Here is a 70,176-nt window from a genome sequence, read left to right as displayed (position 1 = left end):
GATATTCAGCAGTATACAATATATACAGCAGTGTGTACAGTATATATTGCAGTTTGAAACGAGGGCTTCTCAATGCGACTCACTCCCCCATCTAAAACAGGAAAAGTCCTGTGTGATCACTGAAATATTAATTCACCCATCTGACACCAACTATTGTGCAAAAGGTAAAATACGGAGGAAGAAGCACAGACCAAAAATGCAGAATTAGCACAGAGCACAGCTGTATACAATGCACAGACTGCACAACTAGCACATAACACATCAACAGTCTTATTTGTGTCTATAATAATAAAGCAGTGTGCACATTATATGCAGCAGTTTACAGTGTGTACAGAATAGGCAGCAGTATTTCCAGTATATACAGCAGTACATACAGAATATACAGCAGTGTATACAGTACAATTTCCTCTTATGCTTACTTTCTGCAGACTTGCAGAGAAGAGAACACGGAACATCTTCCTGATGCATCTGTGAACTTTAACAATTCTCCAAAAAGTGCTCCGAACGGTGGAAGACTGTCTGCTAAAGAGCCGGGAAGGTTTGAAGACATGGAGAAATCTGACAAGGTTCATTATCAACGAGAAATCTAAGCTTACATTACATCAAAAAAAAGAAAAAAAGATGTTTAAGGACCCAAATGCACTAAAGAGACAACCCTCTGCTTTCTTTTTGTTTTGCTCCAACTTCCGTCCTGAAGTGAAAGGAGAGCGGCCAGGTCTGACCATTGGGGACATTGCAAAGAAAGTGGGAGGGATGTGGGATAACATTTCATCAGATGACAAGGTGCCTTAGAAGAAAGCATCCAAAGTGAAGAAGTTCAAGAAGAAAAGCAAGGAAAGAATGCCACAAAACAAGCATTACCATGTATAACTGTAATATAACAATCTGTATTAGAACACATGACACAAGTTAAAAACAATTACAAAAAACATCCAAACGGTGCCTAGGTATCCGTTAGCAATAGATAAATAGATTGAAAGATATATATATATATATAGATCATACTTCAGCAGACCTTGCAATAATGCCTGCTAACAGGAAATATGTGTTTGGTTTGATCCAAGCCAACAAAAGATCTAGATAAGAAGTGCGGGGAAATGTCTATTGTAAATGGGAGTGAACAAAACACCCCATGAATAAATCACGGATAACGGACAAAGACGCTAATTAGCAAAAAAAATTCACTGCACAGTATACACACACCGGCTGCTGTGATTGGTTGCAGTGAGACAGCTGTCACTCAGTGTGGGAGCGTGTCTCACTGCAACCAATCATAGGCGCCGAAAAGCAGGACAGCAGGGAATAGGAGATTGATTAATGAGCGGCCGGCTTTTTCAAAAGAGGAAAAGCCACCGGAGTTTGAACAGCTGTGCAGCGCCGCGGCAGTGATCGGGGAACGGTAAGTAAGAGAGAGGGGGGGGGAACTGACCGACAGACTGTGAGAGGGGGACAGACAAGACAGAGAGAGACAGACCGACGGACTGAGGGAGATAGAATAAAAAAAAAAAATGACCGACATCGCTAGTAAAAAGCACAAAACGTGCGTTTTGGACATCGGAGTGCCACACAAGGTTTTCATGTAAAATCTTTCATGTATTAATCTCAAAAAGTAACATACACCAGCTCTATCTCACTATTGGGTATGTGCCCTTAACATTTCCGCCATGAAAATTCATTTTGGTGTCATTTTGGAAGGTTTTCTGGTGAGTCCGTAAAAATGGCGTAAAACTCGGACAAAATTGTTCACATCTGTGACTTTTGAGTGATAAATGCTTCAAGGGGTCTTCCCCATGCTGATGCCATGTCATTTGAGCACTCTTCTGAGACTTTTGTGACATTTTTAGGGTTTCTCCATGCTGCCGGGGGTCATTTCACAAAAATACTCGGGTCTCCCATAGGATAACATTGGGCTCGGTGCTCGGGCCGAGTACACGAGTATCTTGGGAGGCTCGGCCCGAGCTTCGAGCACCCGAGCTTTTTAGTACTCGCTCATCACTACTGCTGATCCGTAAGCTTCCCTTCCAGCGCCTGGTAAGAGAAATCGCCCAGGACTTCAAGACCGATCTCCGCTTCCAGAGCTCGGCCGTCATGGCCCTGCAGGAGGCCAGCGAGGCTTATCTGGTGGGGCTGTTTGAGGACACAAATCTGTGCGCCATCCACGCTAAGAGGGTCACCATCATGCCCAAAGACATCCAGCTGGCCCGCCGCATCCGTGGGGAGAGGGCCTAGATCTGTCCTGCACCCCGAGTACAACACAAAGGCTCTTCTCAGAGCCACCACATCCTCCGAGACGAGCTAATATCTTCCATTCTGTCTTATGCCCCCTGGTTATCGCTGCTCGGTCTGCAGTTAGTGGGGGCTTCTTCCCTCAGAGCCGTTAAAAGTGTAGGCGGCAGAAGTGATGATTGTGGTGAGTTTTCATTCCCCACTGAATGTTACCTGCGCTCCCTGTATTGTTGCTCCGTTCCTCACACCCACTAAGACCTTTCTTCATTTTTTCCAGGAGTCTGATAGTAGCTGTGGGACTGGGGTGGGCGCAGTTCTTGTCTCCAGGTTGTACATTCGGGGCAGATCCCTGTCTGTGGATAACGCGGCTTCACGATTCCCATCCATTCAGGGTCCGCGGGTTCTGTATTATAGAGCGGATACTGCTCTCCTGAGCCGGGAAATCTAGGATACTCCTGTATGGAAAGCGAGCGACCACTGACCGCTCCCTAGGAGCAGGTTTCCTAATAGCCGCGCGTCCTGCGACCTCATGGGACATAAAGAAAAAGCCGTCACCACTGAGCGGGAATTTTCAAATTCCTTAACCAAGCTTTAGTAAGTTACAGGCCTGCAGCTCCGCCCACATGTTAACCCTTCATAGTAATTTATGCCGCCGTTGTCAACAACGATTAGCATTTTCTACCGTAATTCAACGTCATGGCCCCTCCTCTTTCCTTTGCTGATTGGCTCAAACAGAACTGTGAGGAAGTTTGAATTTCCCGCTCTTTGCCGAGATTCTGCAGCTTTCTGTGCAGCTTCCTTTACATGTGACGTCTTCCCCATGAATTTTCCCTAAATAATGTGACCTCTTTTCCAGATCCTTTGTGTATTAATGTGATCAGGGAAATTCATGGTTGGAGACATAATGTGAGAATAAATGAAAATGACTATATTTTTATCACATGAATATGAGATCACAAAAGATCAGGTGACATCACGGATCTGAAGGGCAAAAGATTCAAGTAAAAAAAAAGTGTGCAGCCCACTTCCATCAGAATTGGAGCTCTATGAAGAAATATTAATAATCATTAACCAGATCTCAGTGGAATTCTCCTTACTGCACTGGAAAAAACCCATCTCTACCCATTATGAGCATGATGCCCCACACCGGTTATTATGGTGAAGATGGTTTGATCAACACTTATTGCATTTTTTTTCCAGTTGTGCAGCAGATAAAAAATGTACTCTATAAAACCCAGTACTTCCTTCCAAATCAGATTTTTTTTTTTTTATCGCTATAGCTGCTGGTGTGTCCTTATTAACTCAATCGACAGCAATCCTTTGTGACACAAGTCAGATCCCAGAACCTCTCAATTGTTGCGATTACATATTTTTGCTGGAGAATGCACCAGATTATAAGACGCACCCCAAATTTAGAGGAAAAAAACGGTGAAAAAATGGGTTCCGTTTTTATAATCCGGTAGTGTTTTACCAGAGGCAGGTGGCAACGGTGTTTGAGCAGGGTCACAGGACGCAGGGCGATGCTGCGGGCAGTGGGTGTCCCAGATGCTCTCCCAGAAAGTGTCTCGGTTGTTCTGGTGTTTTGCAGGGGTTGCGGAGGCGGGCTGTGAGGGCTTCAAAGAAATGGCACCCAGACTGGGTGCCTGCACAGATTGACCTCTCAACTCAATGATAAGTTGAGATATCATCTGCGCACGTGCCACCTCTAGAAGCCATTTTCCTCAAATCTATTGCTTGGATTTCAATGAGCCAGAAATAGTGCGTGCGTAGATGATATTTTGAACTGAGAGCTCCATCGTTGCACGTGCCAGCTCGGGGTGCCATTATTTCATGCCATCTCCGCCCGCAGTCCCAGTCCCAGCCACCACTGCAGCAACAGCTCAGCCGCCCCAGGCCCCTTCCACTGCAGACAACACAACTTGGAGACCCAACTTGGCATCTCCACATTTCCAAAAAAAGGGGGCAGACACCAGGAAAAGTGGCATTAAATGCCACAGCATAAAAATAGTATAATGGTGAAGCATGGGGGACAGGGTTTGAAACAAGGCCTTGCCCTGTATTTCAAGCTTAAAGGGGTTATCTGGCTTATTTTGTTTATTGCACTATTGAGCTACATTGGGGCAGGTAAGTAGATAGTGTGAGGGGCGCATAGCGACATGGGGGACTGCAGAGTGACATGTGGAGTGGCGTGCAGAGCCCTATGTGGTGGGTGTGCAGAGTCCTATGTGGTGGGTGTGCAGAGTCCTATGTGGAGGGGCATGCAGAGCCCTATGTGGTGGGTGTGCAGAGTCCTATGTGGAGGGGCATGCAGAGCCCTATGTGGCGCTGTTATTTCCAATGTTGGAGTGATGAGGGGTCAGTGCTGGGACAGAATACTGACAGCCAATGAATGTGCAGAGGGCGGCTCTGGACAGTGAGGCTGGGCAGTGACAGCTCTGACTGTGACTTTGGCACAGGAAAATGTCATGTTTGGTTGAGCTGCAGGTAAACAAAGTGTGTGCGGAGAATAAAGGGATAATTCAAGAGGAACAAAAGTTAGAAACAAAAAAAAAATTTAGGGGTGTTTTATATGACAATACAGCACAGATTAGCTTAAACATTTTTTTTTACTTTGTCGGACAACTCATTTAATCATTGATCAGTAACAGGTGGATGAGTTACAGGTGTAGCCTGGCTTCTCTGAGACCCCTATAACTACAGAGAACACACAACTACAGAGTCTTGTACTCTGTTCTACTGGTGCACGGGATGTTTTAAAAACGTGTCACAACTCAAAGAGAAGTCTTTTGTCACTTAAGCTGCTGTTGCCTCTGCAATGACAACTCCATGTTCCCCGGGAGTTTAAAGTCTAGAAGAGCGATGCACACTGTGTGTCTCATTACTGTCTTGGAGAAAACCACTCTTAAGATTGTGTACAAGTTGGTTTCAATACTCCAGCATGCGTGCACCCTTTTCCAGGGGGTGGAGCATCTGGCAACCCCAAAAGACATTAACCCATTTATCACACTACCAGGGCAATCATGAAGAGCTGGGGGCGAAGTGGCAGAATTGGTGCATCAAATGTGATACACCAATTCTGGGGCAGGTGCTGATTGATATTTTTAGGCTGGAAAGTGCCAAATAACCATGAACCTTCCCACCCTGATAATACCAGTCCCCAGCTGTCTGCTTCACCTGGCTTGATAATCAAAAATAGAGGATACTCCACACCATTTTTTTCAGTAATATTTTTTGGGGCTGATGTCAGCTGTGTAATTTCAGCTGGCTTCACGCCAGGGGTTTTTGATAACCAGTGCAGGTAAAGCAGGCAACTCCGGGATTCAACACTCATCTGTCTGCTTTACCTTGGCTGTTTATCAAAAATAGTGAGGATCACACACCTTTTTTTTTTTACATAACATAAAAAAACAGCATGGGTTCCACCCTAATTTTGATAACCAGCCAAGGTAAAGCAGACAGCTGGGGGCTGGTATTATCAGGCTGGGAAATCCCATGTTTATTTGACCCTTCCCAATTTAAAAATTGCAGCCATCCGAGAAATGGTGCATCCATGAGATGCGCAAGTTTTTGTGCTTTACCCGGCTCTTCCCAATTGTGGTGGTAATCAGGGTAATACTTTTGGGGTTAATATCACCTGTGAATTGACAACTGACATCATGCCCATGGGTTAGTAATGGATAGGCATCCATCAGACACCTCCATTACTAGCTCGGCAAGCAGAGTTAAAAAAAAAAGGCACAGACACAGAAAAAAAACAAAAATTGAAAAAGACTCCCCCATTCACCAATTTATTAATTAAAATGAAATCCTGGAATTCCAGCATGATTCAATGGCGTAATGTCTTACCACACCTATGGATTCCTATGGATCATCGCTCTGAGAGCGGAGCCCAGAATTTCTCATGAGCGTAAATATGGCTGCCAGCCTGAGCACTGTGGTCCCCAGGAATCTACATGAGGGAATGGGAAAAGATCATAATGCTGAGCCACAGCGTTTTGGTGCAACAACACGCGCTTGTCCACAGAAAAAGGGCTCTAAGTGTCCGCTTTGGAACGTACACTGTAGATTCACCACCACTGCCCTAATTGGTCTTAAAGTAACATAATGCATCACCATTTTTATATGTTGTTTTTTCTAATTTGTGACCAGCAGCATCTAGATCACAAAAGAATGGCGTTAACTATCAGGGCCAGGACATGGTGGGAGGAGATCTGTGGACAAAAGGAAATCAGTTCTTCGTTAGACAGTTAGTAGAAAGTTAATCAACAACCACCTGATCATTCATTCATGCCACTCCAACGTAAACTAAATCAACTCACAAACTTGTCCCCCATTAAGGAAACACATCAGTGGTTCATGTTAAAAAATTCAATTTTATTACATTCAATTAAAATACATATTAAAAAACAGAGATATCCTGTAAGGGACCAATTGAAGTACCCAGATGCTGGTTTACATATAAAAAGGGAAGTACAAAAATACCAAATACATGGCTATAAAGATATAGGGGCAAAAACACATAGAACAGCGCTGCTGGTAAATTACCTATACATGCACTGTAATATTAATCAATTGAACTGCCTCCAAAAAAAAGGAATATCCAATAACAGATTATATATCTCTGTTACGAGGGGGACACGGGGAAGCGTGCCAAGATGGGAAATGGACAGCTTCCGCCGGTCAAGGTCCACTGTGCGGTGTAAGGGACCGCTGCTATGGTCAGGAAAGAGTGAGCGGGTTGCTACTAGTGATCGTCTGGAATGTCACAGACGATCTATGTACACCGGTCCGCCCTAACCCGTGAGGGTTGTATGGCACAGATCTCACGGCTCGGTGTACCTGTTGCACGGGGACGCACAGAGGTGCCTACGCACGTGTGCCAGCAGGAGTCACAGGATATGGCACGAGGGTAGCACAGAGGTGCCCACGCACGTGTACTTTCAATAACCAGGTGAGTCCGGTGGAGACTCGAGGAGCTCACCTGGGACAGGAACACGGCCTGTTAAAGGAGATACTACCGGAGCAGCAAGGCAGGAACACGGCCTGCAAACCAGGTGCTGCCTGAGCAGCAAGGGCAAAGCCCACGAAAGACAATAATGCCTGAGCAGTGGCGTGGCAGCACGCTGCTAGACATCCAAACATAGAAGGATGGTCGCGCGCCGCCATGATGGCAGGGGGAGCTTTTAAGGAGGTGTAGGTCCACCCAAGGGCGGGCGCGAGATGGACGTGACCCAATCAGGATTCGTGACGTCTTGGCCCGGCCAGTCAAGATTCAGCACACCACCAGCCTTGTTATCGGGCCGTGTGATATCAGTGAGCGAATCAGAAGACGTCACGTGGGGCACATACTCATCTTCCTGCCTCTGGGTCATAAAGGCGGGATCCTCGGTTTCACAATGTGCAGAGATAAGGGAAGTCTTGCTGCTTCCCTGAGTATCCATCCTTTGCACACTGCGCAACCTCCCCGACCCTCTGTGATGGTGAGCAGGAGGGCTCGTGGCAGACAAGGGATGGGAGACCACTCCATTCCTTGCAAGGGGAGAACCACTAGGTGTCACCCTTCTGCTGCGTCTCCAAGGAGGCAACTCCTGCAGTCTCCCAGACCTTTGGTGCTGCTGAGCAGGAGGGCTCGCGGCAGACAAGGAATGGGGGACCACCTCATTCCTTGCAACAGGAGAGCCACGAGGTGTAACATATCTCCCTATAATGCAAAGCACAGCAACCCAAGGTATGATATAGTAACTACCTGATAGTACTGTAGATGAGACCTGGGTCTGGGTGAACGGTCCCTCCACCCCAACGCCGTTTCGCCCTAGCTTCTTCCGGGGGCGTCAAGAAGCTAGGTTAGATGTTAGATCCGACAGTCCTGGGACTCTACCCGGCTCATCCCGAATTGCCCTGGTGCGATGGCAATTGGGGTAATAAGGTTAGGTTAATCATGATAGGCGTCTCCCCGAGATACCTTCCATGATTAACCTGTAATGAAAGTAAATAAACACATACACCCGAAAAATCCTTTATTTGGAATAAAAGACAAACCCCCCCCTCTTTTACCTCTTTATCAATCCCCCAAACACCCATACAGGCCCGCAGTAATCCACACGACGCTTTACGTTCTGCTACATGAAGTTGACAGGGAGCGCCGTAGAACATGAGCGCTCTGTTTCAGCTCCATGCAGCAACTGAAGTGAGCCGTGCTGTCACCGGAGACTTCACTAAGGTAGTGCCTGAGTGTGTGCGAGGATGAAGATGGGGACGGCAGTGCCTGTGTGTGCGGTGATGATGATGACTGCGGTAGTGCTGGGGTGTATGCGGGGATGATGATGAGTGCGGTAGTGCCAGGGTGTGTGCGGGGATGATGATGAGTGCGGTAGTGCCAGGGTGTGTGCAGGGATGATGATGAGTGCGGTAGTGCCGGGGTGTGTGCGGGGATGATGATGAGTGCGGTAGTGCCGGGGTGTGTGCGGGGATGATGATGCGTGCGGTAGTGTCGGGGTGTGTTCAGGGATGATGATGAGAGCGGTAGTGCCGGGGTGTATGCGGGGATGATGATGAGTGCGGTAGTGCTGGGGTGTGTGCGGGGATGATGATGACTGCGGTAGTGCCGGGGTGTATGCGGGGATGATGATGAGTGCGGTAGTGCCGGGGTGTGTGCGGCGATGATGATGAGTGCGGTAGTGTCGGGGTGTGTGCGGAGATGATAATGACTGCGGTAGTGCCGGGGTGTATGCGGGGATGATGATGAGTGCGGTAGTGCCGGGGTGTGTGCGGGGATGATGATGGGTGCGGTAGTGCCGGGATTTGTGCGGGGATGATGATGACTGCGGTAGTGCCGGGGTGTGTGCGGGGATGATGATGGGGGCAGTAGTGCCGGAGTGTGTGCGGGGATGATGATGACTGCGGTAGTGCCGGGGTGTATGCGGGGATGATGATGGGGGCAGTAGTGCCAGGGTGTGTGCGGGGATGATGGGTGCAGTAGTGCCGGGATGTGTGCGGGGATGATGATGGGGGCAGTAGTGCCAGGGTGTGTGCGGGGATGATGGGTGCAGTAGTGCCGGGATGTGTGCGGGGATGATGATGGGTGCGGTAGTGCCGGGGTGTGTGCGGGGATGATGATGAGTGCGGTAGTGCCGGGATGTGTGCGGGGATGATGGGTGCAGTAGTGCTGGGATGTGTGCGGGGATGATGATGGGGGCGATAGTGCCGGGGTGTGTGCGGGGATGATGAGTGCGGTAGTGTCAGGGTGTGTGCGGGGATGATGATGGGGGCAGTAGTGCCAGGGTGTGTGCGGGGATGATGGGGGCAGTAGTGCCAGGGTGTGTGCGGGGATGATGATGACTGCGGTAGTGCCGGGGTGTATGCGGGGATGATGATGAGTGCGGTAGTGCCGGGATGTGTGCGGGGATGATGGGTGCAGTAGTGCCGGGATGTGTGCGGGGATGATGAGTGCGGTAGTGTCGGGGTGTGTGCGGGGATGATGATGGGGGCGGTAGTGCCTGCGTGTTTCTCTCTGTCTTCTCTCTCTCTTTCAAATTTAAATATGCTTTATTGGCAGGACCATAATACAATTAGTGTTGCAAAAGTAAGAGAAATACAGTACGTGTGGTGGGAGGGGATCAAGGTTATGGGGAGTTGGGGGCAAAATTTGGGCTCTGAAAGTCCTTTTAGGTGCCTTATGTTCCCCTCAGCTTATGGCATGTGGTGACATATTGGGCGGCGATCTCCACCATTGATTCCTCTTCCCCCAGTAGGATGCAGAGTTTCCTCTCCTCGTCCATGGATGGAAAGTCCGGGTTATGAGTGGTACGTTTCTGGAAGTAGGAGGCCCTCACTGCTGAGTATTTGTTACAGTGCAGCAGGAAATGTGCCTCGTCCTCCAGAGCCCTCTGCTGGCAGTGCTGGCACAGTCTGTTCTCCCGTGGCTTGTATGTCTGTCGGTGCCGCCCTGTTTCCACCTCTAGGCTGTGGGCACTCAGTCTGTACAGGCTCAGTGTCTACCTGTCTTTGGGGTGGCGTAACCTTTCCAGATATGGGGCCAGAGTGTAGTCCCTCCGCAGTGACCGGTAGATGGGGAGTTTCTGGGAGTTCTCTAATTCACTCTTCCAGTCCTCTATGTATTGCATCTTGCAACTCTCAGAGATCTCTTTGATTTGGGCTTTTGTCAGCGTGTGTTGCTGACTTTGGCTGGACTGGCTGCCGGGGTTCCTGGCTTGCTCTGGCTCAGCAGATCTTTATGATGGTAGGAGCTGGGGTTGCTATTTTGTATGTGCGCCTGGTGTGATAGCACCCTCTTGTGTATACTCAGCCATAAGGGGAATCTCTCTCCCTCTCTCCAGCAGGATTACTGCGGAGGGGGGTTCTTTATTTCAATAAAGATTGAGTCACTAATTAGGTTGTGTTTTATTTCTAATAAAAATATTTTTCTGTATGTTGTGTTTTATTTTTATCTGTACTAGAAATTCATGGTGGCCTTGTCTAATATTGGCGTGACACCATGAATTTCGGGCTTAGTGCCAGTTGATCATATACAGCTAGCCCTAACCCTATTATTACCCAGCGAGTCACCCATCACCAGGGCAGCTGGAAGAGTTGGATACAGTGCTAGAAGATGGCGCTTCTATGAAAGCGCCATTTTCTGGGGCGGCTGCCGACTGCAATTCACAGCAGGGTTGCCCAGAAAGCTTGGGCACCCTGCACTATGGATTGCAATCCCCAGCTGCCTTGTTGTACCTGGCTGGACACAAAAATTGTGCGAAGCCCACTTCATTTTTTTTTCATTAATTATTTCATGAAATTCGTGAAATAATTAAAAAAAAGAGCTTCCCTATATTTTTGGCTCCCAGTCGGGTACAAATAGGCAGCTGGGGGTTGGGGGCAACCCGTAGCTGCCTGCTGTACCTGGCTAGCATACAAAAATAATTTTTCTGGAGGGCAAAAAACTCCTGCATACAGTCCTGGATGGAGTATACTGAGCCTTGATGTTCTGCAGCTGTGGTCTGCTGTCTGTCAGTATGGAGGAGAGCAGACAGCAGCTGCAGAACTACTAGGCTCAGCATCCTCCATCAAGGACTGTATGCTGGAGGGAGAGGAAGGGGGAGCAGAACTGCAACGCTCAACATACTCTTACGAATTGGCACCGCCATAGCCGCAAGCAGCCTGCTGCGGTTCCTGTTGCGCCCAGGCGTCGGCTACCGTTTTTGGCCATGCCTCGGGTCGTCCAGCTGGCTGCTTCTTCCTCCACGTCTAAGTGTGGAGAGGTGGCCAGTGCGCATGCGCGCCCCAATTTACCCCAGCCAGAGTCTAGGTCCATTGTTTTGCCTAGTGAGCATGCTCAGCCTGATAGTGCCATTCTGAGGCTAAGTCCTTGGTTCAGGCTACTGAGCATGCTCCTACACTTAGTGCGAAAAGCCTCTTTGCACAGGTACTTGGACATCGTGCCGTGTCCAAGTCCTGTGTTGTGCCTACTAAGCATGCTCAGGCAGATAGTCTGATTTTCGAGACTGTTGTTCAGGCTACTGAGCATGCTCAGGCGCTTAGTGCATCAGAGGCTAGGTCCGGTAAGGACCTCACTGGGCATGTCCGGGAGGTGGCAGGCTCTGATAGGCCGACACACATCAGGTGTCCTGATGATGTGGCCACTCGAGACTGGCTCGCAGAGGCCCGCCCCTATGACACGACACCTTGGTCGTCAGACGATGACTGGTGATGTGTTTGGGGCGTGGCTGCCATGAGGTCATCAATGACGTGGCGGTTCCAGATAGGCCACTGGTGACGTCGCTGATGACATGGCACTCTGCTGTTGGACCCTGGAGATGCCATTGTGGTCCACTCTGGCTTTGGGGCCGACCCAGGTTATAAAAAGGGCTGGAGACAACATGGAGGCACGCAGTCTTCACATTTGCTCAGACAGAGCACAGCTCCATGTTAGAGCCTTATTGCGGCATAAGCCTGTGTTTGGAAGTGGTAGGTAGGGTTAGGCATCCGGTGCTTGCCATGCCAAGACACCTGTGTTCCTGGATTAGGTGTGTGAATCTATTATCCTCCTTGGCGTCCCAGTCAATGCTACTGATGTGATCTCTTGGCCTGACATGTCCTCTACACACGTGGCCATTTGCATAGTGACCAGAAACACTAATCGGAGGACCGCTCGGTCTGTCGCGTCTGACACACGTGGCCGACAGGGCGCTATCGCAGCGGTCTTCTCGGCGGTCTTCTCGGTCAACGCTATCTGTTCACCATCCGACCTGATGTGTTCCCTGCACACGTGGTCGGGGTTGCGCCAATTCCACCAAAACGCTAACTGGGTTGTCGTCCGGTCTGACGTGTCCCTACACACGTGACCGGTTCCCTGGGTTATCTCAGAGCCATCCAGCTCTATAGTCTCCACCTAACCCACAGGGTGCCAGCAGCTCCATTACCATCTGGAGTACCGTGGGCCCCGACTGGCGATTGGGATATATACCCCCTGGTCCTAATCTACCGGTTCCCCCGTAACACATACTTCATTTACTAGTGTATGCAGGAGAACAGACAGCAACTACAGAACTACAAGGCTCAGCATACTCCATCCAGGACTGTATGCTGGAGGGAGAGACAGGGGGAGCAGAACTACAAGGCTCAGCAGGCTCCATTCACTAGTGTATGCAGGAGAGCAGACAGCAGCTGCAGAACTACAATGCTGAGCATACTCCATCCAGGACTGTAAGCAGGAGTTTTTTGCCCCCCCCCTCAAAAAAATGACGTGGGCTTCGCCATATTTTTGTATGCTAGCCAGGTACAGCAGGCAGGTACGGCTGCCCCCAACCCCCAGCTGCCTATTTGTACCCAGCTGGGAACTAAAAATATAGGGAAGCCCTTTTTTTAATTATTTCATGAATTTCATGAAATAATTAAAAAAACCCGACATGGGCTTCGCCCCATTTTTGTGTCCAGCCAGGTACAACTATGCACCTGGGGATTGGAATCTTCAGCACAGGTTGGCCCGAGCTTTCTGGGCCCCTCTACTGCGAATTGCAGTCCGCAGCCGCCCCAGAAAATAGCGCTTTCATAGAAGCACCATCATCTTGCGCTGTATCCAACTCTTCCAGCAGCCCTGATGCTGGGTGGCTTGCTGGGTAATAAAGGGTTAATACTAGCATTGTTTTACTAGCTAGTTTTAATCCAGAGATTCTTAAGGTCAGGCAAGTTTGACCCGGCCATTAACCATCTCCAATAATGGGTTAAAAAAAACACACCACACAGAGAAAAAATACTTTAATGGAAATAAATACACAGACACATTTAGAGACTCCATGTTTATTACTCCCTCTCACCCCTCCATAATCCTGGTCTTCTGTCGTCTTTCTCCTTCAACCCATGCAGCTCTACTACATCAGACCGCACTGCATGGGATTAGGACGCTGCTGCTCCCGTGCAGTCTAATCACTCAGTGAGCGAGCACAGGCTGCGGGTTGTAAGCGGTGACGTCACTGCTGCCACCGTTGCAATAGTAACCTGACAGGCGGGTTACTATAGCAACGGTGATCTCCGATCACCTGATTCCCGGCGCCGCTATTCACCGGCTGTGGCATCCAGTCCCTGCATGTGAGCTGACTCTGTAATGAGCGCCGACATGCAGGAACGGGGAGCGAAGCATGTGCCCAAGCATATCGCCGGTACACGGAGATACTCGAACGAGCACCGCGTACCGGAGAGATGCACTGACAGGACCTAGCATGACGTCTAGCCATGTGACCAGTCTGTAGCCAATGAGATAATACACACATGAGTGGTCAAATGCTATGACGTCACGGAAGGTCCTATCATCAGTGCTGGTTACCGGGAGGGTACAGCGATGATCGGAAGGAGAAGCGGCGGGAGACAGAGTGCAGGACGCATCGCGGGGACCTGTAAGTATAATGGCAATGTTTATTAACTGTATGTGTATATGTATAATGTGTTTGTGTTTACCTGCCATTGTTTTCACTGGGGTTCGAACACACCCGCCGTGCGATGAACCGAACTCGAACACTAGGGGGGTGGCTCATCACTAGTAAGGAGTTGCCGTGTAGCCACATCTACGGGTAATAGTGAGGACTGGCCAGACTGAGACAAGTGTGCTAGTAAAGCAAATTGTCACTAACGTGAATAGGTATGAAGGCAAGCGATTCAGAGAACGGCCTAATACCACTCCTGGGGATGGCAAAATCAAGCAGCTGTGACGACACCTTGGAAAACCGCATCAAGAGGCTGCCGACTGACGCTGGGGTGAATGCCCTGTGTGCTCCTCCCTATAGAGGCCTGTACGTGTCTCTGCTTAATTGTGAAGTGCAATGGGATATGCTGGTGCGATATAGATAAAACTTATATATTATTAGTATTATTAATGCTTTAGCCCAGGGGTGGGGAACCTCCGGCCCACGGGCTGTGTGCGGCCCGTGACGACTTTTTCTGTGGCCCCCGGACTGATTCCCAGGGACTGCAGTGCTGGAGCGGCAGCCACATCTTGCTGGCTGATGGTCCTTTAAAACCCCACTACATCCCCATGCTGGCACTAACTACGTGAAGACGTAATTTGTAGGTGGCATCGGCGTGAGGTGCGCTAAAATCAAACAGAAGAGGACTGACTGCCAATCATCCCCCAGGTCTTACTGTGCCCGGCGGCGGCTCTCTCTGCCCGGCGGCTGCGGCGGATCCCTGTGCCCGGCGATGGCTCCTTATGTCCGGCGGCGGCTCCCTGTGCCCGGCGGCGGTGGCTCTCTGCGCCCAGCGGCGCCTGCTCCTTTCTGTGCCCGCTGGCAGCGCACTCCGTGCTCTCAGTGATCCCAGCCTCCCCCAGTTCTCTAACTGCCTCCAAGCTTCCCCGGGTCTGTCTTTGCCCCCAGCGCTCTGTACCCCCAGTGCTCTTTACCCCTCTTTCTTCCTAGTGTTCTGTGCCCCCCCCAGTCTCCCGAGTGATCTGTGCCCCCCCAGTGATCTGTGCCACCTCAGTCTCCCCAGTGATCTGTGCCCCCTCAGTGATCTATGCCCCCCAGTCTCCCCAGTGATCTATGCCCCCCCAGTCTCCCCAGTGATCTGTGCCCCCCCAGTGATCTGTGCCCCCCCAGTCTCCCCAGTGATCTGTGCCCCCCCTGTCTCCCCAGTGATCTGTGCCCCCCCCAGTCTCCCCAGTGGTCTGTGCCCCCCCAGTCTCCCCAGTGATCTCTGTACCCCGAACCTCTCCCAGATCTTTCTGTGCCTTCAGCCTCTCCCATCCTTCTCTGTGCCATCTGTGCCCCCAGCGTCCCCCAGGTTTGTCTGTGCCTCCAGCCTCTCCCATCATTCTCTGTGCCCCCAGGGCTGTTTGTGTCCCTCTGGCATCCCCCAGGGCTTTCTGCCCCCAGCTATGTATATAACCCCAGCAATGTTTGTGCCCCCCAGCTATGTCTGTGCAACCCAGTGATGTGTATATGTCGCGGGCTGAGGAGGGGACGCTGCGCTCTCCAACTGCTCGGGTCTGGCTGCCGCTGCTGCTTCGGCCGCTGCTGCTCGGTGGCTTGAGCGATGGGCCGGATCCCGGGGACTCGAGCGGCGCTCCTCGCCCGTGAGTGAAAAGGGGAATGGTTTTGGGGATTTATTGTCCGTGATGCCACCCACGGTTGTGGTGATTGTGTGGGCACCACCGCTGCTCTGGACGGGGATCCCGGGAGCGGTGACAGGGAGCAGCTTTGTTGTTATTTCTCCCCTCCGTGGGTAGGGGGTTGGTTGTCCCGGGGCCCGGTGATGGGGTAGGAATGGATGACAGGCGGGTTGCGGGGCCTGATGAGGTGCAGGGTCGCAGGGGCAGCGCTGTGCCGCACGGCACGGAGGTACTCACTCAGCCCAATGATGATGACACATTTCACGGTAAAACAAGCGGCTGGATGGACAGGTCCCTCGGACGGCTGCGGTTGCTTCTTCCCTGTAGGTTGGTGATGACTGTCTCTCCCTGCACCTAAGTTCAATGTTGGTAGCGATGGGTTCCCACCAGTAACCCGCTCCCCGACTGGGATGTAGGCCGGAGGAGCCCCTTTTGCCCGCAGGCGCTGGCCCTGGGAAACGGTTGCCCTTGGCGGTGGCGGTGTCTCCCCTTCTCGGCTGGACGGTTGCCTTCTATCGGGACTTGGCTGTTTGGAAACCCGGAGGTCCCCTTCACTAACGGATTTGGCAAATTCACGGCGACTCCAAGCCTTGCCGGGATCCGAAAGGCCCCTGCCAATGGTGCTGGCTTCTCTTTGTATGCCGGTCCGGTACCGCCGGGTCACCACCCGTCCACGGTCCTTACGGCAGACTCCAATCGGCCTCCACTGCAGACGGTCACCATTGTCTGCCAACCTTGCTGCTCTGTCCGGGCCACACACCCGGACCAACTTCAGGCTCTTTCTCTGTCACTTCACTACTGCTCTCTTTCTACTTTGCTCCTTCCACTTTTACCTCAAAACTAGACTCTCCTCTCACTTCCCTAGCTTCACTCTAACTGCCTGTGTTTTCCCTCCTCCAGGACTGTGAACTCCTTGGTGGGTGGAGACCAACCGCCTGGCTCCACCCCCTGGTGTGGACATCAGCCCCTGGGGAGGGCAACAAGGATTTTGTGTTCTGACCTCGATGTGCCTACAGGGAGTGTGGGGTGTGGTGGTGTTGTTACCTGTGGCCCCTGGCTTGTCCAGGGTGACACATATATACCACCAGTGAAGTCTGTGCCGCCCAGTGATGTATGTACCCCCAGTAATGTATATGCCCTGTTGCTTCCCTAGTGATGTATATTCCTCCCAGCCCTTACGAGCAATGTTTTTGCCCCCCCCCAGCTATGTCTGTGCTCCCCATCAATGATGTATGTATCCCCAGTGATGTATGTACCCCCCAGTGATGTCTAGGCCCACAGCCTCCCCAGTGATCTATATTCCTCCCAACCCTCCGCTGTGATGTATATACAGCAGCCCCAGCCAACTCAAACCTGGAAAAGCAGATGTGAAAAGCATCAAGATCAATATCGCCTAATATTACAGCTGCACCAAAGAGTAGAAGCTCCAGACCCACAGTGAGTTAATTGTTTGACCAAATATATTAGGGTAATTGTCAAGTTGATAGTTTTGTGCGGCCCCCGAAGGTTTGTAGAAATTTCCAAATGGCCCCCGACAGAAAAAACGTTCCCCACCCCTGCTTTAGCCTCTTGTATGTGTTCGCAGTAGTCTCGGAGGTATATGTGGTTACACCACACTGATGGCCACTTATGTTGCTGGGCAGCGCAGCCATTGTCACTATACATTCAGTGTCAGATTATATCTGGTGAGGTGCTCAAAGGAACAATTAATAACGACTGCGGGAAGTGAAATTACGTCCTAGCGGTCTTAGTGTTAAATCCCTGCCGACTGCTGACACCGCCCTTTAAATCGCGGTCAAGGTAAAACTTTACACACCGGTCACATATAGGAGTCACGTGACGTGATCACATGGAGCCGATGGTTGTCAGGGTAGTACAGGGTCATGTGATGTCTCCTGTAGCTCACATGACTCACTTCCTGTTTCACCCAGCCGTCTGCTGGCAGTAACAGGAGGTGAATATTTCTGCAGATCTTAGCTGTGTAGCTGTGATCTGGAGAAATGAACGGGCGATCAGACTGCTGAACCTCATAGCCTAGCCCCCTAGGGAGAACAGTAAATGAATAAAAAAAAGTAAAAGGAAAAGTTTTCAAAAATGAAAAAAAATACCAAAAAAAAATTTCAAACCACCCCCTTTTTGCCTTATTGAAAATTAAAGGGTTAAAAAAATAAAAAATATATACACTCATTTGGTATCCTCGCATTCAGAAATGCTCACTCTATAAAAATATAAAATCAACAATTCTGATTTGTAAATGGCGCAGGGGAAAAAAATTCCAAACGCCAAAATTACTTTTTTTGGTCACCGCAAATTTGGGGCAAAATGCAATAGCAGGCGATTAAAACGTACCAACTGCACAAATATGCTACCGTTAAAAACATCAGCTTGAGACGCAAGAAAGAAATAAGCTGTCATAGAGCCAACGATCCCGAAAAATGAGAACGCTACAGGTCGTGAAAAATGGCGCAAAAAGTACGCCTTTTATGGACAAACATCTTTTTTATAACCCGTTAGATAAAAGTAAACCTATACATGTTTGGTGTCTACAAACTCGCACTGACCTGAGGCATCACACCCACACATCAGTTTTACCATCTAGGGAACACAGGGAATAAAATATCTCAAGTGCAATTGGATTTTTTGGGGATTTTTTCTGCGTTTGGAATATTTTTTGCCGTTTTGCAGTACATTATATGGTAAAACCTCATGGTTTAATTTAAAAGTACAGCTGGTTCTGCAAAAAAAAAAAAAGCCCTCACATGGCAAGATTGACCAAACAATAAAAAAGTTACAGCTCTCGGAATAAAAGGAGTGAAAAAAACAACCCTGGAAAATGCAAAATCGGACGGTTGTGAAGGGGTTAAATGAAGAATTGAGGTAGATGATAAGAGTAGTAGTAATAATAATAATAATAATTTTATTCATTTATATAGCGCTATTAATTCCATAGCACTTTACACACATTGGCAGATAGTAAGAAAACTGGTGCCGGCCTTCTGCAAGTAACAGGTGAAAGTGGATTCTCTTTCAGGCTCAGTTGCATTTTCAGAATTATTCTGAACTTTCTCAGTGATTATTTTTTGAAACCTTTGCGCTGTAATCAATGATGACTGATTTGTTGTGGTTTTATATTTAAGTTATTAAAAATTATTCACTTTTACTTCTGAATCCCAAATTATTTCTCCAAATATGACTTTCATTGACTAGATTATTCCATCCTCATCTGGAAAAGTGGTTGCATAACACATTAGTAGATTTTATCTCTGGACTGTATTTGGGATAATTCTTCTTACAGAGAAAGAAGTTATAGTGGAAGCTGAAAAGAAGCACAAAGAGCGGGAAATTCAAAATCCCTAACAGTTCTGTGTTCAGCCAATCAGCAGAAGAAGGGGAGGAGCTAATTTTCATCCAGTAAAAACATGCGTCATCTCGTCAGTTCTCCTTCTGGTTCGACCACTTTGTATATAAAGGAGGAGTCGGCGGCCGTTCATCACTTGTTCTGTTCTATCTGCTTTGAAGATGTCTGGTCGCGGTAAAGGAGGAAAAGGTCTCGGGAAAGGCGGCGCCAAGCGGCACAGGAAGGTGCTCCGTGATAACATCCAGGGCATCACCAAGCCCGCCATCCGCCGTCTCGCCCGCAGAGGAGGCGTCAAGCGCATCTCCGGCCTCATCTACGAAGAGACTCGCGGAGTCCTGAAAGTTTTCCTAGAGAATGTGATCCGTGACGCCGTCACCTACACCGAGCACGCCAAGAGGAAGACCGTCACGGCCATGGACGTGGTGTACGCGCTGAAGCGCCAGGGCCGCACTCTCTACGGCTTCGGGGGTTAATTCTGCTCTATTCTGTCCTAACACAAAGGCTCTTTTCAGAGCCACCCACATCTACCTGAAAGGCTACAATGTCCTGCTGCTGTGGGGTGAGCGGAGGGCGGATCTCCTGTGCCCTGGTGAATGCTGTTCGCTCTCACTGATCTATCATGTGGCTGATCATGTAACACCGGGTACATGATGGGGGTGGTATAGCCGAACATGGCGATATCTGAGCACAGTCCATATCCTGCTGTGCTGCGGTCACTACAGAGTAAGAAGCAAAGTTCTGCTGTGAGATGAATGTGTTAATGCCGCTTTAATGATATTTATAGGAGCAGACCCGTGTGGGTGATCGGGTGCAGCGAATATTCACCGGGAATAACGCTGTATGAGGCAGCTGGATAGATGGACGAACTGTACCGGGTTTATAAACTACTGTGTAATCACCGCGTCTTGGACACTTTAGTCTCGGATCGATGGCGGCCACCGAAGATTAATGATAACCCTTCAGAATAATAATGGCGGCTCATCCTCTATCCAGCGCGATCACCGTGTGCGGGGGCAGCAGGTCTGGAGGACAGGACTGCGCTGTATCCGGAGTATTGTAGAGCTGCCCCAGACCTGAACCCTCACAATATAATCCCCCCTATATGCAGAGGCGCAGGCTATAATCAGATGGACGGAGAGCAGCGATTGGGGGGATGTTCACAATAACGGCAGGAGGGTCACAGCAGCGGAGACTGAAAAGTAACTGAAACCGCAGCTGAATACGGTGACACCAAAGGGTTACACGGATGAGCGCTCTTAATGACATGACGTGTATATAGGCGGAGCTACGACGAATTTGAAATTCCCGCTCAGTGGTGACGGTTTCTTCTGTCCCTTTTCTGTGACACGTGCTCCTGCCTTCTTTACAGTTTGTCCTGCTGCTGTGGGGTGAGCTGACTGCCGATCTCCGGGGAATGCTGTAACTGTCACTGATCTGTCATGTGTCTGATAATACAGATAAATCCGGGGTGTATAATCCAGTACAAGTGTCTCCTTCCCGTATTTAACTCATTACTGGCCAAGTATCGGCCGATCCCGCTCTACAATAGTACCCGTTGCCCTGACATATGGCGACTGTGAGGAGAACGGGTATTATTGTACCCCCCAAACCCCTGCAGCGCCCACATCCTGCTAGAACATACGAGGTGATCGGGCAGATCTACCTGTATCCATAGTTCCGGCTGCGCACGACTGTGACCCTATTTAGCGGGGAAGTTTGCGACTTCTGTAAGATTGCTTCTAGGTAGCCGCACTAAGTTATATGAAAACCCGGCGTCTCCACTCCACGGCAAAGAAAATAAATCTCTGTCCTCAGCACAAGACCCTCCCTCCCCTGTATATACTGAGCGCTGCTGTATACACTATAGAATTGTGCCAACTGAAAAGCAACCGCTGCTCCATCGCCACATGATGTCAGCTCTGGAGCAGATCAGCCCATTCATTTCACGCCCTGAATATCTGCTCTGTAGGAAACGCAGCACAGGAGTGCGGGAAGTACATATATCTATACACCGCCTGGTGCTCCTGTGCTATCAGACAATCCGATAATTTCAGACATCGGCCGATATCAGCGGAACCAGCTCTGATGAGGAGGATGTGGTGGCTCTTAAAAGAGCCTTTGTGTTGTGGATGATGCGGGATCAGTGGCGTCACTTGCTCTTCTTGCCGCTCTCGGTCTTCTTGGGCAGCAGCACGGCCTGGATGTTGGGCAGGACGCCTCCCTGGGCAATGGTCACCCCACCCAGCAGCCTGTTCAGCTCCTCGTCATTGCGCACGGCCAGCTGCAGGTGCCGGGGGATGATGCGGGTCTTCTTGTTGTCCCGGGCAGCATTGCCGGCCAATTCCAGGATCTCAGCGGTCAGATACTCGAGCACAGCGGCCAGGTAGACCGGAGCGCCGGCGCCCACTCTCTCGGCGTAATTGCCCTTGCGGAGAAGCCTGTGCACACGACCGACCGGGAACTGCAGTCCTGCCCGGGATGAGCGGGTCTTCGCCTTAGCACGGGCCTTCCCTCCTTGTTTGCCGCGTCCAGACATCGCTCTGATCTTCTCTCCAACAGCTCAAAGTAAACACAATTCTTGTGTGATGTCAGTGCTGGTTCCTCATTCGCTTTTATCGGGTGCTGCCCCGCCCTCCCTTCTCACCATTGGATGGATCTAAAGCCTCTTGTTTAGTGAAGACACCAATGAGATGCAGCGGACGCAGCCTATGACACTCCCAGATATCACAGGCTGCGCCCGCTGTGCAGACGACTGTATATATCATACACACTGCTGTATACACTGAATTTAAATAAAACGGAAATAAATACAGTTTTAGAAACAAAACTACATATTCATAGATTTTCTTTGGTTTTAACCTTTAGAAAAGCTCTTTTGCTTTTTTTGGGGTTCAGCACGGGCTTAGTTTTGCTCTATCCTTCTTGAACTTCTAATGTAAAGAGAGGGAGGGCACTACCCCATAATATGGGCTCACTTATGGCGGAAAGACTAATTCATAAAGAAAAGCAAGGAAAGAATGCCATACAACAAGGATCTCCATGCATAACTGTAAAATAACAATCTGTATAAAGTGTAGAACACATGACACAACAAATGAGTAACAAAAAAAAAAATCCAAATGATGCTTGGTGTCCCTTATCAACAGATAAATAGAATAAAAGTGTGTGTATATATAGATATAGCCAGCCACAAATTTGTACAGATTATACTCCAACAGACCATGCAATAGTGCCTGCTAATAGCAAATGTGGTATTATATAGCGCATTTTGCCCATATGTGCTTCCAATGGTTTCTGACCAAGTGTTTTGTTCTCCGTGGACTTGACTTATCTCCATCTTGCTTCTCGCCTATAGATGGTCTGTATTACATGCATTTTTACCTTGCAACTGCTTATCGCTCACTTGAGCAGTTTTTCATGTACATTGCGGTCACTATTTATGTCCGTTCATAGGGGTCAATAGCACCTACAGATATGCATATTGATTTTTTTTGCTAATTAGGGTCTTTGTCCGTTATCCGTGATTTATTCATGGGGTGTTTTGTTCACTCCCATTTACAATAGACATTTCCCCGCACTTCTTATCTTGATCTTTTGTTGGCTTGGATCAAACCAAACACATATTTCCTTTTAGCAGGCATTATTGCAAGGTCTGCTGAACTATGATCTATATATATATATATATATATATATATATATATATATATATATATATATATATATATAATCTTTTCAATCTATTTATCTATTGCTAACGGATACCTAGGCACCATTTGGATGTTTTTTTAATTGTTTTTAACTTGTGTCATGTGTTCTAATACAGATTGTTATATTACAGTTATACATGGTAATGCTTGTTTTATGGCATTCTTTCCTTGCTTTTCTTCTTGAACTCCTCCTTCACTTTGGATTCTTTCTTCTAAGGCACCTTGTCATCTGATGAAATGTTATTCCACATCTCTCCTACTTTCTTTGCAATGTCCCTAATGGTCAGACCTGGCCGCTCTCCTTTCACTTCAGGACGGAAGTTGGAGCAAAACAAAAAGAAAGCAGAGGGTGGTCTCTTTAATGCATTTGGGTCCTTAAACTTCTTTTTTTTCTTTCTTTTTGGTGTCATGTAAGCTTAGATTTCTCCTTGATAATGAACCTTGTCAGATTTCTCCATGTCTTCAAACCTTCCCTGCTCTTTAGCAGACAGTCTTCCACCGTTCGGAGCACTTTTTGAAGAATTGTTAAAGTTCACAGATGCATCAGGAAGATGTTCCGTGTGCTCTTCTCTGCAAGTCTGCAGAAAGTAAGCATAAGAGGAAATTGTACTGTATACACTGCTGTATATACTGGAAATACTGCTGCCTATTCTGTACACACTGTAAACTGCTGCATATAATGTGCACACTGCTTTATTATTATAGACACAAATAAGACTGTTGATGTGTGCTGTGCTAGTTGTGCAGTCTGTGCATTGTATACAGCTGTGCTCTGTGCTAATTCTGCATTTTTGGTCTGCGCTTCTTCCTCCGTATTTCGCCTTTTGCACAATAGTTGGTGTCAGATGGGTGAATTAATATTTCAGTGATCACACAGGGCTTTTCCTGTTTTAGATGGGGGAGTGAGTCGCATTGAGAAGCCCTCGTTTCACACTGCTATATATACTGTACACACTGCTGTATATATTGTATACTGCTGAATATCTTCAACACACTGCTGTGTATACAGTACTGTACACAATGCTCTATGTCATGTATGCACTGCTGTATATAGTGTATACATTACCGTGTAGCCTGAACACACTGCGCAGAATGCTGTATATCATGCACACACTGGCGTATATCATGCACACACTGCTGTATATCATGCACACACTGCTGTATATCATGCACGCACTGCTGTATATCATGCACACACTGCTGTATATCATGCACACACTGCTGTATATCATGCACGCACTGCTGTATATCATGCACACACTGCTGTATATCATGCACACACTGCTGTAAATCATGCACGCACTGCTGTATATCATCCACGCACTGCTGTATATCATCCACGCACTGCTGTATATCATGCACACACTGCTGTATATCATGCACGCACTGCTGTATATCATGCACACACTGCTGTATATCATGCACACACTGCTGTATATCATGCACGCACTGCTGTATATCATGCACACACTGCTGTATATCATGCACACACTGCTGTATATCATCCACGCACTGCTGTATATCATGCACACACTGCTGTATATCATGCACACACTGCTGTATATCATGCACGCACTGCTGTATATCATGCACACACTGCTGTATATCATGCACACACTGCTGTATATCATGCACGCACTGCTGTATATCATGCACACACTGCTGTATATCATGCACACACTGCTGTATATCATGCACGCACTGCTGTATATCATGCACGCACTGCTGTATATCATGCACACACTGCTGTATATCATGCACACACTGCTGTAAATCATGCACGCACTGCTGTATATCATGCACACACTGCTGTATATCATACACGCACTGCTGTATATCATGCACACACTGCTGTATATCATGCACACACTGCTGTATATCATACACGCACTGCTGTATATCATGCACACACTGCTGTAAATCATGCACGCACTGCTGTATATCATGCACACACTGCTGTTTATCATGCACGCACTGCTGTATATCATGCACACACTGCTGTATATCATGCACACACTGCTGTTTATCATGCACGCACTGCTGTATATCATGCACACACTGCTGTATATCATGCACACACTGCTGTATATCATCCACGCACTGCTGTATATCATGCACACACTGCTGTATATCATGCACACACTGCTGTATATCATGCACGCACTGCTGTATATCATGCACACACTGCTGTATATCATGCACGCACTGCTGTATATCATGCACGCACTGCTGTATATCATGCACACACTGCTGTATATCATGCACACATTGCTGTATATCATGCACACACTGCTGTATATCATGCACGCACTGCTGTATATCATGCACGCACTGCTGTATATCATGCACACACTGCTGTATATCATGCACACACTGCTGTATATGCTCTATACACTGCTCAATTATTATTATGGACACATAAGGCTGCTGATTGTGCAGTATATACAGATGTGCTGTGTGTGTTATGCATTTTATGTTTCTGCTACTTCCTCAGTATTTCACCATTTCCACAGCAATTTGTTTCACATGCGTGAATTATTATTTCCGTGATTACACAGGGATTTTTCTACTTTTAGATGATGGAGTGAGTCTCATTGTGAAGTCATCGCCTCATCACAGCTCTTCCCACCAGTACAGGCCTCACAGAGGATAAGACACAATATTCTGCAGGAGATTGCACTCATCTACCTATGGGCATGATCTACTAATGTGGAGACCTGGTTACCCCAATACGCTGCACACACGGGGTAGATTTATATTCCAGCTCAGGGGGGTGCAGGCAGCGGGGGCCATCGCCTGTGTTACCCTTCTGCGCTCTCAGCAGCTCCAGGTCGGTCGCACATAGTATAATCTGCAGCCTGTACGATATAAATTGTAGTGAAGAGCCCGGTGGTGGTAACAAGGACCCGGAATAGGAGGACGAGCTCCCGCAGCAGTTTTATTTTCTCGGACACCTTAGTGATGAGCAGATCGGGAGGACGGCGGCGATGATCCCGGGACCTTCTCTCCGCTGTTTCCCGGCTTCTCTGGTAGTGACGGCTACAAACGCTCAGTGGAGATGTTGGAGGATGGGAAGTGCTGGAGAAAGCGCGCTCACCCGTCCGGCTGTAGCCGATAAAGGGCTTTTATCCCGGGCTGGGAAGCACAAGGGGAGAGCGGAGCTTCACTCTGGTACGGTCGGGAGAAGGCGGGGTCTGTGCTCAGTGTCAGCCAATAGAAGGTCAGGACGGTGCAGCTCAGCAGCCAATCAGTGCGCAGTAAGACTGTATATAGAACAGACGCCTCCAGCTCCGGCCTCAGTGTTTTCATCACAGATTTTTTTGTTTTATTTCCGCATCACACGATGGCAGAGACCGCACCAGCCGCCGCTCCTCCTGCCGCCGAACCGGCCGCCAAATCTAAGAAGCAGCCGAAGAAATCCGGGGCCGCCAAGAAAAGCAAGAAATTCTCCGGTCCCAGCGTCTCCGAGCTGATTGTCAATGCCGTGTCCGCCTCTAAGGAGCGCAGTGGGGTCTCTCTGGCCGCCGTGAAGAAGGTCCTGACTGCCCGAGGCTACGATGTAGAGAAGAACAACAGCCGGGTGAAGCTGGGCGTCAAGGGTCTGGTCACCAAAGGCGTCCTGCTCCAGGTGAAGGGCAGCGGCGCCTCCGGATCCTTCAAGCTGAACAAGAAGCAGGAGACCAAGGACAAGGTGGCCAAGAAGAAGCCAGCAGCTGCGGCCAAGAAACCCGCTGTAGCCAAGAAAGCGGCCAAATCTCCTAAGAAGCCCAAGAAGGCCCCGACCGCGGCCAAGAAGAGCCCGAAAAAGGCCAAGAAGCCCGCAGCTGCCAAGAAGGCGGCAAAGAGCCCCAAGAAGAAGGCCGCTCCGAAACCCAAGAAAGTGACCAAGAGCCCGGCTAAGAAGGCGGCAAAACCCAAAGCTGCCAAGAGTCCGGCTAAGAAAGCGGCGAAAGCCAAGAAGCCCGCGGCTAAGAAATAAGCTGCAGCCGCCCTGATACTCCCTCACAAAGGCTCTTTTCAGAGCCAACACCTTGTCCCGGCAGAGCTGTGATCAGGCGCGGACATTGTATTTTCATTCTTCCGCACAGTGTCGCCATCTACAGGATCCCGCACACTGGTGTCACTATAATGAGGGTTATTATTCCCCGGCTCTGGCGCTGTATTCCCGCCATATCACGTGTGCAGCTGATCACACCCGGCCGCGTCCTGCAGGTCACAGCAGCGGGAGTGATGCGCGTGTAATGAGCTCTTCTGTCGCTGCTCCCTTGTGAGCGCAGATTGGAGCCTACAAGTCACGTGTACTAGAGACACTATCATCAGAATTTGGAGCCGGGAACATAGAAACCCGCGTTAGGATGAGGAGGAGGAGGGAGCGGCGCTGTACAGCTCTGCGGGAATCTACAAATACAGGCACATCGGCGGCTCCTGTAACACCCGCTGCTCTGATACAGACACTACCCACAAGAGGGAGCTGCGGAGACCCCACCCGCATCTGTAGTGCGGGATTACTGGCCCTCAGGCTCCGCCTCCTGTGAGCAATGATTGGTCGCGGACATCACACCCTATTGGCAGCTTGTGTTATTTTATGAAATATCCAATGGGGTGCTCTGCATGAAGCGGGAAAACGAGCAGCAGAGTATAAATCTCCTGCTCTCTGCGCTGCTCCTCATCACATCTGTTCTCCTCTAGTGATGGGAAATCTAGTTCATTTTGGTGATTAGTTCACCATGAACTAGTTCACTGAAAAGATTAGTTCAAAAGATTAGCTCATTTAGTTCATCTAGTTCAGTATTTCTCTCCACTCTATCCTGAGGAGCTGATAGGAAATGCATCATGTGACCTGTGAACTAAATGAACTATATGAGCTGCTGAACTGAATGTTCTACTGAGAATGAATCAGGACAGTCTAGTTCAGTCTGATGCATCTCACTCAGCCCAGCAGCGCCCCCTGTGTAGAGTGTAGAGTACTGACCCATAATGAATGTGTATGAGGGAGCTGAGAAGCAGTTCAGCAGCCACCATTTTGAGAACAGAACAGGAGCCAATGGTAAAGATTTTAGCAAGACTGATCTAGGCTACAGGAGGGTGATCCTATCACACAGACAGGTGAGGGGCATGAACCACACACAGAAAAACTCTCTCTCATACACACATATGAGCTGTGTCTGTCTACTGTGCAATTTCAGTATTTATTAATATTATTATTACTATTATATTTATATTTGATGTGTGGTATAGTGTTACTCCCTTCTTTTCCAGCATCAGGAGCTATAAAGAGCCAGTGTGAGAGCAGGAGCCTCCTGGAGCTGTAGAGGAATCACTCTCTGTCTCCTCACACTGCTGTTTAGTTCAGTATTTCTCTCCACCCTGTCCTATGAGCTGACAGGAAATGCATCATGTGACCTGTGAACTAGATGAACTAGATGAGCTGCTGAACTAAATGTTCTACTGAGAATGACTCAGGACAGTCTAGTTCAATCTGATGCATCTCACTGAGCCCAGCAGCGCCCCATGTGGTAGTGTAGAGTACTGACCCATAATGAATGTGTATGAGGGAGCTGAGGAGCAGTTCAGCATTCACCATTTTGAGAACAGAACAGGAGACAGTGGTAAAGTTTTTAGCAAGACTGATCTTCTAGACTACAGGAGGCTGATCCTCTACAGGAGGCTGATCCTCTACAGGAGGCTGATCCTATCACACAGACAGGTGAGGGGCATAAACCACACACAGAAAAACTCTCATACACACATATGAGCTGTGTCTGTCTACTGTGCAATTTCAGTTTTTATTAATATTATTATTACTATTATATTTGTATTTGATGTGTGCTAGTGTTTTACTACCTTCAAGTGTGAGAGCAGGAGCCTCCTGGAGCTGTATGAGGATCACTGTCTGTCTCCTCCCACTCTAGTTCATAATGAACTAATCTCTGTCAGGATGGTGAACTAGATGAACTAGTTCACTCTGAAGATTAGTTCATTTTGAACTACTCACTCACGAACTACCCATCACTATTCTCCTCTATACTGAGCTATGGCCAGAACTAAGCAGACCGCTCGCAAATCCACCGGAGGGAAAGCTCCCCGCAAGCAGCTGGCCGCTAAGGCCGCCAGGAAGAGCGCTCCCGCCACCGGCGGAGTGAAGAAGCCTCACCGCTACCGGCCAGGCACAGTCGCTCTCCGTGAGATCCGCCGGTACCAGAAGTCCACGGAGCTGCTGATCCGTAAGCTTCCCTTCCAGCGCCTGGTAAGAGAAATCGCCCAGGACTTCAAGACCGATCTCCGCTTCCAGAGCTCGGCCGTCATGGCCCTGCAGGAGGCCAGCGAGGCTTATCTGGTGGGGCTGTTTGAGGACACAAATCTGTGCGCCATCCACGCTAAGAGGGTCACCATCATGCCTAAAGACATCCAGCTGGCCCGCCGCATCCGTGGGGAGAGGGCTTAGATCTGTCCTGCACCCCGAGTACAACACAAAGGCTCTTCTCAGAGTCACCACATCCTCCTCATCAGAGCTGCTGCCGCTTATATCCGCCATTATGTTCCGTACTAGTGTCTGCACCAGACGGTTTATATGGCAATGTCGGTATCTACATCCATCCTCCATTACTGCGATTACTGCGGAGCTGGAAATAATCGGATTGGTCTTGGGCCATATCCCTGGATCAATATGAAGTGAAAGCTGCACACCAAATTCCGAGTAATATGAACAAGCATAACTGCTTTGATACATAAATAATGAAAAATACAACTAGCCATATGAAAAATGGAAAAAAATAATTGTTGGTGATATTGCATAACTGCTGAGTATTATTTTGAAAAAAAGATATTTAGCAAATGTATTGATCAATTCATTACTGCCCCATAACCAATTCACGGTAATCACTTATTTATGGGGTCCCTAACAAAAGGTTACCTCTATATTCGGTTAAAACCTGCTTGTGTGAATGGGTACCTAACCAAATGTTACCTCTATGTGCAGCTGAAACCTGCTGTGTATGGGAAGCAAGGGACCTGGCTATATAGGAAGTTGAATAATCATGGCTAAAGGGCGGGACTGGGTTCTCAGACAGAAAAAAAACCTGCATAACAATTTTTTTTTTTTTTTCTGTCTGAGAACCCAGTCCCGCCCTTTAGCCATGATTATTCAACTTCCTATATAGCCAGGTCCCTTGCTTCCCATACACAGCAGGTTTCAGCTGCACATAGAGGTAACATTTGGTTAGGTACCCATTCACACAAGCAGGTTTTAACCGCATATAGAGGTAACCTTTTGTTAGGGACCCCATAAATAAGTGATTACCATGAATTGGTTATGGGGCAGTAATGAATTGATCAATACATTTGCTAAATATCTTTTTTTTTTTTTCAAAATAATACTCAGCAGTTATGCAATATCATCAACAATTATTTTTTCCATTTTTCATATGGCTAGTTGTATTTTTCATTCTTTATGTATCATAAAGCAGTTATGCTTGTTCATATTACTCTGAATTTGGTGTGCAGCTTTCACTTCATATAGATTATGTATTTTTTGGCTAGCACCCTGTTCACATTTACAATGGTGTTCCAGCAGTCATTTTGATTATCTCTGGATCAGACACGTGCAAGCAGTGAGTGATAAAGCAGAATTTCACCCATAAGTGACCGTCCGTGTGTGCAGGTGCATAGCGGACTAGAGCTTAGATCTGTCCTGATCACCTCAATATCAGTCTTATCACCGCAAAGTTCACTTTGAAGAGCTGATCATTCACATCTGCCTGTTATTTTGCTCGGAGTCCTTTTGTTCTACAAAGTCATAACAATTGTAGTCACAACCATAAAGTCATTCCATGAAACAATAAGCATTGATATATAATGTACTACAATGCAGGAGGAATTTTTTTGCAAAAAAATACAAAACAAAAAAAAAACAGGGATTACATACCTAACCATAATAGAGATTAAATCAATGCAGGGATAAAGTGCCAGCAGTGCACGGGTTTGGATCTAGCAACAAAACTGCTACACACCTGCTTAATTGCATGAATGGTATATAGGTAAGTACTACCCTGCTAAAAAAAAAGTCATAATTGTAGTCCCAAACGTGTAGCAATTTCATCAAATATTAGGTAAGTATTAGTGATGAGCGAGTACTAAAAAGCTCGGGTGCTCGAGGCTCGGGCCGAGCATCCCAAGATACTCGTGTACTCGGCCCGAGCACCGAGCCCAATGTTATCCTATGGGAGACCCGAGTATTTTTGTGAAATGACCCCCCGGCAGCATGGAGAAACCCTAAAAATGGCACAAAAGTCTCAGAAGAGTGCTCAAATGACATGGCAACAGCATGGGGAAGACCCCTTGAAGCATTTATCACTGAAAAGTCACAGCTGTGAACAATTTTGTCCGCGTTTTACGCCATTTTTACGGACTCACCAGAAAACCTTCCAAAATGACCCCAAAATGATTTTTCATGGCGGAAATGTTAAGGGCACATACCCAATAGTGAGATAGAGCTGGTGTATGTTACTTTTTGAGATTAATACATGAAAGATTTTACGTGAAAACATTGTGTGGCACTCCGATGTCCCTGAGAAGAGACGTACATGAAGGCCTCTTGAGTCTAATGTGCCCATTTTGAGGAAGTGAGTCTTTGTAGTATTTTCCTTTGCCAGGGCAGTCCAAAATTGTGAGGTTCACCAATGCCCCTGCATACAGACGTGCATGAGGGCCTGTAAACCTGAAGTGCCCATTGTAAGGAAGTGGGTCTATTTCAGTATAGCCCTTTGCCAGGGCAGCCAAAAATTGGGAGGCTCCACATTGTCCCTGGATAGAGACGTGCATGAGGGCCTGTAAACGTGAAGTGCCCATTGTAAGGAAGTGGGTCTATTTCAGTATAGCCCTTTGCCAGGGCAGCCAAAAATTGGGAGGCTCCACATTGTCCCTGGATAGAGACGTGCATGATGGCCTGTAAACCTGAAGTGCCCATTGTAAGAAAGTGGGTCTATTTCAGTATAGCCCTTTGCCAGGGCAGCCAAAAATTGGGAGGCTCCACATTGTCCCTGGATAGAGACGTGCATGATGGCCTGTAAACCTGAAGTGCCCATTGTAAGGAAGTGGGTCTATTTCAGTATAGCCCTTTGCCAGGGCAGCCAAAAATTGGGAGGCTCCACATTGTCCCTGGATAGAGACGTGCATGATGGCCTGTAAACCTGAAGTGCCCATTGTAAGGAAGTGGGTCTATTTCAGTATAGCCCTTTGCCAGGGCAGCCAAAAATTGGGAGGCTCCACATTGTCCCTGGGTAGAGACGTGCATGAGGGCCTCAAAACATTAAGTGTCCATTTTAAGGAAGTGGGTGTATTATAGTATAGCCCTTAGGCAGGGCAGCCAAAAATTGGGAGGCTCCACGTTGTCCCTGGGTAGAGACGTGCATGAGGGCCTCAAAACATTAAGTGTCCATTTTAAGGAAGTGGGTGTATTATAGTATAGCCCTTAGGCAGGGCAGCCAAAAATTGGGAGGCTCCACGTTGTCCCTGGGTAGAGACGTGCATGAGGGCCTCAAAACATTGTTCCCATTGCAAAGGAGCGGGTCTCCTGTCGTTGTAATGTCCATTCTGCAAAGAATGGGCGAAAAAATTTACCACTGGGGGTATACCTGAAACAAAGGCCTAAGTATTGCAATTTGTAACGGTCATCATCATGGTGGCGCATGAGGAGAAGGAGGAGCAGTCCAGCGATTATCCAAAGTCCAGAAGTGTGTACCCATGGGTGAGTGGAGGTACATGGCAAACTTTAAATTCCGCTCTCATTTGCTGGTGGTGTGGTGAAGTCTGGCCCAATCCAACCCTTGTTCATCTTGAACAAGTCAGCCTGTCAGCATTTTCAGTTGACAGGCGGGTGCGTTTATCTGTAATGATTCCACCTGCGGCACTAAAAACACGCTCTGACAAAACGCTAGCAGCAGGGCAGGCCAGGACTTCCAAGGCGTAGAGAGCCAATTCATGCCACGTGTCCAGCTTGGATACCCAATAATTGTAAGGCACAGAGGAATGTCGGAGTACAGTTGTTCGATCTGCAAGGTACTCCTTCAGCATCTGGGCAAACTTAGGATTTCTTGTGGCACTACCCCGCACCTCAGGGGCTGTGGTACATGAGGGGCTGAGAAAACTGTCCCACATCTTAAAGACTGTTCCCCTACCTCTGGCGGATTGGACTTGTGCCTCTCTCGGCTGTACACCTCGGTTGTCCACTGATTCCTGACCTATGCCGCTAGCGTTTTGTGAGGGGAATGCTTTCCCTACTTCCGTGAGTATGGCCTTCCGGAACTGCTGCATTTTGGTTGACCTCTCCTCCACGGGAATAAGAGACAAAAAGTTCTCCTTGTAGCGTGGGTCTAACAGTGTTACCAACCAGTAATGATTGTCGGCCAAGATGTTCTTAACGCGAGGGTCACGAGACAGGCAGCTTACCATAAAGTCAGCCATGTGCGCCAGACTCTTAACAGCCAGGACTTCAGTAGCCTGACCAACAAGATGACTGAACATGCTGTCCTCCTCCTCCTCCTCCTCCTCATCTACCCTGTCCTCTGGCCAGCCACGCTGAACCGAGGATATGACTGGTGTGCATGTCATATCCTCAATTTGGCCGGAGAGTTGCTCCATGTCTTCATCCTCCTCCTCGTCATAGTCCTCCACTGCACGTTGTGATGAGACGAGGCTGGGCTGTGTGTTATCACCCACACCCACTACTGTTTCTTGCTGCAACTCATCGCGCTCCGCCTGCAATGCATCATGTTTGTTTTTCAGCAGAGACCGTTTTAGAAGGCAGAGTAGCGGTATGGTGACGCTAATAATGGCGTCATCACCACTCACCATCTTGGTGGAGTCCTCAAAGTTTTGGAGGATGGTACATAGGTCTGACATCCATCTCTACTCCTCAGGTGTTATGTGTGGAGTTTGACCCATTTCCCGACGGCTTAGGTGATGCAGGTACTCAACAACTGCCCTCTTCTGCTCACATATCCTGACCAACATGTGCAGAGTTGAATTCCAATGCATGGGGACATCACACACCAGTCTGTGAGCCGGAAGATGCAAACGGCGCTGAAAGCCGGCAAGGCCGGCTGAAGCAGTAGGTGACTTTCGAAAATGTGCAGACAGGCGGCGAACTTTTACCAGCAGATCAGACAGCTCTGGGTATGACTTTATAAACCGCTGAACCACGAGGTTGAGCACATGGGCCACGCATGGAACATGTGTCAGCTGGCCTCGCCTCAAAGCCGCCACCAGGTTCCGGCCATTGTCACACACGACCTTTCCTGGCTTTAGGTTCAGAGGTGTGAGCCAGTGATCTGCCTGCTGTTTCAGAGCTGTCCACAGCTCTTCTGCATTGTGGGGTTTGTCACCTATGCAGATTAGCTTCAGCACAGCCTGTTGCCGCTTCGCCGAGGCAGTGCTGCAGTGCTTCCAGCTTGTGACTGGTGTGGAGGGCACAGTGGATGAGGATGCGCAGGAGGAGGAGGAGGCTGAAGAGCATGACATTCCGGAGCTGTAGAGTGTGGGTGAAACACTGACTGAGGTAGGGCCTGCAAACCTTGGTGTGGGAAGGACGTGTTCCGTCCCTCGCTCAGACTGGGTCCCAGCTTCCACAATATTAACCCAGTGTGCCGTCAACGAGATGTAGCGGCCTTGCCCACAAGCACTTGTCCACGTGTCTGTGGTTAGGTGGACCTTGGGTGAAACAGCGTTGTTCAGGGCACGTGTGATGTTTTGTGACACGTGGTTATGCAACGCGGGGACGGCACACCGGGAGAAATAGTGGCGGCTGGGGACCGAGTAACGTGGGACAGCTGCCGCCATCAGGTCACGGAATGCTTCTGTCTCCACCAGCCTAAAAGGCAACATTTCCAGCGCAAGCAGTCGCGAAATGTTAGTGTGAGGCAAATCCCGGGATATGAAGATGAATTACGACTCCAGTCATAATCCCTCATCACTCCCTGGCAGTGCCCCCTCCCTTCTTGTTCTCAGTGTTCCACTTACACCTCCATGGCCATGTCCTGTGATATGGAAATTAGGTGGCTTAGGGACAATGGACACAGGATGACTCCCTGCCGTGACCCTGTAGTGGGGGCTGCTAGCTAGTTAGCAAGGCTATGGAACTAGCAGACAGAACGACTCCAGTAAAAAATGGTTCATATCTCGCAAGCCATATTTCCGATAAATATGGCAACCATAAAAATGGTGTCTCCGCATGCGGACGATGCCGGCACACCCTTTTTATGGGAGCAGGACATTGGGAAATGCCCCAGGCGTGATATTAGCCAATGGGGAACTGGCAGACAGGTCATGAGTCCCCTCGTTCTGTAGCTAAATTCATAACTGTCACAATGAGAGCATTGGCGTCCGCCTACGACGCTCCCAGGCAAAGTTATGGCCCATATTCCATGTTGTGGATTGTCCATAACTCAAGCCAGGGGTGGAGCAGTGCTCCCTCTGAGGTCACTAAGGTAGGAGGGGACCTGGATCTGCCCAGGTTGATAACCCTACTTCGGCCATTTTCCAGGGTTCTTTTCGCTGGGGGCACGTGTAGGAAACATCTGTGGGAAGGATCCTAGAAACCTGGGTACAGCGCCCCCCTGTGGCCAGACGCAACAAGGTAACTGCTGGAACTGTGTATGCCTGTTTGTAACCCATGCTTTGATTGTAACTGTACTCTGACATATGTATATTCTGTAGATTCCCTATTGTATATATTGTAGTTTCTAGTGTGCTTTAGGCTGATTAAATTATATAATTAATCTTGGGCTGTTCTGTTATCTCGATCTTGAATCCCACGTCTGTGTGTTCGGCTAATAGTTACCGTAAATCGGTTGGTGGCAGCGAATTGTGCCAAGGATTATTGTGGGGAGGCCAGTGAGATTCGGGGAGATTTTATATATTCCGCCCGCGGAGGTCGGGGGAATATATACCCTACTCTCACCGGGGACCCTTCAATAATCGGCATAAGTAGTATAGCGGCCTCCTTGCTTATGGTCGGGCAATTCCATAATTGGCCTGACTATAAGAGGGGCGCTAGAGAGCGCATCACGTGCTCTGTCTGTCGGTCGGGAGGTATAAAGGAGGGGTGACCCCCACTTGTTACCCCCCGATTGTGACGTACTGGTAGCCAGCGCGGGGGATTTCTGAGTGACCCCCCCGGTGGTTTGTGACATATTGGTGGCAGCGGTGGGATCGAGATAATAGTGTGTGTGAGTGTGAGACCCATACTCCCAGACACTAAAGACTGCCTGCAGCAGCTGTGGCTGCTGGGGTCTTCAGACTAGCTCAACACTAGAGTGTCAGAGTGCAGATACTGTAAGGTGTGTGGAGGCATCAGGTGTCAGTTCTGTGTCAGTGACCAAAAGTCTGCAAGAATGGCTGATGGCACCAGGAGCAGAGCTATGCAACTGGCCAATGCTAAGGCAGGAGCCGAAGAGAGGGAGGACGGTGCTGTGGACAGCAATGAGGAGGTTGCCCACGAGTCCTCCAGGAGCTCGACGCCAGAAAACCGTTCTGCCGAGGACATTGCGCAACCTGGCACTGCTGGACAAGATGAGGAGGAGCTCACCCAAGGTTCCTCAACGAGCCAGATGCCAGCCCTCCGCTCTGAAAGGGACAGTGAATCGCCTAGCTCTGCAGCGTGCCGCAGATCACCACGTGCCATTCCACCGAGCCTGGGAGGCTCGGATAGCCTTCTTCAAATGGCTATGGCCCTTCTCCAGGCTGGAGACCAGAAGGGCTACAAGGAACTCCTGGCAGAGCGCAGGGCAGAGCGGCAGGCAGCGCGTGACGCTGAGGCTGCGGAGCGGCACGCAGAGCGTGAGGCTGCGGAGCGAGAGCGGCAGGCAGCGCGTGAAGAGCGAGAGCGACAGGCAGACCGTGACTACCAGCTGCAGCTAGCTCAGCTCCGGCCCTCATCAGCCACATGTGACCTTCGAGACACCAAACTTCCAAAGGTCCGTGTTGAGGACTTCCCAGTGCTGGAGAAGGATGGAGACTTGGACTCTTTCTTGACTGCTTTTGAACGGACTTGCTTGCAGCACCATCTGGACAAGGACCAGTGGGCCAAATACCTGACCCCCCGTTTAAGGGGTAAGGCCCTGGATATCCTTGGGGACTTGCCTGCTGAGGCAGATCAGGGCTACGACACCATCAAGCGGGCCCTGATCCAACAGTACAACCTCACTCCAGAGTCCTACCGCAAGAAGTTCCGGAGCCTACAGAAGGGACCAAAGGACTCCTGGGCTGACCACCGGCGGGCACTTGCCCGAGCTGCCGACCACTGGACCCAAGGCCTGCAGCTTTCCACCGGACCGGAGATCCTGGACTTGTTCATCACGGAGCAACTCTTGTGGAACTGCCCTGAGGATCTCCGCCAGTTCATCCGAGACCAGAAGCCAAAGGGGTCCACGGCTACAGCTGCCCTTGCCGATGACTACACCAACAACCGGGCCCCTGAGGCCAGGAGAGCGGCCACCAGCAGCACCTGGAGAGGGGGTAAGATGAATTCTGCGACTGCCCCACCTGCCCCTAGACTGCAGGGGGTGTCCCCCTCAACTCCCCTCTCCAGGCCCGTGGCGGAACCAAGACGGTGCCACCAGTGCAACCTACCTGGACACTTCAAGGCCATGTGCCCTCAGCGTCCCAAGGCCCCGGCTCCGTCCCCGTCCCAAGGGCCGCCCAAGGTGTATTGTGTGGGTGGGGGTGGTGGTAGGTCCCTGGACAGCTTCCAACCTGTCACCGTCGGCCGGTCTGTGACCATAGGACTGCGAGACAGCGCCTCGGAGGTGACTCTGGTGCGGCCTGAGATGGTGTCCCCCCAAGACTTGATCCCTGGAAAAACCCTCGCTGTCTCCGGGATTGGAGGCACTGACCCGGCGCTGCCTGTTGCTGACATTTATGTGGACTGGGGCGCAGGGCGGGGGGTGAGGGAGGTGGGGGTAACTGATCGGATCCCTGCAAACGTGCTACTTGGGACAGATTTGGGGCAGATAACCTCCCAGTTTGGGCCCCAACCAAGGGCTGAACCTTCAGCCAGTACTGACATGCCTCCGGACAATGTTAATGTGTTATCTATGAATGATGTAAGGGAGGAGGGAGTGAACTCTGATATTTCTGCTTGCATAGACACCATAGACACACACTCAGCTGCAGCTGTGACAGGGGAGGGGGTCAGAGAAAGGTGTGACAATGCCTCTACAAGTAATCAGCCTGTGAGCTGGGATCTGTTGCCCTCTGCAGGGATAAGCAGAGAGCAGGGTGCTGCAGGGGGAGGACCAGTGTGTGGGGTGGGGGCTACCACAGCAAATGTGGGGTCCCCAGAGATTTCACAGCGGGGTTCTGTTGCTGCAGGAGGGGAACAGGCAGGTGAGATTGGGGCCGGTCCAGGAGCGGAAGTGCTCCCAGGTAAGATCTCGGTGCATGGTTCCCCCACAACCGGGGTGTCAGGAAGCCAGGTAGGTCTGCCTGAACCGGCGACTTGGTCAGGAACGGAGGAGGAGCAGGCACGACCCACGGTCGCAGCGGCTGTGGCCGCTGTCACCCGCAGTGGGAGTGCTGGAAGCCAAGGGGCCTCCCGGAGGTCCGATAGCTCTTCCCCTTCTGACCAAGTGGCAGCCGAGTCAGGTGGAGGCCAGGACACAGGTCCCGGGGTACTGACTGAAGATGTGACAGTCTCGTCGATTCTGGCCACATCTAGTCAGGGGTTTCAGGCAGCGTTAGAAGCTGACGACAGCCTGAAAGCTCTTAAGGAGCAGGCGGCACAGCCTCCCTCGGACTCGGACCCGGAGCGAGTGGTCTGGGACCAAGGACGGCTGTACCGGGCCACGGTCCAGCAGGGTTCACCGGAGGCGTGGCCCAGGGACCGACAGTTGGTGGTACCCTATCCGTTCCGGACGGAGTTGTTGCGGATCGCACATGAGATTCCGATGGCCGGACACCTAGGGATCGCTAAGACCAAGGCCAGGTTAAACCAGCATTTCTACTGGCCAAAAATGGGGGCCGATGTGGCTGCCTACTGCCGTTCGTGTGAAACCTGTCAGAGAGTGGGGAAGGCGGGGCCACGCCCCAAAGCCCCACTGGTATCTCTGCCAATCATCGATGAGCCTTTCCGGAGGGTGGCTGTGGATCTGGTCGGCCCGCTGGCCATCCCCAGCAGCTCCGGGAAACGCTTCATACTGACGGTAGTGGACTATGCCACCCGGTACCCAGAAGCAGTGGCCTTGTCGTCCATTCGGGCTGACAAGGTGGCCACCGCATTGCTGGAGATTTTCTCCCGAGTGGGTTTTCCCCAGGAAATGCTCACTGACCGGGGGACCCAATTCATGTCCCAGCTGATGGAGGCCCTCTGTAAGCAAGTCCAGGTGCGACATCTGGTGGCCAGCCTGTACCATCCACAGACTAATGGCCTGTGCGAGCGGTTCAATGGCACCTTAAAGCAGATGCTTAAGATGTTGGTCGACTCCCATGGGCGTGACTGGGAGCGGTATCTCCCACACCTGTTATTTGCTTACCGGGAGGTTCCACAGGCCTCAACAGGATTCTCACCGTTTGAGCTCCTGTACGGGCGACGTGTGCGGGGCCCCCTGGCTCTGGTGAAAGAGGCTTGGGAAGGGGATTTGGCCACCCCTGGAGTGTCGGTTATCGAGTATGTCATGCGCTTCCGGGACAAAATGCAGGCCTTGACGCAACTGGTACACGACAATATGGCTCAAGCCCAGGCCGATCAGAAGCGTTGGTACGACCAGAACGCTTGTGAAAGGACCTACCAAGTGGGTCAAAAGGTGTGGGTACTGGTCCCCGTACCACAGGACAAGCTTCAGGCAGCCTGGGAAGGCCCATACCTCGTGTACCAGCAGCTCAACCCTGTAACGTACCTGGTCACCCTGGACCCTGCCCGTGGAAGGCGGAAGCCCTTCCATGTGAACATGATGAAGGCACATCATGAGCGGGAGGCATGTGCGCTCCCCGTGTGCAACCTGCCCGAGGAGGGAGAAGCGGAAACCCTCTTGGATATGCTAGCCCAGGTTAGGGCAGGCGGATCCATTGAGGATGTGGAGGTTGGCCACCAGCTCTTGGAGGACCAACGGTCCCAGCTGTGGGCCACCCTACACCCCTTCCGGGGGTTGTTTACCAACCAGCCCGGAAGGACTGACTTGGCTGTCCATCACGTGGACACTGGGGATCATCCCCCGATCCGGCGTTCAGCATATCGGGTCTCCCTGGAGGTGCAGCAACACATGCGCCAGGAGATTGACGAGATGCTGAAGCTGGGGGTGATCCAGGCATCCAACAGCGCTTGGGCCTCGCCTGTAGTCCTCGTCCCTAAGAAGGACCGAACCACTCGGTTCTGCGTGGACTACAGGGGGCTCAATGCTGTCACGGTCGCCGATGCGTACCCAATGCCACGCATCGATGACCTGCTCGATCAGTTGGCCGGGGCTCAGTACCTGACCATCATGGATCTGAGCCGGGGATATTGGCAGATCCCCCTGACTCGCAAGGCCAGGGAACGCTCTGCCTTTATTACCCCATTTGGACTGTACGAGTCCACGGTGATGCCATTCGGGATGAGGAATGCCCCTGCCACTTTCCAGCGGATGGTCAACACCCTGCTCAAGGGACTTGAAGGGTACGCGGCCGCGTACCTGGATGACATTGCCGTCTTCAGTCCCACCTGGGAGGACCACCTAGAGCATCTAGCACAGGTGCTCAGGCGGATCCACCGGGCAGGTTTGACCATCAAGCCGGGAAAGTGTCAGCTGGCCATGAGCGAGGTCCAGTACCTCGGTCACCGGGTAGGTGGGAGAACACTGAAGCCCGAGCCTGAGAAAGTGGAAGCCATCGCATCCTGGCCCACCCCCAGGACCAAGAAGCAGGTGATGTCCTTCTTGGGGACCGCTGGGTACTATAGGAGGTTTGTTCCATGCTATAGTAGCCTGGCAAAGCCCTTGACGGACCTCACCAAGAAGAAGCTGCCCTCTGCAGTCGATTGGACAAAGGACTGCGAGACAGCCTTCCGGGCCCTAAAGGACGCCCTGTCCAGCCCGCCCGTGCTACAGGCAGCCGACTTCACGCGGCCGTTTGTAGTACAGACCGACGCCAGTGACTTCGGCCTCGGTGCGGTGCTCAGCCAGGTGGACTCTGCGAGCCAAGAGCACCCAGTCTTGTACCTGAGCAGGAAGCTGTTACCAAGGGAAGTTGCCTATTCCACGATGGAGAAGGAGTGCCTGGCCATAGTGTGGGCCCTGCAGCGTCTGCAACCCTATCTATACGGGCGCCACTTCATCGTGGAGACGGACCACAATCCCCTCAGCTGGTAGCACACCGTCTCTGGGACGAATGGGCGATTGTTGCGATGGAGCCTTGCGCTCCAGCAATACAACTTCACCATTCGCCACAAAAGGGGCCGTGACCACGGTAACGCAGACGGGCTGTCCCGACAAGGAGAGGTCGCGGACGGGCGCACGGGGGAACACCGGAGTGTGCTGCCCCCTAGCGCCCTCAAAAGGGGGGAGGTGTGAGGCAAATCCCGGGATATGAAGATGAATTACGACTCCAGTCATAATCCCTCATCACTCCCTGGCAGTGCCCCCTCCCTTCTTGTTCTCAGTGTTCCACTTACACCTCCATGGCCATGTCCTGTGATATGGAAATTAGGTGGCTTAGGGACAATGGACACAGGATGACTCCCTGCCGTGACCCTGTAGTGGGGGCTGCTAGCTAGTTAGCAAGGCTATGGAACTAGCAGACAGAACGACTCCAGTAAAAAATGGTTCATATCTCGCAAGCCATATTTCCGATAAATATGGCAACCATAAAAATGGTGTCTCCGCATGCGGACGATGCCGGCACACCCTTTTTATGGGAGCAGGACATTGGGAAATGCCCCAGGCGTGATATCAGCCAATGGGGAACTGGCAGACAGGTCATGAGTCCCCTCGTTCTGTAGCTAAATTCATAACTGTCACAATGAGAGCATTGGCGTCCGCCTACGACGCTCCCAGGCAAAGTTATGGCCCATATTCCATGTTGTGGATTGTCCATAACTCAAGCCAGGGGTGGAGCAGTGCTCCCTCTGAGGTCACTAAGGTAGGAGGGGACCTGGATCTGCCCAGGTTGATAACCCTACTTCGGCCATTTTCCAGGGTTCTTTTCGCTGGGGGCACGTGTAGGAAACATCTGTGGGAAGGATCCTAGAAACCTGGGTACAGCGCCCCCCTGTGGCCAGACGCAACAAGGTAACTGCTGGAACTGTGTATGCCTGTTTGTAACCCATGCTTTGATTGTAACTGTACTCTGACATATGTATATTCTGTAGATTCCCTATTGTATATATTGTAGTTTCTAGTGTGCTTTAGGCTGATTAAATTATATAATTAATCTTGGGCTGTTCTGTTATCTCGATCTTGAATCCCACGTCTGTGTGTTCGGCTAATAGTTACCGTAAATCGGTTGGTGGCAGCGAATTGTGCCAAGGATTATTGTGGGGAGGCCAGTGAGATTCGGGGAGATTTTATATATTCCGCCCGCGGAGGTCGGGGGAATATATACCCTACTCTCACCGGGGACCCTTCAATAATCGGCATAAGTAGTATAGCGGCCTCCTTGCTTATGGTCGGGCAATTCCATAATTGGCCTGACTATAAGAGGGGCGCTAGAGAGCGCATCACGTGCTCTGTCTGTCGGTCGGGAGGTATAAAGGAGGGGTGACCCCCACTTGTTACCCCCCGATTGTGACGTACTGGTAGCCAGCGCGGGGGATTTCTGAGTGACCCCCCCGGTGGTTTGTGACAGTTAGCATTTAGAACTGTGGCATGTGGGGTGTTGGCAGTGTATTTGCGCCTGCGTTCAAAGGTTTGCTGAATGGATAACTGAACGCTGCGCTGGGACAAGGACGTGCTTGATGATGGTGTTCTTTCTGCGTAGGCAACTGCAGGTGCAGGAGTGGAGGAGGCTTGTTCGCAGGCAGCATGGACAGAGGATTGGCTCGCATGCACAACCAGAGAAGACGTAGCAGTGACATCAGCAAGCACTGCTCCTCGACTCTGTTGTACTTCCCACAAAGTCGGGTGCTTGGCTGACATGTGCCTGATCATGCTGGTGGTGGTCAGGCTGCTAGTTTTGGTACCCCTGCTGATGCTGGCACGGCAGGTGTTGCAAATGGCCTTTTTTGAATCATCTGGATCCAACTTAAAAAACTGCCAGACTCGGGAAGACCTAACATTTGTACAGGCACCTTGTGTCGTCGTGTTGTTCCGGGGAACGGTTGCCTGACTTTTGCCTGGGGCCACCACCCTGCTTCTTACTGCCTGTTGTGATGCTACGCCTCCCTCCCCCTGTGCACTGCTGTCCTCGCTCTGCATATCCTCCTGCCAGGTTGGGTCAGTTACTGGATCATCCACCACGTCGTCTTCCTCTTCCGCACCCTGCTCCTCCTCCTGACTTCCTGACAATTGTGTCTCATCATCGTCCACCACTTGTTGGGACACGTTGCCAACTTCGTGAGAACGTCCACTTCCTTGTTCCTTGCCAATGCCCTTGCGCATTTTGCAATGCTGTGCACTGCTGACGTGTATATTCACTACTTGTGCGTTATATCAAAGTTTGTGGAAATTGCACACAAGTGCACCTGTACGCTGCCACCAACAGGCACACACGTGCGGTTTTAAAAACCAAGCACGGACGCAATAAGAACCTAACAGGTTTTTTTGGGGAGCGACAATTACAGACAAGTCAGACACTATCTGGACTGTTTTACACTGTGTACACCAGCCCCAGATATGATGAAGGCTGGTATACGGTCACCACTACCTTGCCTGCCTGCCTGCCTGTATACTGGTACAATAGTCCTGACAAGGACTCTTTTGGTCACTAGCCTGTATTATGACCTGGCTATACCCTGCCTGTATATAGCAACAATAGTCCTGAGAAGGACTCTGCTACTGTACTCCGACCTGGCTATACCCTGCCTGCCTGTATACAACTAGAATAGTCCTGAGAAGGACTTTTGGTCACACTGTTTGCAGCCCTGCAACTGAAAAAGCTATAAAGGGCCACAAAGCTTTCCCTGAATCAGCGACACTCTCCCTGCACTGACTGTCTGGATAGCTGTGAGCAGAGCACAGCGCGCCGGCCGGTATAAAGGCTCGGTCACGCTGTGCAGGCCGGCCAATCACTGCAATTCCACAACTAACAGGGCTGTGGCATTGCAGTGGTCTGCCAGCCAATCCCTGCATGAGGGCTGGCTCTCAAAAGAACGCCAACATGCAGAAATGAAGACCACGAGTAAAGCACGAGTATCGCGAGATTACTCGGTCCCCGCCGAGCAGCCCGAGTACAGTGATGCTCGTGCGAGTACCGAGTAGTTACAAGCATGCTCGCTCATCACTAGTAAGTATTGATTGACCTATAAAGTGCTGCAAAGCAGGAGGAATATTATTGCAAAAAACAGGGACCTAAACATGATAGGTTGAATAGAATAGACTCCCCTCACTTCTGGTCTGATGAAGCCTGCTCTGTGACACACAAACTGCGGTTACCTCTCCTGGGGGGGCTCCAGACCCTTGCACTGCTGGCACTTTATCCCTGCATTGATTTACATTCTATTCTGTCTTGGTATGTAATCCCTGTTTGCAAAAACATTCCTCCAGCATTGCAGCACCTGTCAATACTTAATATTTGATGAAATGATGATGTTTGTGAGTACATTTTTTTTTCTTTAAGGAGGGCAGTTCTAATTGTGTAAGTTTGTAGGGGTTTTGTTAAAATATCCAGAACCTTGCATTGCTGGCACTTTATCCCTGCATTAATTTAAACTGTTTAATGGTATGTAATCCCTGATTTTTTTTTTTTTATTCCTCCTACATAGTATAATTATATATATAAATAATAATTATTTGATGGAATGACTACATGGTTGTGACTACAATTGTTATGACTTTGGCAGCAGGGTGATACTTACCCATATGTAATTACACAGGTCTGTAGTGATTTTTTTCCTGCCAGAAGTCTCTTGCATCTGTCATCTTTTCCTCTTTTCTATATTCAATATTTGTATCTGATATGGTTTTTGTACCCAAATCAATGTCATTGTTTTGCAGGATACCACACTTGTTTCTCCGGTTTTTCTTTTCATTTTTTTATTAGTGGTTTAGCAGACACCCCATGGGTAACCAAACAGGTCTCCCTGAGGTCTCTCTATTTACTCGATCTTTTTACTAGTATTTACTTGAATCATATCTGAAGGATTTAGCTTTTTCTAAGCCTCTATTGCTATGGACCTCTCACGCTCCGGTCAGGAAGAGCCTCCGCCAGTCGGAGCATTGTATGCGATCCCCGCCCCAGTTATACGGCCGTGTGACTGCTGCCTAACTACTGCTCCCATCATCCCGTGCCTGCTCTGCACTACTACTCAGCAATCTTCATCCTCTGGCTGGTGATAGATGAAGCCGTTTATATCTCTCCACACACCGGACATTGGCGCCTGAGTGTGAGGCCGCTTCTCTGGGAAAATGTAAGCTCATGTTATAGCACGGACCTCCTGCTTGTAGCTGTGGAACTGATCTGTACATAGACTGCAGGAATAAGCGACTGGGGAGATAATGACGGAGATCTGGAAAGGTGCTTACATAACACATTAGTGTTCGGTGGATTTTATCTATGGACTGTATTTGGGCTAATTCTCATGGGGAAGAAGTTATATTAGAGTCAAAAGAACTGCAGAAGAAGCAGAAAGGGCGGTAAATTCAAACTCCCTAACAGTTCCGTATTCAGCCAATCAGCAGAGGAAAGGGCGGAGTTCTCAGTTTATAAAACACGCCCCGGACACGCGTCATCTCCTCAGTTCTCCTTCTGGTCCGACCATCCTCTACATAAAGGAGGAGTCGGCGGCCGTTCATCACTTGCTCTTTTCTTGCTACTCTGAAGATGTCTGGTCGCGGTAAAGGAGGAAAAGGTCTCGGGAAAGGCGGCGCCAAGCGGCACAGGAAGGTGCTCCGTGATAACATCCAGGGCATCACCAAGCCCGCCATCCGCCGTCTCGCCCGCAGAGGAGGCGTCAAGCGCATCTCCGGCCTCATCTACGAAGAGACTCGCGGAGTCCTGAAAGTTTTCCTGGAGAATGTGATCCGTGACGCCGTCACCTACACCGAGCACGCCAAGAGGAAGACCGTCACCGCCATGGACGTGGTGTACGCGCTGAAGCGCCAGGGCCGCACTCTCTACGGCTTCGGGGGTTAATTCTGCTCTATTCTGACAACACAAAGGCTCTTTTCAGAGCCACCCACATCTACCTGAAAGGCTACAATGTCCTGCTGCTGTGGGGTGAGCGGAGGGCGGATCTCCTGTGCCCTGGTGAATGCTGTTCGCTCACTGATCTATCATGTGGCTGATCATATAACACCGGGTACATGATGGGGGTGGTATAGCCGAACATGGCGATATCTGAGCACAGTCCATATCCTGCTGTGCTGCGGTCACTACAGAGTAAGAAGCAAAGTTCTGCTGTGAGATGAATGTGTTGATGCTGCTTAATGATATTTTTAGGATCAGACCCGTGTGGGTGATCGGGTGCAGCAAATATTCACCGGGAATAACGCTGTATGAGGCAGCTGGATAGATGGACGCACTGTACCGGGTTTATAAACTCCTGTGTAATCACCGCGTCTTGGACACTTTAGTCTCGGATCGATGGCGACCACCGAAGATTAATGATAACCCTTCAGAATAATAATGGCGGCTCATCCTCCATCCAGCGCGATCACCGTGTGCGGGGGCAGCAGGTCTGGAGGACAGGACTGCGCTGTATCCGGAGTATTGTAGAGCTGCCCCAGACCTGAACCCTCACAATATAATCTCCCCTATATGCAGAGGCGCAGGTTATAATCAGATGGACGGAGAGCAGCGATTGGGGGGATGTTCACAATAACGGCAGGAGGGTCACAGCAGCGGAGACTGAAAAGTATCTGAAACCGCAGCTGAATACGGTGACACCAAAGGGTTAACACACGGATGAGCGCTCTTAATGACGTGTATATAGGCGGAGCTACGACGAATTTGAAATTCCCGCTCAGTGGTGACGGTTTCTTCTGTCCCTTTTCTGTAACACGTGCTCCTGCCTTCTTTACAGTTTGTCCTGCTGCTGTGGGGTGAGCTGACTGCCGATCTCCGGTGCATGCTGTAACTGTCACTGATCTGTCATGTGTCTGATAATACAGATAACACCGGGGTGTATAATCCAGTACAAGTGTCTCCTTCCCGTATTTAACTCATTACTGGCCAAGTATCGGCCGATCCCGCTCTACAATAGTACCCGTTGCCCTGACATATGGCGACTGTGAGACGAACGGGTTTTATTGTACCCCCCAAACCCCTGCAGCGCCCACATCCAGCTAGAACATACGAGGTGATCGGGCAGATCTACCTGTATCCATAGTTCCGGCTGCGCACGACTGTGACCCTATTTAGCGGGGAAGTTTGTGACTTCTGTAAAATTGCTTCTAGGTTTCATCACATGATGTCAGCTCTGGAGCAGATCAGCCCATTCATTTCACGCCCTGAATATCTGCTCTGTAGGAAACGCAGCACAGGAGTGCGGGAAGTACATATATCTATACACCGCCGGGTGCTCCTGTTCTATCAGACAATCCGATAAGTTCAGACATCGGCCGATATCAGCGGCACCAGCTCTGATGAGAAGGATGTGGTGGCTCTTAGAAGAGCCTTTGTGTGGTGGAGGATGCGGATCAGCGGCGTTACTTCCTCTTCTTGCTGCTCTCGGTCTTCTTGGGCAGCAGCACGGCCTGGATGTTGGGCAGGACGCCTCCCTGGGCAATGGTCACCCCACCCAGCAGCCTGTTCAGCTCCTCGTCATTGCGCACGGCCAGCTGCAGGTGCCGGGGGATGATGCGGGTCTTCTTGTTGTCCCGGGCAGCATTGCCGGCCAGTTCCAGGATCTCAGCGGTCAGATACTCGAGCACAGCGGCCAGGTAGACCGGAGCGCCGGCGCCCACTCTCTCGGCGTAATTGCCCTTGCGGAGAAGCCTGTGCACACGACCGACCGGGAACTGCAGTCCTGCCCGGGATGAGCGGGTCTTGGCCTTAGCGCGGGCCTTCCCTCCTTGTTTGCCGCGTCCAGACATCGCTGCGTTTTTAAAGATCAGCAGGTAAAGAACTGTGATGTGACGCGTGTGCGGCTCCAGAGTGTTTTATAAGCGGCTGCTCCGCCCTCCTCTCCTGTCATTGACTGAATCTGAAGTCAGCCATGGCAATGAGACTTGTGGATCCACCAATGAGCTGCAGGGGCGGTGATCATGACGTTTCCACAAGTCACATGCTTTTTCCCCTAATGGAACAGCGATGTGGCATCAGTGCTCATTTGCATGGCCGGTCTATAAATACGGCCGCTCTGGGAGGAGCAGGATCATTATTGTCTTCTCTTGTGGCGAGATCTTTCTCTTCTCATCATGCCTGATCCCGCCAAGTCCGCCCCAGCCGCCAAGAAGGGCTCCAAGAAAGCCGTGACCAAGACTCAGAAGAAGGACGGCAAGAAGCGGAGGAAGAGCCGGAAGGAGAGCTATGCCATCTACGTGTACAAGGTGCTGAAGCAGGTGCACCCCGACACCGGCATCTCCTCCAAGGCTATGGGCATCATGAACTGCTTCGTGGGTGACATCTTCGAGCGCATCTCAGGGGAAGCCTCCCGCCTGGCTCATTACAACAAGCGCCACACCATCACCTCCCGGGAGATCCAGACCGCCGTGCGCCTGCTGCTGCCGGGAGAGCTGGCCAAGCACGCCGTGTCCGAGGGCACCAAGGCCGTCACCAAGTACACCAGCGCCAAGTGATCACCACCGCTGCTCCCATCCTCCACACCACAAAGGCTCTTCTAAGAGCCACCACATTGTCTACAGCAGAGCCTGATACTGGAGAGACTGGCTATACAGCACAATAACGCGGTATATAGTGCTATATAGTTGGAATGTCAGTATACACAATAATTTTGAGATTTACGAGGGTATGGAGAGAACAGTACTACCGTATATGGGGGTACTAGAAAACTGGGAACATCGCGGGCAGTAACAGGTTAACACAGCGTCTATGGGCGGAGCCAGAGCCTTACTGACTGCTGATTGGCTGAGCGTTAAATTTGAAATTCCCGCTTTATGGCTGAGCGTTTCCGTTCTTTGTTCTCGGTACACGCGGTGATTCGTTTTATTTCGTCTTCTCAAATAAGAAATAACATTTGGAACACCATTCTAAGTCTGAACTGGGTGCAAGAACCTAAAAAAAAAATCACTAAATTCATGTCAGTATTCACACAGCAGTTTCTGCTATTACATGTATTCCCCTTGCATAGTCACTGGTGTGCATACCTTCTCTCCATATATTTAGTCTTCTCAGGCCGGGAGTGATTGATCTGTCCGCACTATATTGCTGTATACAGCGCTGTATGGGCTTTGCATATTCTACTAATACTGGACTGTTTGGAGTAACTGAATATTACTATGAAAGCTTTATATGGGTGTAAAAAGTACAATATGGGATGTAGACAGCATGGAAGGTGCACAGCAGTATATGCATACCTCACAACTTTTGAAATAAGGAAAGATGGACAAATCATGCGTTGCGCGCAGCAGCAAATTTTGACCACGCCCCTAGCCACTCCCATTTGGCAGTAAGGGTCATTCAGTAGATGCCCCGGACTGTTCGTTAATAGTCATAGCAGCCAGATTTTTCTTATTTCTGTCACTATATGACATGTTGCTTATTTGTGCCTATAAGGCCATGTTCACACGTTGCATCAATTGTTTATTGTTGTTTCTGCCGCTGTCTGCACTATACTATGCAATTACAATCTTCTCTGATTTTTCCTGCATTTTTTTTTCTGCCTTTTCTCTATTATTTAATGCGTTTTTGGTTCAGATGTGAATCTGCGTTTTTAAGTGTTTTTATTGTAGAGAGGCTTTTTCCTGCGTTTTTTTAAGTTCCACATAGAAACCTCCAGAGAAAAAAAGCATCAAAACTGCAGAGATCAGCAGCATGTTCTCATGGAATCCACTTTACTTGGACAATTAAACACAGCAAAATATATGTGCAAAAAACAGCAGAAAAAAAATGCAGCATTTACACTACATGTGAACACGGACTAAATGTCCAAGCAAAGTGGATGAGACGTAATGAAATCTCAGTCCTCGGTCTGAAGTCACTGCTGAACTGTGCGGATTTGGTGTTTTTTTTCTTTATAATCTTCAGGATTCACATCAACACAAAACGTATCAAATAAGGGGACAATGCATAATAAATACCGCAAACACGCAATAATCAGAGAAGAATGTTATTGTCTTCGTGGTGCGGACACCTGCAGATAAAATGCAGCATTTACACTACGTGTGAACACGGCCTCAGCGATGCATTTTTATTACATTTTTATGGGATTTAATAAATAAAAATAATTTGCGCTATTTTTTTCCCGCCACTTACCGATCCCCATAAATAATCTGATCGCTGTCTTGTTCAAGTCTTTACGATTACAGGGACACCAAATATGTCCATGTTATTTGCTGATTTGTGATGTTTATTATTTTATAAAAAGTGTAATAAAATGACATTCTATTTTTTTTGATTATTTTTAGTAATTTTAATAGAAGAAAAAAACTCTCTTTTCCTGTCCCTCTAGAATAAAGGACACAGAGACGCTGCTCTGTACAATGGAGCTCTGTGCAATCAGAGGCTTCATTGTAGGTTTATTCATATAAAATCCTCCCTCTTACATCATCAATTCCTAGTGGATCAACAGCTAGAGCAGCGGTGGGGAACCTCCGGCCCGCGACGACTTTTTCTGCGGCCCCCAGGCTGATTCCTGGGGACTGCAGTCGCATCTTGCTGGCTGCTGGCCCTTTAAAACCGCACAGCACGTTCAATGCTGAACACTGCATTTCCTGTATCTGAAAGACTACGTCCCCACGCTGGCACTGCCTACGTGAGGACATACTTTGTAGGTGGGGTCGGCGTGAGGAGCGCTAGAATCAAACAGGAGAGGATTGACTGCCAATCCTCCCCCAGGTCTGTTCGCGGTGGTGGCTCCCTGTGCCCGGCGGTGGTGGCTCCTTGTGCCCCGCGGCAGCTCCTCCTCTCCATGCCTGCAGCCACCTCCAGCACTCAGAGAACTGGGGGAGGCTTGGATCACTAACTGCCTCCAAACTCCCCCAGGTCTGTCTGTGTGTCCCCAGCGCTCTGTGCCCCTCTTTTTCCCCAGTGATCTGTGCCCCCCCAGTCTCCCCAGTGATCTGTGCCGTCTCCCCAATCTCCCCAGTGATCTGTGCTGTCTCTCCAGTGATCTGTTCTGTCTCCCCAGTGATCTCCGTGCCCCCCCTAGTCTCCCAAATGAGCTCTGTGCCCCCCCAGTCTCCCCAGTGAGCTCTGTGCCCCGCGCCTCTCCCAGGTCTGTCTGTGCCTTCAGCCTCTCCCATCCTTCTCTGTGCCCCCAGCGTCCCCCAGGTTTGTCTGTGCCTCCATCCTCTCCCATCATTCTCTGTGCCCCCAGGGCTGTGTCCCTCCGGCATCCCCCAGGGCTGTCTGCCCTTGGCTATGTATATAACCCCAGCAATGTTTGTGCCCCCAGCTATGTCTCTGCAACCCAGTGATGTGTATATACCCCCAGTACAGTCTGTGCTGGCCAGTGATGTTTGTATCCCCAGTGACGTCTATGCCCTGCTGCTTCCCTAGTGATGTATATTCCTCCCAGCCCTCCCCAGCAATGTTTATGCCCCCCCCAGCTATGTCTGTGCTCCCCATCAATGATGTATGTACCCCCCAGTGATGTCTATGCCCCCAGCCTCCCCAGTGATCTATATTCCTCCCCACCCTCCCCTGTGATGTATATACAGCAGTCCCAGACAACTCAAACCTGGAAAAGCAACAAGAACATTGCCTAATATTACAGCTGCACCGAAGAGTAGAAGCTCCAGCCACCACAGTGAGTTAATTGTTTTAACAAATATACAGTGCCTACAAGTAGTATTCAACCCCCTTCAGATTTAGCAGGTTTGATAAGATGCAAATAAGTTAGAGCCTGCAAACTTCAAACAAGAACAGGATTTATTAACAGATGCATAAATCTTACAAACCAACAAGTTATGTTGCTCAGTTAAATTTTAATAAATTTTCAACATAAAAGTGTGGGTCAATTATTATTCAACCCCTAGGTTTAATATTTTGTGGAATAACCCTTGTTTGCAATTACAGCTAATAATCGTCTTTTATAAGACCTGATCAGGCCGGCACAGGTCTCTGGAGTTATCTTGGCCCACTCCTCCATGCAGATCTTCTCAAATTTTTCTAGGTTTTTTGGGTGTCTCATGTGGACATTAATCTTGAGCTCCTTCCACAAGTTTTCAATTGGGTTAAGGTCAGGAGACTGACTAGGCCACTGCAACACCTTGATTTTTTCCCTCTTGAACCAGGCCTTGGTTTTCTTGGCTGTGTGCTTTGGGTCGTTGTCTTGTTGGAAGATGAAATGACGACCCATCTTAAGATCCTTGATGGAGGAGCGGAGGTTCTTGGCCAAAATCTCCAGGTAGGCCGTGCTATCCATCTTCCCATGGATGCGGACCAGATGGCCAGGCCCCTTGGCTGAGAAACAGCCCCACAGCATGATGCTGCCACCACCATGCTTGACTGTAGGGATGGTATTCTTGGGGTCGTATGCAGTGCCATCCAGTCTCCAAACGTCACGTGTGTGGTTGGCACCAAAGATCTTGATCTTGGTCTCATCAGACCAGAGAACCTTGAACCAGTCTGTCTCAGAGTCCTCCAAGTGATCATGAGCAAACTGTAGACGAGCCTTGACATGACGCTTTGAAAGTAAAGGTACCTTACGGGCTCGTCTGGAACGGAGACCATTGCGGTGGAGTACGTTACTTATGGTATTGACTGAAACCAATGTCCCCACTGCCATGAGATCTTCCCGGAGCTCCTTCCTTGTTGTCCTTGGGTTAGCCTTGACTCTTCGGACAAGCCTGGCCTCGGCACGGGTGGAAACTTTCAAAGGCTATCCAGGCCGTGGAAGGCTAACAGTAGTTCCATAAGCCTTCCACTTCCAGATGATGCTCCCAACAGTGGAGACAGGTAGGCCCAACTCCTTGGAAAGGGTTTTGTACCCCTTGCCAGCCTTGTGACCCTCCACGATCTTGTCTCTGATGGCCTTGGAATGCTCCTTTGTCTTTCCCATGTTGACCAAGTATGAGTGCTGTTCACAAGTTTGGGGAGGGTCTTAATTAGTCAGAAAAGGCTGGAAAAAGAGATAATTAATCCAAACATGTGAAGCTCATTGTTCTTTGTGCCTGAAATACTTCTTAATACTTTAGGGGAACCAAACAGAATTCTTCTGGTTTGAGGGGTTGAATAATAAATGACCCTCTGAATAAACTTTTCACAATTTAAAAAAAAATAAAAAATAAAAAAAGAAATAATATTCTTTTTTGCTGCAGTGCATTTCACACTTCCAGGCTGATCTACAGTCCAAATGTCACAATGCCAAGTTATTCCGAATGTGTAAACCTGCTAAATCTGCAGGGGGTTGAATACTACTTGTAGGCACTGTATTAGGGTAATTTTCAAGTTGATAATTTTGTGCGGCCCCCGAAGGTTGGTAGAAATTTCCAAATGGCCCCCGGCAGAAAAGAGGTTCCCCACCCCTAAGCTAGAGCAACTAGAAAGCCTAGGAGGCTGCTGGACACATGTTTGAAAGTTGCTGGTTTGAATCCAAGGTGGTGAAAATAAAAAACGTATTTGCCTTTTTTTACTCATTTCTTTATAATAGTTTTATCAGAAGAAATGCATCTGACTCTTCCCTTCACCTACAAAGAGATGCAGTATTTATCTATCTATCCCTCTATCCATCTATCCTCTATTTATCATCTATCCATGTGTCCTTTATCTATCCTCTATCCTTCTATATAATCTATCCTCTATCTTCTGTCCTTCTATCTAATCTATCCTCTATCAATCCTATCTAATCTATTCTCTATCTTCTATCCTTCTATCTCATCTATCCTTCATCCTCTATCTATCTATCTATCTATCCTCTATCTATCCTTCTATCTAATCTATCCTCTATCTTCTATCCTATATAATTTATCCTCTATCCTTCATCCTCTCTCCTAATATCTAATCTATCCTCTATCTCTTCTATCCTTTATCCTTCATCCTCTATCTTCTATCCTTCTATCTAATCTATCCTCTATCAATCTATCATCTATTCTCTATGGCCTTGTGGGCACACTGCGTTTTTACCGGCAGTTTTATCCACGATTTTGCTGCGGAAATTTCTTGAGAAATGTTTGAAATCTTTCTGCAGACATTTCCCAGAAAAACCTATGGGAAAAAATTAGATGTCCGCACACTGCGGTTTTTTCTAAAGAAAATTCTTTCTGCAGAATTTCTTGAGAAAATGTGCATTTCACTTCTTTTCCGCAGGGACCTGCGGTATTTCACTCCATTCACTGTAATGTAATCGCGAAATACCGCGGGTATACCGCAGGTAGCAAATGCTGTGCGGTATACCCTCGGTATAGCCGCGATTTACCTGCGGTAATGTTCATCACTTCCCTGCATTTTGCAGGGAAGTGATGCCATTACGACAGGAAGAGGAAGTGGAGCAGAGTATAAACACACACACACGTCACACTCCTTGGATGCCACACAGAAGCACTTCCGTGTGACCTCCTGGTGCCCATGTAGTCTGTGTCCCACTCCAACCCCGCGGCTGCCTGCACTGCAGCGTTTCAGTGTCTGCCCGCAGTATCAGCAGCTTCTCACGCTGCAGTGCTGGCAGCCGCGGGGATGACGAGCGCTGCTGTCAGGAGGTTAGATGAGATCATTACCTGCTGTGACGATCTCCTGCTCTCCTGACATCAGCGCTGTCACTGACTTCTATGGTATGGATCGGATCGCCGTAGGACGCCATTATTGGATTACGCCGGACCTTGAATTGATTGTTCTTTTCAATAAATTGGAGAAAGAGGGAATGTTTTGGGGGAGTGTTTTTTCAAATAAAACTTTTTTTGTTGTCTATTTTTTATTTCTTACTGACTGGGTTGGTGATATCAGGTATCTGATAGACGCCGTGACATCACTAACCCCAGGGCTTGATGCCAGGTGACATTACACATCTGGCATCAACCCCATATATTACCCTGTCTGCCACCGCACCAGGGCAATGGGATGAGTTGGGCCGAAGCGCCAGGATTGGCACATTCAATGGATGCGCCACTTCTGAAGCGGCTGTAGCCTGCTATTTTTAGGCTGGGGAGTGTCCAATAATGGTGGACCTCCCTAGTCTGATAATACCAGACCACAGCTGTCCGCCTTACCTTGGCTGGGGATCCAATTTGGGGGGACCCCACGTTTTTTGTTTTAAAGTGTTTATTTAATGTAAAATAATAGCGTGGGGTGCCCTCTGTTTTGGATTACCAGCCAAGGTAAAGCTGCCAGCTGTGGTTTGCAGGCTGCAGCCGTCTGCTTTACCCTAGCTGGCTACAAAAGATAGGGGGACCTCACGTCGTTTTTTTTTAAATTATTTATTTATTCTTTGGCTAAATACAAGGCTAAGCACCCTTTAGTGCCACATGAAAGTCACTAAAGGGTGCCAGCTTAGAAAATGCAGGGAGGTGGGACATTATATAGGTCTTTCTTATCTATTATCTATCCCTCTATCGATTCATCTATCCATCTTTCCCTCTATCTATTATCTGTAAGCATAAAAATAACCGCAGGGACCAACCTGCGGAAAAAATGCATGTGTTTTTTCCGCGGTTTTGGTGCGTTTTTTTACCGCAGGTGTGGTAATCTTCAATTCCCAGAAGATTCCTGCTATGTGCGCACTAGAAAAGTGATTTTTCTCAAGAAAATTTCTTGAGAAACTTCTGGGAGTTGAAGATTACCGCATCTGCGGAAATAAAAAGCACCAAAACCGCGGTTTTGCTGCGTTTTTGCCCCGTTTTTTCCGCAGGTTGGTCCCTGCGGTTTTTTATAAATAAAGCATGTTGAAAAAGTGAAAAAAAGGTAATGTCCTTCTGATATAGATAGATAGAGAAATAGATAGATATGGATAGATAGAAGAATGGATAGATAGATAGAGGGATAAATAGATAGATAATGGATAGATAGATAGCTAGAAGGATAGATAGAGGGATAGAAAGAGGACAGATCAATCAATAGATAGAGTCCCTTTGAGCACACACTGCATTTCTCACGAGCGGTAGTGTGTTCACATTACCGACCGTGGGAAATGACCTGTAATTACCTCTGCAGTCTCATTGCGAGCCTGCATTCTGCACAGTGTCAGTCGCGGCTGGATGCAAGCGTCATGGGACCTATGTGGATTACGCCGGAGCTGTGTGTTGGGGGGTTAATAAAGGGGTGAAAGAGGGGCTTTTTGTCTTTTATTTAAAATAAAGGATTTTTCCGTGTGTGTGTTTATTCACTTTACTTACAGGTTAATCATGAAAGCTGTCTCATAGACGCTGCCATGATTAAGCCTGGAGTTAAATGGCAGCGATCCGCTGCCATTTAAGGCTACTTGTACACTTGGACGGCTTCCGTTACTATCCGCAGCTTTGAAGAATTACGGTAAGCATTGCAGGAAACCGTTATATTCCTCATAGACTACAATTAGCTACGGATAGCAACGGATGGTCTTGCATTGCATCTGCTGCACGACGCAGCATCGTTATTTTGATGCTGTGTCGGGTGGAAGGAACGCTGCATGTAGCGTTTTTGTGTTGTTAAATAGCTCACCTTGATGGATTCTATTGGAATCTGCCACGGTGTCAAATGATTGTCTATGGTGGCAGTTTCCGCCGCTATGCGCTAAGTGGCGGAATCCGCTGACGGATTTCGTCACGTTCTACTGCGCATGCTCAGCATGTCCAGCAGAACGATTGAAATCGTTTATAATCACTCTTGGTCTCTGTCCCCCCCTCTCCCCTCCTCTCTCATACTCACCGATCACGGGCGTGATGCTGCACAGTTGTCACAAAGCTCCGGCGGCTTTTCCTCTTATGAAAAAGCCAGCCGCCCATTATTCAATCTCGTATTCACTGCTTCCCCCGCCCACCCTCGCCTATGATTGGTTGCAGTCAGACCCTCCCCCACGCTGAGTTACAGCTGTCTCACTGCAACCAATCACAGCCGCCGATGGGCGGGTCTATATCGTGCAGTACAATAAATAAATAAATAATTAAAAAAACAAGCCAAACTGCTAAAGGCTGGTATTGTCAGGATGGGAAGCCCCACGTTATGGGGAACAATAACGATATCAGCCAGCAGCCACCTGGATTTGCCCCATCCATTAGATGCGACAGTCCCGGGACTCGACCCGGCTCACCCCGAATTGCCCTGGTGCGGTGGTAATCGAGGTAATAAAGAGTTAATGGCAGCAGCCCATAGCTGCCACTAAGTCCTAGGTTAATCATGGCAGGCGTCTATGAGACACATTCCATGATTAACCTGTAAGTGAAAGTAAATAAACACATCCACCCAAAAAAATCCTTTATTTGGAATGAAAGAAAAAAAACCCACCCTCTTTCACAACTTTATTAAAATCCCGAAATACCCCTCCAGGTCCGGTGTAATCCACACGAGGTCCGGCGACGCATCCAGCTCTGCTACATGAAGCTGACAGGAGCGGCAGTAGAACACGACCGCTCTCTATCAGCTCCACGCAGCAACTGAAGTGAATTGCTCTGTCAGCGGGAACGTCACTGAGGTAATGCCGGTGTGTGTGCGGTGATGATGGGTGCGGTAGTGCCTGCGTGTGCGGGGATGATGGGTGCTGTAGTGCCGGTGTGTGTGCGGGAATGATGAGGGCTGTAGTGTCGGGATGTGTGCGGTGATGATGTGGGCGGTAGTGTCGGGATGTGTGCGGTGATGTGGGCTGTCTCTCCATAAGGATGTCATCTCCTTTGTCTACACTTGTCCATCCTGTGCCCGGAACAAGACGCCCAAACACCTGACCTATGGCCGTCTCCTGCCTCTACCGATTCCCTCCATTTCATGCCAACACATTGCCATGGATTTTATCACGGACTTGCCGTTATCTTCTGAATATATGGTCATTTGGGTCGTGGTGCACCGATTCTCCAAGATGGTTCATTTCGTCCCCATGGTCGGCCTACCCTCTGTTCCGGAACTCGCCGATGCCTTCATTCAGCACATCTTCCGGCTGTACGGATTTCCCTTGCATATACAGTCATGGCCAAAAGTTTTGAGAATGCTACAAATATTAATTTTTACAAAGTCTACTGCTTAAGTTTTCCTAATGGCAATTTGCATATACTCCAGAATGTCATAAAGAGTGATCAGCTTAACAGCAATTACTTGCAAAGTCAATATTGGCTAAGAAAATGAACTTTAACCCCCAAAACACATTTCAACATCATTGAATCTATTCCCTTAAAAGGAGCATTGTTTTAGTGATTGTTCCATTAACACAGGTGTGGGTGTTGATGAGGACAGGGCTGGCGATCAGTCATGATTAAGTAAGAATGACACCACTGGACACTTTAAAAGGAGACTGGTGCTTGGTATCATTGTTTCTCTTCTGTTAACCATGGTTACCTCTAAAGAAACACGTGCAGCCATCACTGCTCTGCACAAAAATGGCTTAACAGGGAAGAGTATCGCAGCTACAAAGATTGCACCTCAGTCAACAATCTATCACATCATCAAGAACTTCAAGGACAGAGCTTGCATTGTTGCCAAAAAGGCTCCAGGGCGCCCAAGAAGGATCAGCAAACACCAGGACCGTATCTTAAAACTGTTTCAGCTGTGAGATCGGACTACCAGCAATGCCGCGCTAGCTCAGCAATGGCAGCAGGCTGGTGTGAGTGCTTCTGCACGCACTGTGAGGCGGAGACTCTTTGAGCAAGGCCTGGTTTCAAGGAGGGCAGCAAAGAAGCCACTTCTCTCCAGAAAAAACACCAGGGACCGACTGATATTCTGCAAAAGGTACAGGGAGTGGACTGCTGAGGACGGGGGTAAAGTCATTTACTCAGATGAATCCCCTTTTCGATTGTTTGGGACATCTGGAAAACAGCTTATTAGGAGAAGAAGAGGTGAGCGCTACCACCAGTCTTGTCTCATGCCAACTGTTAAGCATCCAGAAACCATTCATGTGTGGGGTTGCTTCTCAGCCAAGGGAATCGGCTCACTCAGTCTTGCCTAAAAACACAGCCATTAATAAAGAATGGTACCAGAATGTCCTCCAAGAGCAACTTCTCCCAACTGTCCAAGAGCAGTTTGGCGCCCAACAATGCCTTTTCCAGCATGATGGAGCACCTTGCCATAAAGCAAAGGTGATCACTAAATGGCTCATGGAACAAAACATAGAGATTTTGGGTTCATGGCCTGGAAACTCCCCAGATCTTAATCCCATTGAGAACATGTGGGCAATCATCAAGAGACCTGTGGACAAACAAAAACCAACAAATTCTGGCAAAATGCAAGCATTGCTTATGCAAGAATGGACAGCTATCAGTCAGGATTTGGCCCAGAAGTTGATTGAGAGCATGCCAGGGAGAATCGCAGAGGTCCTGAAGAAGAAGGGTCAACACTGCAAATATTGACTTGCTGCATTAACTCATTCTGTCAATAGAACCTTTTGGTCTCATAATATGATTGCAATTATATTTCTGTATGTGATGTAACCATCAGACAAACACAATTAAAAACTAGAGGGAACAGATCATGTGAAAATATCATTTTGGTGTCATTCTCAAAACTTTTGGCCATAACTGTAGTGTCCGACAGGGGAGCTCAGTTCACCTCACGCTTCTGGAGGGCGCTCTGTAAACATCTGGGAGTGTCTCTAGACTTTTCCTCGGCCTACCATCCCCAGTCTAATGGCCAAGTCGAACGTGTCAACCAGGTCCTGACTTCCTTCCTTCGACACTATGTCAACGTCCATCATGACGACTGGTCCACGCTACTCCCTTGGGCTGAGTTCTCCCATAATCATCACGTTAGTGAATCCTCCTCCAGCTCTCCCTTCTATGTTGTCTACGGTCTTCAGCCTTCCATCCCATTACCGGTATCCTCCACGTCTGATGTGCCCACTGCAGATGCCCTGTCCAAGGACTTCTCTAATATTTGGAGTTCTGTCAAAACCTCCCTTGAACGTGTTTCCGCCCAGATAAAGAAGCATGCGGACAAGAGACGCCTTGACCCTCCTCGCTTCCCTCCTGGGGATTTGGTGTGGCTTGCCTCCAAATATGTCCGGTTGAAGATTCAATCTTATAAGTTGGGTCAGCGGTACATCGGTCCTTTCACTGTCGTCAAAAGGATCAACGAGGTCTCATACAAACTACAGCTCCCAGCCACGATGCGGATCCGTAACTCCTACCACGTATCCTTGCTCAAGCCAGTCATCCTTGGTCCCTTCTCCTCTGATACCGGTACTCATCCTCCTCCTATTGCTGACGACAATGTGTATGTGTCGTGGGCGGTGTGGTCGGTAACGCCGCTCGCCTAGGATCACTGGCGCTCGGGTCCAGTGCTTCTGCTCCTCGGTGGCTCGAGCACGGGGCTGGACCCGGGGGCTCGAGCAGCGCCTCCTCACCCACGAGTGAAAAGGGGGAGGTTGTTTGGGGATGTCGGTCGTGACGCCACTCACGGGTTGTGGTGATGGCTGGCACCATCGCTGCTGGTGACGGGGGATCCCGGGAGCGATGGCGGAGAGCAGCTGAGGTGTTGACCCCTCCGTGGGTAGGGGCTGTTGGTCCCGGGGCCCTAGTTGGGGAGGGGTAGGGTGGATGAGGAACCGGTGCAGGTGCCGATGCGGGGAGGCAGCGTGGGCGCGGGTGCAATGTTGCGGTGCAGCGCGGTGCCGGATGGCACTGTTGTACTCACTCAGACACAGAAGGACAGAGTTTCTGGTAAACCAAACGGCTGGATGGACGGGGCCCACAGCCGGCTGCGGTGTTCTCGCTTTCCCCGGACGGGTTGATGGTGGCTGTCGTTTTCCTGCACCTGTGTAAGTGTGTTTGACTCCTATGGCTTCCCACGGGTAGTCCGCTCCCTGGCGTGTACGTGTCGGGAGAGCCCCTTTTGCCCGCAGGCGCTGGCCCTTGGATCTCTGGCCCTTGGCGGTGGCGCTTATCTAGACGGATTGGGCTGTTGCCTTCTGACGGGACTTAGGTGGGAATGAACCCCTGAGGTCCAGACCGCAATCAGATAATTTGACCTTTACGGCGGCTCCTAGCCTGGTCGGGGTCTGAGTATCCTGCCTTGGTGCTTGCTTTGATGAGCTCCCCGGTTCGGTACCGACGGGCCACCGCCCGACCCCGGTCCTACGGTTCCGCTGACGTCCACCCACTCCTGCAGACGGCCACCACCGTCTGCCGACCTTGCTGATTGTGCCTGGGCTCCAACCCAGACACACACGGTCCTTACTCCTCTCACTTTCACTACTCACTGACTCCCAACTGAACTGCACTACTTTTCCCGCCACCAGGCCTGTGAACTCCTCGGTGGGCGGGGTCAACTGCCTGGCTCCGCCCCACCTGGTGTGGACATAAAGCCTGGAGGGTGGCAACAAGGGTTTTTGGTTGACTGATGTCACCTACCAGGGGAGGGGGGTGTGTGTGTGGTGTTATGTACTGTAATCCCTGGGGTCCAGGGCGTCACATATGCGGTAAGAGACATAGTGGCCATGAAGAAAGTGCGGGGTAAGCAGTTGTTCCTTGTTGATTGGGAGGGCTACGGTCCCGAAGACCGGTCCTGGGAACCCCTGGAGAACATTGCTGCTTCTCTGCTACGCGGCTTCTTGTCCCGGTTGCGAGGAGGGGGGCGTGAGGGAGGGGGTACTGTCACGCTTCTTGGGCCCAGGCACCGCCTGTGACTCACCGCTCCGGTCTCCGGTCTTCCTGCCTGCGGCGGTCCCTCTCACTCCCCCTTCTGTGCGTCCTCCGTTCCTTCCGTTCGCCGGTCCCGGCCTCCCCCTGCGACCCAGGACTCTCTGCCTGGCTCCCCTGCATCTCCTTCAACTTCCTCCTTGCTTCCTGCACAGGTCTTCGGCACTCGGGCCTCGCGTATGCGCATTAAGGCGTGGGCACGCTCACTCACCTCTTCTTAAAGGGTCAGTGTCCCGGGAACAAGAAATGGCTGATACAGGTGCAGAGTATTTAAGACTTCCCTTTCCAGGTGGGCGGCGCCTGTTCAATGTGTTTCCATACCTAGGTGTTCAGGTCCCTCTGTGTCTTGTCTCCAGAATAACACGGTCTCTTCCGCAGAGCCCGTCTGCCGTCCTGACCTGGTCCAGATTGCTGATTCCCCAGGAAGTGTCCCGCTGACTGTCTGCTGTGGATCCCGCCGTCTTCCTTGAGCCTGATCCCGTCACCGGTCCCCGATTCCACCTGGTAACTTCAGCCTGCACATCTCGCGGGATCCGGACCCCATCTGCTGTTCCTACTCTGCACCTGAACCCGGTTCCAGACATCCGGCCTGCCTACGGTTCCCTTTGGACTAATAGACATTTCGCGTGCAGACCTTTTGATGGACTCCGACTCCGTACCCCTAGTTTTCCGGCTACCGTGCATCTAGGCCCTCTGGTGGGGTGATCGGACAGTCCCTGTATAGGGGTTAGCGCCGGGTTGCCTCTCTGGGGGAGTCCGGTGCACGGTCCCGTGAATCCACCTCCAGGACGTTACACATACAGCACTATATGGAAGTGTATAGCATTATATGAATGGAGGATATTTAGTTCTATATGGAAGGAGCACAGCAATATATGAGGAGTAAACAGCTCTATATGAAGAGTATATAGTACTATATAGATTTGCCTATTTGCAATAAGTGATGTGCGAACTTGCACATGTTCTGGTTTTGCCAGACCTTAACCCCTTCACCTGCCTAACCCGGCCATTTTTTTTTAATTCTGACAAGCGTCACTTTCAAATGTTATAACTCTGGAGCTTCAGCGGATCCCAGCGATTCTGAGATTTTTTCGTGAACTATTGTCACAAAACATGGTTAATAAATAACATTCCCCACATGTTACTTTACATCAGCGCAATTTTTGAAACCTTTTTTTTGTTTTTTGTTAGAAGGGTTCAAAGTTCATCAGCAATTTCTCATTTTTCCAGCAAAATTCACAATCCCATTATTTTAGTGACCACATCACATTTGAAGTGACCATGAGAGGCCTAGATGATAGAAAATACAGAAAAGTGACACCATTCTAAAAACTGCCCCCCTCACACTGCTCACAACATGTGTGAAACCACAAGTGGGAAATATACAAGTATATATGACGCGCCCACAGGGTCTGTGTGGGAGGGTTAGGCTAGTTTCACACTTGCGTTCAACGGCATCCTTTGCATTGTGTGATGGATGCAACGGATGCGTTGCATATAATGGCCCCTCGGATAAAACGGATCGTACAAAACAACGGAAAGCTTTTTTTTTTTTTTCTTGTTTTACCGGCAGCAGACTATGGTGAACAATCGGCTGATCGCTCTCAATAGCCGGCCGCCGGGTGCTCAGCTGAGCACTTTCAAAAGCCGTCTACCGGGCGCTCTGCTGATCGCTCTCAATAGCCGGCCGCCGGGCTCTCAGCTGAGCGCTCTCAATAGCCGTCTACCGGGCGCTCTGCTGATCGCTCTCAATAGCCGGCCGCCGGGCTCTCAGCTGATCACTCTCAATAGCCGACTACTGGGCACTCAGCTGATCGCTCTCAATAGCCGGCTGCGGGGCACTCAGCTGATCGCTCTCAAAAGCCATCTGCCGGGTGCTCTGCTGATCGCTCTCAATAGCCGGCCGCTCAGCTGATTGCTCTCAATAGCCGGCTGCTGAGTGCTCAGCTGATCGCTCTCAATAGTCGGCCGCCGGGCGATCAGCTGATCGCTCTCAATAGCCGGCTGCTGAGTGCTCAGCTGATCGCTCTCAATAGTCGGCCGCCGGGCGATCAGCTGATCGCTCTCAATAGCCGGCTGCTGAGTGCTCAGCTGATCGCTCTCAATAGTCGGCCGCCGGGCGATCTGCTGATCGCTCTCAATAGCCGGCGGCCGAGTGCTCAGCTGATCTCTCTCAGTAGCCGGCCGCCGGGCGATCAGCTGAACGTTCGGCCGCTGAGAAACAAAATAAAGTTTCTGTGATTAAAAAAACAAAAAAGTATGCAGTGAAAAATAAAGGTTTCCACCGCTCAAAAAACATTACATGATGCGTTCCTTCCGCCCGGCGGAAACAACGCAGCATCGTCCAGCGGAAGCAAAGCAGGTACTTTTGGCACAATCCGTCATCCATACAAGTCTATGGGAAACAGTGGAATCTGTTAACGGATTCCGCTGTTTTCCAAAAGGGCGGATTGTGACTGAAGGTAATTAACGCAAGTGTGAAAGTACCCTTACCCGTCACAGCGGCCTGGCCCGGTTCCGTGACCCCGACGGTGTCTATAAAAGATGAAGGGGTTGGTTGGGGATGTTGGGAGTAGTAGTTGTGATGCCACCTGTGGATGCGGCCACTGCAGAATGTCTCTCTCTTCTGGGGCAGATGGTCACGCAGCTTAGGTGTTGCAGCTCTCCATAGGCAGAACTAGGCCCCAGGTTGGGAGTGGCTGTTCACCCATGTGCGAGAGCGCAGGGCGCGGAATGGATCAGACAACAGAGCGGTTGCAGTTTAAGCTGTTTACTGAATGATTTGCTCTTGTCGTTGGACTGCCAGACTCCACTGTAATAGGCTCCAGCCGATCCCGGATAGTTCGGAGGCCAGAACCAGTGGGATGCTCCGTGAGTCCTTCCTCCCTTCACTGTGTTGTGCGAGTCCCTGTGGCTTGGAGCTACGCTGGGATCCGAGTCCTGGGGGTGATTATGTTCCCCGTCTCGTATAGCAGGCAGCGCGAGCCCGTTGATGGGGTCGCCCTTTGGTCATAACTCCTGGCTCTATGTGCTGCTTTGCCCAGGGCACTGTTGTAGGCCAGAAGACTTGAAATCTTCTGCCCGACAAATTCTGCTGGCAGGCCATGAAGTGCCCACCAGCCTAGGGCTTCGAGATGTGCGTCAGTCCTGAGGGAGATATGAGCTCTCCCCTCAGCGACCGTGTTCTCCTGCATCTCACTTGGTTCCCATTGGTTTATAGACTGCTGTATTTGGCTCCTCTCTCCCCAGATCAGTTGCCCCGCCCACCTGAGCACCTGAGCTAGTGGGTGGGCGGCCCCAGACGACGTGGTGACCGTCCGAAATGACGCTACCTTAACCCCGTCCTGGTGAGAGGGCAACTGGCTTATGTATGTTTGTGAATTGTGAATGACCGTCACCGACCTCCTCCTTACCCGGGATGATTACTGCACCTCTGGTAAGGCGTAGTACCCTGTGGTGACTGAAGCCTCAGGGGCACCACACATACACCACATATAGTGATGTATATCCTCCCTATACAGCTGTATGGGTCCATATGTTGCTGTTAGTGATGGGGGATCGCACTGGTGGATTTTTCTTGTTTTGCAAAGTGCAGCCAATCAGGATGGTTCTTAATTATGGAAGAGCGAACCTGAACTGTAAAGCTTGGGGGTCACACTGGGCACTGGGTGTTCGCGTCTCGCATCGGTACACTGGCTTTTACCGGAATGTCTGGTTCCTGTTTAGGTTTATATCTGAATAAAGAGAATACAGAGCAGCCAATCAGGAAGCATTTCCTATGTGGCACAACCGGCCCATCACAGCCACGTCAAGTATTGATAAGGCTGTGATTGGCGTCTCACCACTGAAGAAGAAAAAATAAACAAGACTTGGGCTATTGCCGTATTTATTAGAGCCAGCTGAGATACAGCAACAGCTGCAGGCTGCAACCCCCCGGCGGTCTGCTTTACAGTGGCTGATTATCAAAAATAGAGAGGATCCCATGCAGGTTTTTTATTAAATAATGTAAAAAAAATACTAATAAAAAGACTACAGCACATCCACTAAGTGTGAACAGAAGCACACTGAAAATTCAATGTTACAAAAATCTGTACAGCAGCAAATGAAAAGCTAAACTATGTAATCATGTAATAGAGATTTTGGCACTGCATTACTACTTTTGGAAAAAAAATGAGACAAAAGAGTGGTACTCCACCTTGTATTTGACCGTCGGGGTTACACAAATTGGCCAATTTTTAAACCAAGTATCTCATTTTTTCCAGTAGCAGTAATGCAGGGAAAAATTCCTATAATTCAGGTTTACATATTTTAGCTCTTCAGATGTTGCTCTACAGATTTTTATAATGAAAAAAAAGTGTCTTGGGGTCCTCCCATTGTTGATAACCAGCCAAGGTAAAGCAGGTAGCTGGAATTACTAGGGAAGGAAGAGCCATGGCTGTTGGCCCCTCCCAGCCTGATAATATCAGCCTTCAGCCGCCCCAGAATTGGTATATACCATTAGATGCAGCAGCTCATCCCGCTTGCCCTGATGGGGTGGCGATATATGGGGTTAATATCAGCTGTGATTTGACAAAAAACAGCTGCATCAAGGATAGTAATGGGGAGGCGCATGAGACTCCCTATAATCAACCCTAGAAGTCAAAAGAAATAAACACAAACAAGAGGGAAATCCTTTATTTGAAATAAAATAGACGCACACCCTCATTCCCTCCGCAGGTCTGTGAGGAGCGGTGACGTCACTGAAGCCACCGGAGTCCACACCCGGAGACTCCCAGGGTATCATGTGTGACCGCCGGCACCTCTGCCGGATTGCGGGACACGGCGGCAGGGCAGTCCGGCAATCAGGTCACCGGAGATCACAGCCCGAATATCACCACATCCGCTCCTGTCTACAGCCTCACATTGTATAATTACACAGCAGGGCCACACACAGGTCTGTTCACCCCCATATACTCCTGAGAGCTCCTCATATACATCCATACAGGGCCATATACTGCTGTGCACCTTCCATGCGGTCTACATCCCATATTGTACTTTTTACACCCATATAAAGCTTTCATAGTAATATTCAGTGTTACTCCAAACAGTCCAGTATTAGTAGAATATGCAAAGCCCATACAGCGCTGTATACAGCAATATAGTGCGGACAGATCAATCACTCCCGGCCTGAGAAGAGGAAATAAACCGAATCACCGCGTGTTACCGAGAACAAAGAGCGGAAACTCTCAGCCATAGGGCGGGAATTTCAAATTTAACGTTCAGCCAATCAGCAGTCAGTAAGGCCCTGGCTCCGCCCATAGACACTGTGTCAACCTGGTACTGCCCGTCATGTTCCCAGTTTTCTACGGTACCCCCATATAGTACTGTTATCTCCATACACCCGTAAATCTCAAAATGGTTGTGTATACTGACATTGCCGTATAACCCCATATCTCTGTATAATGCAGTATATTCCTAATCTAGGACTGTGAACCGCAATATTATGCAATACATCTGTATAAAAGGTACTTTATATTCCCACTATAACACTATATACCGCGTTATTGTGCTGTATACCCAGTTTCTCCAGTATCAGGCTCTGCTGTAGACAATGTGGTGGCTCTTAGAAGAGCCTTTGTGGTGTGGGGGATGGGAGCAGCGGTGGTGATCACTTGGCGCTGGTGTACTTGGTGACGGCCTTGGTGCCCTCGGACACGGCGTGCTTGGCCAGCTCTCCCGGCAGCAGCAGGCGCACGGCGGTCTGGATCTCCCGGGAGGTGATGGTGTGGCGCTTGTTGTAATGAGCCAGGCGGGAGGCTTCCCCTGAGATGCGGTCGAAAATGTCACCCACGAAGCAGTTCATGATGCCCTTGGCCTTGGAGGAGATGCCGGTGTCGGGGTGCACCTGCTTCAGCACCTTGTACACGTAGATGGCATAGCTCTCCTTCCGGCTCTTCCTCCGCTTCTTGCCGTCCTTCTTCTGAGTCTTGGTCACGGCTTTCTTGGAGCCCTTCTTGGCGGCTGGGGCGGACTTGGCGGGATCAGGCATGATGAGAACAGAAAGAACTCGTCACAAGAGAAGAGAATAGTGATCCTGCTCCTCCCAGAGCGGCTGTATTTATAGACCGGCCATGCAAATGAGCACTGCTGTCACATCGCTGTTCCATTGGGGGAAAAAGGCATGTGACTAGTGGAAACGTCATGATCACCGCCCCTGCAGCTCATTGGTGGATGCACAAGTCTCATTTCCATGGCTGACTTCAGATTCAGTCAATGACAGGAGAGGAGGGCGGAGCAGCCGCTTATAAAACACTCCGGAGCCGCACACGAGTCACATCACAGTTCTTTACCTGCTGATCTTTGAAAACGCAGCGATGTCCGGACGCGGCAAACAAGGAGGGAAGGCCCGCGCTAAGGCCAAGACCCGCTCATCCCGGGCAGGACTGCAGTTCCCGGTCGGTCGTGTGCACAGGCTTCTCCGCAAGGGCAATTACGCCGAGAGAGTGGGCGCCGGCGCTCCGGTCTACCTGGCCGCTGTGCTCGAGTATCTGACCGCTGAGATCCTGGAATTGGCCGGCAATGCTGCCCGGGACAACAAGAAGACCCGCATCATCCCCCGGCACCTGCAGCTGGCCGTGCGCAATGACGAGGAGCTGAACAGGCTGCTGGGTGGGGTGACCATTGCCCAGGGAGGCGTCCTGCCCAACATCCAGGCCGTGCTGCTGCCCAAGAAGACCGAGAGCGGCAAGAAGGGCAAGTGACGCCGCTGACCCCCGCATCATCCACAACACAAAGGCTCTTCTAAGAGCCACCACATCCTCCTCATCAGAGCTGGGGCCGCTGATATCGGCCGATGTCTGAACTTATCGGATTGTCTGATAGAACAGGAGCACCAGGCGGTGTATAGATATATGTACTACCCACACTCCTGTGCTGCGTTTCCTACAGAGCAGATATTCAGGGCGTGAAATGAATGGGCTGATCTGCTCCGGAGCTGACATCATGTGGTGATGGAGCAGCGGTTGCTTTTCAGTTGGCACAATTCTATAGTGTATACAGCAGCGCTCAGTATATACAGGGTATGGAGGGTCTTGTGCTGAGGACAGAGATTTATTGTCTTTGCCGTGAAGTGGAGACGCCGGGTTTTCATATAACTTAGTGCGGCTACCTAGAAGCAATCTTACAGAAGTCGCAAACTTCCCCGCTAAATAGGGTCACAGTCATGCGCAGCCGGAACTATGGATACAGGTAGATCTGCCCGATTACCTCGCATCTTCTAGCAGGATGTGGGCGCTGCAGGGGTTTGGGGGGTACAATAATACCCGTTCTTCTCACAGTCGCCATATGTATCGGCAACAGGAACTATTGTAGAGCGGGATCGGCCGATACTTGGCCAGTAATGAGTTAAATACGGGAAGGAGACACTGGTACTGGATTATACACCCCGGACTTATCTGTATTATCAGACACATGTCAGATCAGTGACAGTTACAGCATGCACCGGAGATCGGCAGTCAGCTCACCCCACAGCAGCAGGACAAACTGTAAAGAAGGCAGGAGCACGTGTTACAGAAAAGGAACAGAAGAAACAGTCACCACTGAGCGGGAATTTCAAATTCGTTGTAGCTCCGCCTATATACACGTCATGTCATTAAGAGCGCTCATCCGTGTGTTAACCCTTTGGTGTCACCGTATTCAGCTGCGGTTTCAGTTTTCCGTCTCCCGCTGCTGTGACCCTCCTGCCGTTATGGTGAACATCCCCAATCGCTGCTCTCCGTCCATCTGATTATAACCTGCGCCTCTGCATATAGGGGAGATTATATTGTGAGGGTTCAGGTCTGGGGCAGCTCTACAATGCTCAAGATACAGCGCAGTCCTGTCCTCCAGACCTGCTGCCCCCGCACACGGTGATCGCGCTGGATGGAGGATGAGCCGCCATTATTATTCTGAAGGGTTATCATTAATCTTCGGTGGCCGCCATCCATCCGAGCCTAAAGTGCCCAAGACGCGGTGATTACACAGTTTATAAACCCGGTACAGTTCGTCCATCTATCCAGCTGCCTCATACAGCGTTATTCCCGGTGAATATTCGCTGCACCCGATCACCCACACGGGTCTGATCCTAAAAATATCATTAAGCGGCATTAACACATTCATCTCACAGCAGAACTTTGATTTTTACTCTGTAGTGACCGCAGCACAGCAGGATATGGACTGTGCTCAGATATCTCCATGTTCGGCTATACCACCCCCATCATGTACCCCGGTGTTACATGATCAGCCACATGATAGATCAGTGAGAGCGAACAGCATTCACCAGGGCACAGGAGTTCCGCCCTCCGCTCACCCCACAGCAGCAGGACATTGTAGCCTTTCAGGTAG

General features: G+C 49.8%; 9 protein-coding genes across 9 annotated transcripts; 6 read left to right on the top strand and 3 right to left on the bottom strand.

Moving 5' to 3' along the window:
• The first annotated feature begins 19,342 nt into the window (after window positions 1–19,342).
• Window positions 19,343–19,654, top strand: LOC142246289 (histone H4). Its single transcript, XM_075319322.1, has one exon. The coding sequence runs from the start codon at window positions 19,343–19,345 to the stop codon at window positions 19,652–19,654; it is 312 nt and encodes a 103-aa protein (XP_075175437.1).
• Window positions 19,655–21,330: 1,676 nt separating this feature from the next.
• LOC142246288 (histone H2A type 1-like) lies at window positions 21,331–21,717 on the bottom strand. Its single transcript, XM_075319321.1, has one exon. It carries the CDS (start codon window positions 21,715–21,717, stop codon window positions 21,331–21,333), a length of 387 nt encoding a protein of 128 aa, XP_075175436.1.
• A 4,514-nt stretch (window positions 21,718–26,231) lies between these two features.
• Window positions 26,232–26,867, top strand: LOC142246287 (histone H1.01-like). The gene has a single exon (XM_075319320.1). It carries the CDS (start codon window positions 26,232–26,234, stop codon window positions 26,865–26,867), a length of 636 nt encoding a protein of 211 aa, XP_075175435.1.
• A 2,055-nt stretch (window positions 26,868–28,922) lies between these two features.
• Window positions 28,923–29,333, top strand: LOC142246286 (histone H3-like). The gene has a single exon (XM_075319319.1). It carries the CDS (start codon window positions 28,923–28,925, stop codon window positions 29,331–29,333), a length of 411 nt encoding a protein of 136 aa, XP_075175434.1.
• A 16,496-nt stretch (window positions 29,334–45,829) lies between these two features.
• Window positions 45,830–46,141, top strand: LOC142246285 (histone H4). Its single transcript, XM_075319318.1, has one exon. It carries the CDS (start codon window positions 45,830–45,832, stop codon window positions 46,139–46,141), a length of 312 nt encoding a protein of 103 aa, XP_075175433.1.
• A 1,514-nt stretch (window positions 46,142–47,655) lies between these two features.
• On the bottom strand, window positions 47,656–48,042 carry LOC142246284 (histone H2A type 1-like). The gene has a single exon (XM_075319317.1). The coding sequence runs from the start codon at window positions 48,040–48,042 to the stop codon at window positions 47,656–47,658; it is 387 nt and encodes a 128-aa protein (XP_075175432.1).
• Window positions 48,043–48,366: 324 nt separating this feature from the next.
• On the top strand, window positions 48,367–48,882 carry LOC142246283 (histone H2B 1.1-like). The gene has a single exon (XM_075319316.1). It carries the CDS (start codon window positions 48,367–48,369, stop codon window positions 48,745–48,747), a length of 381 nt encoding a protein of 126 aa, XP_075175431.1. The 3' UTR covers window positions 48,748–48,882.
• An 18,561-nt stretch (window positions 48,883–67,443) lies between these two features.
• On the bottom strand, window positions 67,444–67,843 carry LOC142246282 (histone H2B 1.1-like). Its single transcript, XM_075319314.1, has one exon. The coding sequence runs from the start codon at window positions 67,841–67,843 to the stop codon at window positions 67,463–67,465; it is 381 nt and encodes a 126-aa protein (XP_075175429.1). The 3' UTR covers window positions 67,444–67,462.
• Window positions 67,844–68,168: 325 nt separating this feature from the next.
• On the top strand, window positions 68,169–68,555 carry LOC142246281 (histone H2A type 2-B-like). The gene has a single exon (XM_075319313.1). The coding sequence runs from the start codon at window positions 68,169–68,171 to the stop codon at window positions 68,553–68,555; it is 387 nt and encodes a 128-aa protein (XP_075175428.1).
• The last annotated feature ends 1,621 nt before the right edge of the window (window positions 68,556–70,176 follow it).

The sequence above is a fragment of the Anomaloglossus baeobatrachus genome, chromosome 7 (genome assembly GCF_048569485.1).
Source record: "Anomaloglossus baeobatrachus isolate aAnoBae1 chromosome 7, aAnoBae1.hap1, whole genome shotgun sequence".
Classification (NCBI taxonomy): domain Eukaryota; kingdom Metazoa; phylum Chordata; class Amphibia; order Anura; family Aromobatidae; genus Anomaloglossus; species Anomaloglossus baeobatrachus.
This window is presented reverse-complemented; position numbering and strand designations above follow the sequence as displayed.

Excerpts from the sequence above, each read along its gene's own strand:
- LOC142246289 (XM_075319322.1), top strand. The coding sequence starts at position 19,343 with ATGTCTGGTCGCGGTAAAGGAGGAAAAGGTCTCGGGAAAGGCGGCGCC.
- LOC142246288 (XM_075319321.1), bottom strand. The coding sequence starts at position 21,717 with ATGTCTGGACGCGGCAAACAAGGAGGGAAGGCCCGTGCTAAGGCGAAG.
- LOC142246287 (XM_075319320.1), top strand. The coding sequence starts at position 26,232 with ATGGCAGAGACCGCACCAGCCGCCGCTCCTCCTGCCGCCGAACCGGCC.
- LOC142246286 (XM_075319319.1), top strand. The coding sequence starts at position 28,923 with ATGGCCAGAACTAAGCAGACCGCTCGCAAATCCACCGGAGGGAAAGCT.
- LOC142246285 (XM_075319318.1), top strand. The coding sequence starts at position 45,830 with ATGTCTGGTCGCGGTAAAGGAGGAAAAGGTCTCGGGAAAGGCGGCGCC.
- LOC142246284 (XM_075319317.1), bottom strand. The coding sequence starts at position 48,042 with ATGTCTGGACGCGGCAAACAAGGAGGGAAGGCCCGCGCTAAGGCCAAG.
- LOC142246283 (XM_075319316.1), top strand. The coding sequence starts at position 48,367 with ATGCCTGATCCCGCCAAGTCCGCCCCAGCCGCCAAGAAGGGCTCCAAG.
- LOC142246282 (XM_075319314.1), bottom strand. The coding sequence starts at position 67,843 with ATGCCTGATCCCGCCAAGTCCGCCCCAGCCGCCAAGAAGGGCTCCAAG.
- LOC142246281 (XM_075319313.1), top strand. The coding sequence starts at position 68,169 with ATGTCCGGACGCGGCAAACAAGGAGGGAAGGCCCGCGCTAAGGCCAAG.